This window comes from Cajanus cajan, chromosome 2 (genome assembly GCF_000230855.2).
Source record: "Cajanus cajan strain Asha chromosome 2, NIPB_CcT2T_4, whole genome shotgun sequence".
Taxonomy (NCBI): Eukaryota; Viridiplantae; Streptophyta; class Magnoliopsida; order Fabales; family Fabaceae; genus Cajanus; species Cajanus cajan.
Genome location: NC_138518.1, coordinates 19,870,724 through 19,942,812, shown reverse-complemented (window position 1 = coordinate 19,942,812; position 72,089 = coordinate 19,870,724). Strand labels below are relative to the sequence as shown.

The following is a 72,089-nucleotide window of genomic DNA, read 5'->3' as shown; positions in this document are numbered from 1 at the left end:
TGGGATGACCCATATTTGTGGAAGTTATGTAGTGATAAGGTAATTAGGAGATGCATTTCGGACCATGAGATTGACTCGGTCCTGTAGTTCTATCATTCTTCTACACCTGGTGGTCATCTTGGCATTCAGAGGACAGTTCGTAAGGTGCTTGATTATGTTTTCTACTGGCCCACCATCTTCAAGGATGCGTGGAAGATTTTCAGCACCTGTGAGTAGTGTTAGAGAGTAGGAAGATCCCTTTCTTGGAGACAGCAGATGCCTCAGCATCCCATGTTGTTCTGTGAGGTCTTTGATGTCTGGGGTATAGATTTTGTGGGTCTTTTTCCTATTTCTTTTGGTTTTTTATATATTCTCCTCGTTGTTGATTATATTTCAAAATGGGTGGAAGCCAAAGCCACCAAAACTAATGATGCTCGGGTTGTTGTGGATTTTGTCAAATCTAACATATTTTGTAGGTTTGGAGTACCTAGAGCTATTGTTAGTGATTAAGGCACCCATTTTTGTAACAGATCCATGTAGGCCTTGCTCAGGAAGTACGGGGTTGTTCATAGAATCTCTACACCGTACCACCCCTAAACTAATGGGCAAGCTGAGATTTCAAATAGGGAGATCAAGAGGATCTAGGAGAAGATTGTGCAGCCCAACAGGAAAGATTGGAGTAGCAAGCTGGTGGATGCACTTTGGGCACATAGGACTGCTTACAAAGCACCCATAGGGATGTCTCCTTATCGGGTTGTCTTTGGCAAAGCATGTCATCTTCCTGTGGAGATAGAGCACCGAGCCTACTGGGTTGTGAAGACCTGCAACTTCTCTATTGATCAAGTTGGAGAGGAAAGAAAGTTGCAACTGAGTGAGCTTAATGAGATTCGCTTGGAAGCCTATGAGAACTCTAAGTTCTACAAGGAGAAAACCAAGAAGTTCCATGATAGCTTGATAGCTAGAAAGGACTTCACGGTTGGGCAGAAAGTTTTATTATATAATTCAAGGCTTGGTATCATGGGTGGTAAGTTATGTTCTAAGTGGATTGGACCTTTTGTTGTTACTAATGTTTTTCCTTATGGTATAGTTGAGATCAAAAATAAATCCACAAACAAAAGCTTCAAAGTTAATGGGCACTGTCTGAAGCCTTTCCTCAGCAATCCTTCCCTGTCGAATGCAGTTATAGAGGAGATGTCTCAACTCGACCCCATTTCTCTCCCACCATGACTTAGGGAGTTTTCTATTTCTTTCTCCTTCTTTACTTTTATTGCACATGTCCAATTCTGTTGATTTTTCTGATTGCTCTGATCTTATGTGTGCCACATTAGGACAATGTGTAGTTTAAGTGTGGGGGGAGACTGTTTAAGTTATATGTTTTTAGGGTTTATTTATTATTTTCGGTTTAGGTTTTATGTTTAGATTTTATATATAGTTTTGCATGTTTCTCTTTGATTTCTTGGTTTTGATAGTTTGTAGGCACTTACTTCACTCTTGGATATGAGTTGCTATGGATTGAAATCCCTGTCTTTCTCTGCTTGACAAGTTGATTATGAGGTTTGAGAGGTTGATTTGAATGTGACAGATTTACCTTGTTTGAGGTTTTGAGCCACTCTCTGTTCTTTGTTGTGTGTTTTGCCTATTGATTGCTTGCACAATATCCTTGGCTTAACTCTGTTTGATATTTCTTGGTCCACATGCATGTTTGGAAAGGATTAAGGCATTTTGATTTTGATAAGCCTCTAGCCAAATAATCCTACCTTGAATTAACTCCTCTGATAACCCCTACTGAGCCTGTTTCCCTTTCTTTGTTTGAAGCTCATTACAAGCCTTAAGTGAAAAGTCATTATTACCTTAACCTAAGGGAGTTTTGGAGCTTTGGAATTGTTTTGGAAATAAATTCTTGAATAAGTGTGGGGGTGTGTGTATGTTTCATTGGATGATGTATATTGGCTAGTTACTTCTTTATGTTGTACATTTTACTTCTCTACATCTATTATCTCAGTATCTTATCATATCTTAGTTTTTCATGTTGTATTGTTCTCAGTTTTTTGTGTTGTATTGTTCACACACTTTTCTTCTAAAAAAATAAAAAATAAATAAATAAATAAAATGAAAAATGAAAAAAAAAAAGTTGTTTGAGGCAAGTGAAAAAGGATTAATTGTAGAGGTTATTAGAGGTTTCTATGTTTGCTTCTTATGCTTATTTTTTACTTATTTCCCATTGCTCCTCTGGTTCCTTTGGTTTGTAATTACTGTAACACCCCGATTTTCACAAATTATACGAAGGCTCAAAGCCCAATAAAGGTGATTTAGTAGTTCAGAACGAGTCGTTCCCAAACTGGAACGGGTCGTTCCAAACTACTAAAAAAGCCTATAAATCCTAGTTGGGAACAGGCCGTTCCAAACATGGCTGTTATGAGTTAAAACTCAACTTTAGAATGGGTCATTCTAGTTTAAGAACGGATCATTCTAGATACGAATTTAATACATGACAAATGATTAAGATCTAAAAAAAATGAAATAGATAAATCGCATTATTCTATTTTATTAAATGTTAATAATTAAGTTTGATAATTTTTATCTTTTTCTAAATTTTAGTCATTCTCACCTTTTCTAAATTGTTATTGATTTTAATTTTGGAACTTAATTTAAATTATTACTGACTAATTCAACACGTATAACTCATTTCATTATATAGAATTACATGAAAATTATGAATTCTAATTGATATGTCAATAAAATTACAAATATAATAAAAATTGTATAAATAATAAATTCCGAACAATTAGTAAAAGATGATATTAGATTATTTTTTTATTCGTTTGCCTCATTTTCATGCAATTTTTAGTATTTGTGATTATCTTTATATTCAAATATTAGTTACTTTAATTTCACATAAGTGAATTTACTGAAAAAGGTTTCACAACTTAAATTAGTCAAATAAATAAATAAATTGTATTAAAAGCTAATTTTTATTTTGGAAAAACTAAATGATTCAAATTTAAATGATAAAAGACTAAAATAACTTTTTAAAAAAAAATCTTTAAAAGAAGATAAAAATCAAAAATATAATTTAACATAAAATTTAAATCATTTTATATATAAATGAGATTGTCTATTTTGCATGAAACTGTATTTTTTTTTTATGATTTTTCTCTGAGGGAACTTTTAAGATTTTTTTTATCTCTTTATCCTTTTCAATATATATATTTTGTATATTATTTCTAAATCAAATTCTAATAATTTTAAAATAAATTTGAATAACTATAATAATTTTGCATATCATATAAGTTATTTATTATAAACTTAAAATATAATTTATATGTTTAAAAATATTTATTTATTATAAATATTAAATATAATATAACATATATTTGAATAAAACTTTAAATATGTTATTTTTAACATATATAATTTATTTTGATTTTTAGTTATATAAATAAACATTTAGCATGTTGAATTGGCTAAAATACCAATTAAATAATTAAATGCAGATATATTAAATTTAATTACTTTTTCAAGGGAACTAATTTTAATTACTTGAAAACTAATATAAATGTTTTCTTAAAAATTTAAAGATTCAAAAATATTAAAAATATTATCTTGAAATTATGAGTAGCTGGGATGAAAATAATAAGAAAAAAAATAATTAACCACCTTAAATATTACTCCCTTTTTTTTACAAATAGGCATCATAAAATTTTATTTTATCCTAATCAATCTTTAAACTTCATTTGATTTGTAAATAGACATCATAAACTTTAATTTTGTTTCAGTTAATCCTTAAACTTTATTTCTTTTATAAATAAATATCAACTTTAATTTTATTCTAATTGATTTTAAAATATAATAATTTATTATTTTCACAAAGTTTTTATATTATGAATTTATAGTTAAATTATTTATCTTTTATCAATCATCCACCAATCTTTTTCTTTTTGTGTTACAGTATTTTTTTTCAAAATGTAATAAAAATATCAGTTTAGGAAAAAAAAATGATACAAACAATGAAAAAGAAGTCTTTATTTGATTTTTTACTCTTCTAAATTGTATGGAATTTTAATATATATAAAAATAAAACTAATATAGATGTACCAAAAAATTAATAAATAAGTGTGATTTAAAATAAAATAAATAAATGATTTGATATTGTTTAATAAATAAGTGTGATTTAAAATAAAAAATTAATTAAGATAAAATTCCAATCAAGATAATTTTTTTTTATAAAAATGATACAGTATAAAGATAAATTATAATAAAAATAATTTTTGCATTATCTGTTTGCTAAAGAGATGAAGTTTAAGGGAGGTTGAATACTTTTTTCTAAAATAATAACTTCAAATATATTAATTTAAATTTTTTTAAAGATTTAATCAATATTTTCTTCAAACTAATATTTAAAGTATGTGAAATACATTAACATGTTCATTGTATGTGATATAATTAAAATTTATAACAAATTATATATATAAATAAATACTATGTTTTAATATATATATATATATATATATATATATATATATATATATTATTCAAAATTAGTATACATAAATATTTTTAAACATAAAAATTATATTTTAGAGTTATGATAAATAATTATAGTGTAAAAAAATTATTTTTAGTTATTTATAATTTATTTTAAAATATTAATATTTAATTTATGAATAATTATATAAATAAAAACTAAATTAGATAATAAGTTAAAAAAATCCTACGATTTTAAAGAAAACTTCATAAAAATATTTTCAAGCAAAATAAATGTTTATATTTAATATATAGGGGTTGATTTTAAGCTTTTTAAAAAATGTCATGATGATTTATTGAAATTGAGATTAAATAATTAAATTCAAATTATTCACTTTAAAAATTTAAAACTGTCATAAATTCCTTTTTCACATTTTGAACTTTTAAAATATGTTATTAATGCGTCCTTGAAAACTTTTTCTGGATTTTTAAAAATAATATAAATATTTTCTTGAAAATGAGGATAATTAGGGTTAAAATTTGTTTTTCCAAACTTTAGTTTTAATTATTTAAAATTGTAATAATAGTTTTCTAAAAAAAAAATTAAATAAAGGACAACGTGACAAAAAAAAATGTAAGATTTAGAAAACGTTTAAATAACTTTTCCATCAATGTAAAATGCGGAAGTTTTGCTTTTAGTCCATTTTAATTTTTTTTAATTTTATTTTTGAATTTTTCTTTGTTTTACTTTAATCCATACCCTCGGATAGACTATTAAATCTAATGAAAACAAAAACATAAAATTATAAGCACTAACATAGAAAGGTCAATTGTAATTAGGGATGGCAAAAATATCCTGTAATTAGGGATGGCAAAAATACCCGCATCCACGGGTATCTGCAGGTAAAATTCGTTACGGATAATAAATGGATAGGCTAATTGATACCCGCGAAAAATGTGGACAGATAATTTTTTTACCCGTTTATAAACGGGACAGGGGCAGGTATGATGATATTCATACCCGCGGGTACTCATTTAATAATATTTCTTAAATATCCTAATTATTCTTATACCACATAACACTAAAACTACACTTTCTCATCTTATTTTCTAGCTTTGATTGAACCAATAAGATTTATGTATTTTAAGTTGTTTATTTTCGTTTGGAATTATGAGATTGAATTATTTTAGCCTTGTGACGAGACTTTAACTTACTTGTGAGATTGATGTATTTTAAGTTATTGATTATCTTGCATTTTTATTATTATTTCAACAAAATTAACGTTAAATACAAGTTCAAAATTAACACTAAATTTTTATTTTTAATATTTCAATGATATTAAATATAAATTTAAAATTATTTATAATATAATATTTTTAATTTCTTAAAAATTTTATAAATATCCATGGATATCCGTGAGTATTTAAGAAATTCATGGATACCCGCACAGATATGGGGTGGGTAGGGGGCCAATTTTCATCCAGCGGGGCGGGGGTGGGTTTACTATTACCCGCCCCCATGGGGTCCCATTTCCATCCCTAATTATAACATCCCAATTTTCAAAAATTATATGAAGGCCCAAAGCCCAATAAGGGTGATTTATTAGTGGCCTGGAACGGGTCGTTCCAAGCTATTAAAAAGGGCTATAAACCCTAGTTGGGAACGGGCCGTTCCCAAACTGGAACAGGGCGTTCCAAATCACCAAAATAACCTATAACCCTAGTTAAGAACGAGCCATTCTGGTTTAAAAACGGATCGTTCTAGATGCAAATTTAACACATGATGAAAGGATCCAGAACGGGCTGTTCCGGATCCAAAACGGGCCATTCTGGCCACTTTTGACATCTATAAATAACAGACTCTGGCACTGTTCCTGGACACACTCTTTGAAGACCAAGGGGAACCAAGAGAAGGAGATCAACAAGATTCTGCTCTAGCCTCGTCTTCTACTTATCCAGGTAAAGGGGGACTGAGAAACCTCGCTCGGGGTTGTGAAAATAATTTTTGGGTAGTAGGATTGGTCCCCAATCCCTTGTCTGAGGTATGCCTATAGGAACAGGCACCTTATGAAAGTTTTTTGTTTTGCTTTCTAATTATTCTGTTATGTTCCTTGTTGGATGTGATGTATGAATATGTGATTAATTTTGAAAATAGATAAGTTTTGATATGAATTAAAGTGCTTTGTGGCTTCTTGTGGGAAACCCTATGAAGTAAAATTAGGGATATGATCTTTGGATAAATTTTGAGGCATTATATTTAAAATTGATGATGGATTCATGTTTTGGATAATTTCTGGGTATGTGTTATTTTATATATGACTATGAGAAGCTCCTTGTATGAGACTATGTGAATATGACGAGAAAATGTGAAAAATGAACATATGATCTGTGATATGATAATATGAGATAAAATGACATGAGACATGATGTGAATGACGTGCTATTGTGAGCACTATGACTATGAGAATGTGAAACGTGATGAAATGACATAAGACATGAAATTCCATGACAAGTAAAGTGATGAGTCCATGAGTTTGTGAATGTGTGACATGCATCATATGCATTTATGTGACGGGGTACGATATGGAGTACACCGTTAGGGAAGGCCCTCCGAGTGCGAAACATCTTGGAGGAGTCCTAGGGGATAGTGCAGTTTAGAAGGCCCAGTTCTGCCTGTTTGTGTGCATGGGACATATCTTGCGCGGCTTCACTATCCCGACGAGACCCTAGCAGTACATCCTTCTAGTTGAGAGTGCACGGTTGAGCCGACTTGTACTTCTAGACTACTCTACGTGTATTGCTAGCGGCAATGCACCATGTGATATGTGACTACTGCCACATGCATGCATTTGTGAGTCAAGTCCATGACATCATTGCATAATGAGCAACTATGTATGTGCTACTAATGTATGTATGACTTGAATTGTTTGATTAACGTGTATTTTGTGTTGTGCTTTGTTATGATTTTTGTGTGTGCTGCCTGACCGTTATTTTTACACTCTTGAAATCTATAAATAGTAGACTCTGGCACTAGTTCTAGACACACTCTCTGTAGACCAAGCAGAACCAAGAGAAGGAGATCAAGTAGATTTCGGTCTAGCTTCATCTTCTGCTCATCCAGGTAAGGGGGAGTGAGAAACCTCATCCTAGGTGTGGGAATATATGTTGGGTAGTGGGATTGGCCCCCCAATCCTATGTTTGTTGTATGCTCATTTATGAGGGGTTTTTCCCATTATATATGTTTCTTCTATTTGCTCTTCTTATATGTAAATAACTGTATAATTTGATATCTCTATGGGTTCCTATGGGAAACCCTAAGGGAATGCATTGGTAATTGTAAGAGGAGATTGTTTGAAGAGGTAATTGTTTGAATAAATTGTACTATTTTAAATATTTATTGTATGAATTAGAGTGCATTGTGGGTCCTGTATGAACCATATGAGAAACAGGAAAATTTCTAATATTTTCTGTTTTGCTTTCTGATTATTCTATTGTATTCCTTGTTGAATGAGATGTACGAATACGTGTTTACTTTCACAAATAGATAAGTTTTGATATGAATTAGAGTGCTTTGTGGAGAATATGTGAATATAATGAGATATGATGATGAGATATGATGATGAGATATGATGATGTGATATGATGATGAGATATAATGATGTGATATGATGATGTGATATGATGATGAGACATGATGATGTTATATGATAATGAGACATGACGATGTGATATGACAATGAGACATGATAATGTGATATGAGAATGCATAGAGTCTTGATTGACATGCATCATTTGCATAAATGTTTTTAAGGGTACGATATTGAATACACCGCCAGGGAAGGCCCCCTTGTGTAAAAGCCTGGGGATTAGTCCTTGAGGATAGCTCGGTTTGGAAGTCCTAGTCTCACCCATTGTGTGCATGGGATGTATCTTACGCGGCTTAGCTATCTCGACGAGACCCTGATAGTATGTCCTTCTAGTGAGAGTGCGCAGAGGGTGTGACCCAGCATGTACTCCTAGACTACTCTCGTCTATTGCTAGCAGCAATACACCATGTGATGTGTGTTATTGGCACCACATGCATGATAATATGTAGTCTGTGTCCATTACATGTGCATTTTAATGTTATAAGTTAAAGTGATTTTTATGCCTTTGATGAGTGGAATGCGATATTAATCTATCTGTTATGTACAAATATACATGTTTATTTGTGTTTGGCTATCCGATGTGTATTCCTACATTGTGAGCCAGAGTGAGATGTTTCTCATTCCCTTTTCTTTTGTGTTGTCTTCCTTTGGTTATTATACAGGTGATCATCAGCATGAGGCTGAGGATGTTAGTGACGAAGCTTAGGCTTCAATGTTAGGTTTTGCTCTGATAGGACATGTGACATCGGGGCGTGGATAGGATTAGATTAGGATGTTGTTTCTATTAAATTATTTTGCAAACCTTAGCCTGATTTCTTTTGTAATTTTTGCTAATTATGTTATTTGTTTAAGTCATGGATGTGGTGCTCTCTATCTGAACACGTTTGATATTTTAAATTATGAATGATTATGTTCTTCAAACTTTATTATTTATGTGTTATGGTATGCGAGGTAGAGGGTGTCACATTTAGTGGTATCAGAGCAGGTCGATCCAATCGGCCGTGAGTTGTGAGTTTACTATGCTTGTTTGGTAGATGATTGATGTAATACCCATTTTTTTTATTATTAATTATCAATGGCATTTTCATAAATTTTATAAAGGTATAGGGGTATTCTTGTAATTTTATTACTGATGGCATTTTCGCAATTTTCAAAAAAATTTAAGGGGTGTTTTGGTAACTTGGAACGGGCCGTTCCAAAAGCAAAACGGGCCGTTCCAAGCTTAAAAATTATACTAACAATTTTTAGTGAGAACGGGTCCAGAACGGGCCGTTCCAACTGGGAGAACGGGCCGTTCTGACTTTGGAACGGGCCATTCTGGAGGGAGAACGGGCCGTTCCGGAAGGAGAACGGGCCGTTCTGGATGAGTCTCGGAACGGGCCGTTCTGATTTTGGAACGGGCCGTTCCAGTTTAAAAATTTGCGTACATTTGAAAGATTCGGAACGGGTCGTTCCGAATTCAATACGGGCCGTTCCGGGTGACTCTGGTTGCCTATAAATAGGGGCCAGGGGAGTGAAAAAAAAAATATACTGAGGGAAGTGAAAATCTTAGAGAGAGAGAGAAAGAGAAGAGAGAGAGAGAGAAAGAGAAGGGAGAGAGAGAGAGAAAGAAAAGAAAAGAGGAGAGAGAAAGAGGAATCCAGTAGAGGAGGTTCTGCCAGGGGAGAGAAAAGAGGAGGGAGAAGAGGAGATTCTGCCCGAGTTTCGGTCCTTGCTTAAGGAGAGAGGTGGAGGTTCTGCCCGAGTTTCGGTTCTTGTTTAAGGAGAGAGGAGGAGGTTCTGCCCGAGTTTCAGTTCAGGTTTATACAAGTAAGGGTAGTGCTTATGAAATTAATCTAGTGTGTATGAGCATGATAGGAATAGTATAATTTTAATATGCTATTTTATGTGGAGATTTTCATTTAACATAATATAATTTGGATTAATTGATGGTTGTTTTGGATATTTAATTATTTATATTATTGTTATATTGACAAATTGGCATGGTTATGGTTATGGTTATGTTTAATTATGGAATATATTATGTGTATGTGGTTCGGAAAAGTAAATAGGACTTAAAGGAGTAAGGTTATGGTATGGATTAGATCTCTTGGTGAGATCAGGATATAATCTTTGGAAAAATATGAAATTTGGGAATTCCATGGTGAGGATTCCAATGTGGAACTTTTCCAAAGGTTATATAATAAACCACTTCAGATGTTAGGTGGATTCTGAAGTACTCCTTTAAGTATTCTATTTGCTACCGGTATAGGGGCAAGGCCGAGTCATACCGATGGATGAAGTGGCCATGACCACCAGGATTACGTGACGACGTAATCCAACTGTATATTTTCCATGAGAGGTTAGGCGTGGGACATGGGTTGCTGACATGTTTCACCGTATCAACACTTGGTTTGGATGGTGTTGAGGCCAACATTTGGTTTGGATGTGTTGGTTACATCATGGATTATACAGTGGTGTGACTTTGTTTTGGATATGGAATATGTATACATATGGTATGGATTGTATACATTGGTTATGGATTATTTTATTATCATAAAATATGTATACATTGGCATGGACGTGTATACAATATATTGGTTTAAATTTAGAATGGAAATGACTTGTTGATCTGGATAAATACTGTGGATAAATAATTGTTTAATGATATTTTATTATGATGTACTATGATTGGTTTTATATGTGCTAACCCTTATATTTCCATGATGTGGACTGTGATGATCTCACTATGTGGGGGAGCAGATCAGGTATAAGGCTTTGGGATAACAAGGAGTCTTTTGGATAGCTGCTTTGAGAAGTGGCTAGGTTTAGAGCTTGACCAGCACCTAGGGTGTCTTATTTTGATGTTTTCATGACATTGTAATTATATTATCTTTTTTTGGATTACTGTATAACTTTACTAAGGATGATGACTCTGCTATAGAAGATTACTTTATATATTTCGGAAACAATTTATATGTTATTGTATAATTACACTCTAGCGTAGCTGGCTTTTGCTCTATTTTCTTTATTTTATATTATTTTATTTTGGTTGGTTATTGATGTGACGGCCTAGGGTGGGTCGTTACAATTTTGGTATCAGAGCTGGTTGAGTCTCTTTAGGGTTTGTGGGAAATGGTCTTATTATGTTCCTGTTAAGTGGAAATAGATTTTTTTTTGAAAGGAATTTCTTATGTGTTTTAGTGTAAACTTATGGGTTCCTTGATCTTTTATCTTTATTAGGATGGTTGGTAGGGGAAACCATTCTCATCCTTCTTCAGGTGTAGATGAGCGGCAGATTGCTCAGGCTATGGAACTAATTGCTGCTGCTATTGGACAACAGAATACTTTGTTGGCTCAGATGGAGACCAACCGGGCTGCAGCTGAAGCAGCTAGGACTGAAGTACCTGATGAATATAGGGGCTTGTCAGAGTTCAGAAAAGGGAATCCTCCTCAATATACAGGTGTTGATGGACCTGAAATTGCTGATCAATGGATTGAAGAGATGGAGAAAATTTTCATGGTGATGCAATGCCCCGAGGAGAGGAAGCTAGTTTATGCTGTTTATATGTTGGTGGGTGAGGCTAGTTTCTGGTGGAAAGGTGCTCAAGCTATGATGGAAGCTAGAGGGGAGGTGATAAATTGGGAAAATTTCAAAAAGGTATTCCTAGAGAAATATTTTCCAGATAGCGCCAGATATGCTAAGGAAGCTGAATTTTTGAGATTGCAACAAGGAAATATGTCAGTACAAGAGTATGTGGTCAAGTTTGAACACTTGGCTAGGTATTATTCTCAAGCTATCACTGAAGCCTGGAGATGCAGGAAGTTTAGTGAGGGTCTAAGATTTGAGCTGAAAAAGACTATTGTCCCTATGGAAATTATGGAGTTCCCAGTTCTAGTTGAAAAGGCAAAAACAGTTGAGAGATTTGAAGGAGGAAATAGAGTGGCAAAGGGTCTAGAGGGATCATCTAGATTTGGGAGGGGGAAACATCCTCAAAAGAGACCATCTCAGTTTCAAATTGGAAATGCTAATAAAAAACCGATGGGGACTACTACCACAAGAGATGTTCAGAGTATTAGATGTTATATCTGTGGAGGCCCACATATGATGAAGGACTGTCCTACAAAGAACTATACGTGTTTTAAATGTGGCAAGGTGGGTCACATGGCGAAAGATTGCAATGTCAAAAATATTCCAGCTAGAGAGAACCAGAAAGTGGATCGGCCTACTGCAGCAGGTCGTGTCTTTGCTTTAACAGGTGCTGAAGCTGAAACGACATCTGAGCTGGTAAAAGGAAAAGGCAAAGCTGATGGTAATGATATTTCTATTTTATTTGATTCTGGTGCTTCACATTCTTTTATTTCTTATGAATCCGTGGCAAGGTTAAATTTAGTTGTGAGTTCCTTGTGTGTGGATCTAGTTGTTTCTACCCCAGCTTCAGGGTCTATTTTGACTTCTGAGGTTTGTTTGAAATGTCCAGTGGAGGTGGAAGGGCGTTGTTATAAAGTGAATTTGTTTTGTTTACCTCTATCCGATTTGGATGTGATTTTAGGGATGGATTGGCTTTCTGCCAATAGGATTTTGATAGATTGTTCAGGGAAGAAATTAATCTTTCCTACTGATGAACAGGAGAGATTTATTTCTAATAGACAGGTGGATGGGTTGTTGAAGGATGGAGCTCTTGGGTTTATGATCTTATCTTTTATTAGTGCAGAGAATGAAAAGTTGTTGAATAGTATTGATGTTGTTAGAGAATTTCCAGAGGTTTTTCCGGAAGATGTTCCGGGATTACCACCAAAGCGAGAGTTAGAGTTTAGTATTGATCTTATACCAGGGGCGGGACCAGTGTCCATTTCTCCTTATAGAATGGCACCAGCGGAGTTATCTGAATTGAAGAAGCAGGTTGAAGAACTTTTGGAGAAGCAGATGATCAGACCTAGTGTATCTCCGTGGGGAGCACCAGTGTTATTGGTAAAGAAGAAGGATGGTGGTGTGAGGTTATGTGTGGATTACAGGCAGTTAAATAAATTGACAATCAAGAATAAATATCCATTGTCAAGAATAGATGATTTGATGGATCAGTTAAGGGGAGCTACTATTTTCTCCAAGATTGATTTGAGATCTGGGTATCACCAGATTCGGGTAAAGGAAGAGGACATACCAAAGACTGCTTTCAGGACTCGGTATGGCCATTATGAGTATGTTGTCATGCCTTTTGGAGTGACGAATGCTCCAGCTATTTTCATGGATTATATGAACAGGATTTTCAGACCATTTCTGGATAAGTTTGTGGTGGTGTTCATTGATGATATTCTGGTTTATTCTAAATCTATGGAAGAACATAGAGAACATCTGAGGATAGTTTTGCAGGTATTGAAGGAGAAACAGTTATTTGCAAAGTTGTCAAAATGTGAGTTTTGGTTATCTGAAGTTAAGTTCTTGGGTCATGTGATTTCTGCGCAAGGAATTGCAGTTGATCCTACTAAGGTGGAAGCGATTTTGAGGTGGGAACGTCCAAAATCAGTTACTGAAATTAGAGGTTTTGTGGGATTGGCTGGCTATTATAGAAGATTCATAGAAGGATTTTCTAAAATAGTTATGCCTTTGACACAGCTGACTAGGAAGGATCATCCTTTTATATGGACGGAGGAGTGTGAAAGGATTTTTCAAGAGTTAAAGGAAAAGTTGACTTCGTCTCCAGTGTTGATTCTGCCAGATCCTAATAAATCTTTTGAGGTTTATTGTGATGCATCTCATCAAGGTTTAGGATGTGTTCTTATGCAAGATAGACAGGTTGTGGCTTATGCATCTAGGCAGTTAAAGACTCATGAACGAAATTATCCTACGCATGATCTAGAGTTGGCTGCGGTGGTTTTTGCTTTGAAGATTTGGAGACATTATCTCTATGGAGCAAAGTTTGATGTGTTTAGTGATCATAAGAGTTTGAAATATTTGTTTGATCAGAAAGAGTTAAATATGAGGCAAAGGAGGTGGATTGAGTTTTTGAAAGATTATGACTTTCAGTTAATGTACCATCCAGGTAAAGCAAATGTGGTGGCAGATGCTTTGAGTAGAAAATCTCTTCATATGTCTTACATGATGGTTAAAGAGATGGAGTTAGTAGAGAAATTCAGGGATATGAATCTTAATGTTGTGATTGCCTCAGATTTTATTAGTTGTGGTATGACTACCATTACTAGTGATTTCTTGGAGATGGTGAAACAAAAACAAGTTCAGGATACGAGATTGAATAAGGTTAGAGAGTTGTTGGGTTCTAAGAAAGCTGAAGGATTTGAACAAGATATGGATGGAATCTTGAGGTACAAGGGTAGAATTTGTATTCCACAAGATGAGGAGTTGAAGAAGTTGATACTTGAGGAAGGTCATAAAAGTAAGTTGAGTGTACATCCGGGTATGACAAAAATGTATCAAGATTTGAAGAAAATGTTCTGGTGGAATGGTATGAAGAGGGAGATAGCTGAGTATGTTGCATCTTGCATTGTGTGTCAAAAAGCTAAAGTAGAACATCAAAAACCAGGAGGTTTGTTACAAATGATGGAAGTGCCAGAATGGAAATGGGATAGTATAACCATGGATTTTGTTGTTGGATTACCAAGGTCTGCTAAGAATTGTGATTCTATTTGGGTGATCGTGGATAGATTAACTAAGTGTGCTCATTTCCTTCCAATGAATATAAAGTGGTCCTTGGAAAAGTTAACTCAATTGTATATTAAGGAGATTGTTAGATTACATGGTGTGCCCTCCAGTATCATCTCTGATAGGGATCCTCGTTTTACATCCCGATTTTGGCAAAGTTTGCATCAAGCGTTAGGGACTAAGTTGAGGCTCAGTTCTGCTTATCACCCACAAACTGATGGGCAGTCTGAGAGGACTATCCAATCTTTGGAGGACTTGTTGAGGGCTTGTATTTTGGATCATCTAGGGAATTGGGAAGAGATGTTGCCTTTGGTCGAGTTCACTTATAATAACAGTTTTCATGCAAGTATAGGAATGGCACCATTTGAGGCTCTGTATGGGAGGAAATGTCGAACACCTTTGTGTTGGTTTAAAGAGGGAGAATCAGTGATGGTGGGGCCAGAGATCATCTTACAGACTACTGAAAAGGTGAAACAAATTCAGGAAAGAATGAAAGCTGCTCAGAGTCGGCAAAAGTCTTATGCAGACAAAAGGAGGAAACCTTTGGAGTTTTCAGAAGGAGAACATGTGTTTTTGAAAGTAACTCCTACCACAGGTGTGGGAAGAGCTATCAAAGCTAAGAAGTTGAATCCTAAGTTTATTGGACCGTATCAAATTCTCAAGAGGATTGGACCAGTGGCATATCAGATTGCATTACCTCCATTCCTTTCTAATCTGCATGATGTGTTCCATGTTTCACAACTGAGGAAATATATTCACGATCCAAGTCATGTATTGGAATCAGAGGCAGTACAAGTTAAGGAGAATTTAACTTTTGAGAAACAGCCAGTTTCAGTGGCAGATAAGAAAGTTAAACAGTTGCGAGGTAAATCTATCAATTTGGTGAAAGTTATTTGGGATGAGATTACTAATGAAGCTACTTGGGAGTTGGAGGAAAGGATGAAAGATCAATACCCATATCTCTTTTAGAGTAAGTGAATTTTCGAGGACGAAAATTTTTGTTGTTGGAGAGAATTGTAATACCCATTTTTTTTATTATTAATTATCAATGGCATTTTCATAAATTTTATAAAGGTATAGGGGTATTCTTGTAATTTTATTACTGATGGCATTTTCGCAATTTTCAAAAAAATTTAAGGGGTGTTTTGGTAACTTGGAACGGGCCGTTCCAAAAGCAAAACGGGCCGTTCCAAGCTTAAAAATTATACTAACAATTTTTAGTGAGAACGGGTCCAGAACGGGCCGTTCCAACGGAGAACGGGCCGTTCTGACTTTGGAACGGGCCATTCTGGAGGGAGAACGGGCCGTTCCGGAAGGAGAACGGGCCATTCTGGATGAGTCTCGGAACGGGCCGTTCTGATTTTGGAACGGGCCGTTCCAGTTTAAAAATTTGCGTACATTTGAAAGATTCGGAACGGGCCGTTCCGAATTCAATACGGGCCGTTCCGGGTGACTCTGGTTGCCTATAAATAGGGGCCAGGGGAGTGAAAAAAAAATATACTGAGGGAAGTGAAAATCTTAGAGAGAGAGAGAAAGAGAAGAGAGAGAGAGAGAGAAAGAGAAGGGAGAGAGAGAGAGAAAGAAAAGAAAAGAGGAGAGAGAAAGAGGAATCCAGTAGAGGAGGTTCTGCCAAGGGAGAGAAAAGAGGAGGGAGAAGAGGAGATTCTGCCCGAGTTTCGGTCCTTGCTTAAGGAGAGAGGTGGAGGTTCTGCCCGAGTTTCGGTTCTTGTTTAAAGAGAGAGGAGGAGGTTCTGCCCGAGTTTCAGTTCAGGTTTATACAAGTAAGGGTAGTGCTTATGAAATTAATCTAGTGCGTATGAGCATGATAGGAATAGTATAATTTTAATATGCTATTTTATGTGGAGATTTTCATTTAACATAATATAATTTGGATTAATTGATGGTTGTTTTGGATATTTAATTATTTATATTATTGTTATATTGACAAATTGGCATGGTTATGGTTATGGTTATGTTTAATTATGGAATATATTATGTGTATGTGGTTCGGAAAAGTAAATAGGACTTAAAGGAGTAAGGTTATGGTATGGATTAGATCTCTTGGTGAGATCAGGATATAATCTTTGGAAAAATATGAGATTTGGGAATTCCATGGTGAGGATTCCAATGTGGAACTTTTCCAAAGGTTATATAATAAACCACTTCAGATGTTAGGTGGATTCTGAAGTATTCCTTTAAGTATTCTATTTGCTACCGGTATGGGGGCAAGGCCGAGTCATACCGATGGATGAAGTGGCCATGACCACCAGGATTACGTGACGACGTAATCCAACTGTATATTTTCCATGAGAGGTTAGGCGTGGGAAATGGGTTGCTGACATGTTTCACCGTATCAACACTTGGTTTGGATGGTGTTGAGGCCAACATTTGGTTTGGATGTGTTGGTTACATCATGGATTATACAATGGTGTGACTTTGTTTTGGATATGGAATATGTATACATATGGTATGGATTGTATACATTGGTTATGGATTATTTTATTATCATAAAATATGTATACATTGGCATGGACGTGTATACAATATATTGGTTTAAATTTAGAATGGAAATGACTTGTTGATCTGGATAAATACTGTGGATAAATAATTGTTTAATGATATGTTATTATGATGTACTATGATTGGTTTTATATGTGCTAACCCTTATATTTCCATGATGTGGACTGTGATGATCTCACTATGTGGGGGAGCAGATCAGGTATAAGGCTTTGGGATAACAAGGAGTCTTTTGGATAGCTGCTTTGAGAAGTGGCTAGGTTTAGAGCTTGACCAGCACCTAGGGTGTCTTATTTTGATGTTTTCATGACATTGTAATTATATTATCTTTTTTTGGATTACTGTATAACTTTACTAAGGATGATGACTCTGCTATAGAAGATTACTTTATATATTTCGGAAACAATTTATATGTTATTGTATAATTACACTCTAGTGTAGCTGGCTTTTGCTCTATTTTCTTTATTTTATATTATTTTATTTTGGTTGGTTATTGATGTGACGGCCTAGGGTGGGTCGTTGCAATTGATGGAATGAATGGATTGTGGAACTTATTGCTATGCTAGTGTGAGTTATGGATTTAATTATGTGTATTGTTTTCTTAGAATTTGGCTGATGGACATGATATAGCTTAGATAATGCTATTTATGATTGCTTATTTGTTTTGATACTTCTTGCTTACGTAAGAATTAATGGTTGGGTGGTATGCATATGTGCAAGTAGTAGTGGACGAAGCATCGTGTTAACCAACTAGAAACTATTAGAACCTTGGATTGGGTTGAGACATTAATCTGTTGAAAGCATTAAGAGTCTATGGTTAGTGGAGTTTCTGAAATCTATAGTTGTAGCGATTGAATCCAAAGATGTTGTATGTTGAGGATTGGAGTTTTGGTATTCTTGATGAGAAATTGAAATGTTGGTAATTCCCCTAAGTGTTGGTGCTTGCATGTTAACCTTTTATGGTTTAGGTAGCATGTAAGTTTTATTTCAGTTTCTAAGTCTTTTGTGATGAATATGTGAGTTGTTTTGGTGGGAAGCTTGGATATGAGTTTGAGGTGTTAAGGAGTGAGTTTGGAAGGGTTGAGGTATTTTCGTGGCCTTAGATGTTGATACACTATTGTTGTCTGGTGTAGAGGATGTTTTCGTTGCAGTTTTGTTGTGCCAATATGAGTACTATATTTGATAGAATTAGATTTTTTAGTTTTCAGGAAAGTTTAAGCCTTGGACATTATCTTTCCAATGGAACTAGAATCAGGTAAAATGAAAGTCTAGAACTCTAGTTATAGCTGCTTTGGTGATCAGAGGTCTAGTTGTAAGTGCTGAATATATCTATTGTGATTTTTGCATTTTTAGCTAAGAAGATGACCTTTTTAGAATCTCATGTCTTCATAAGAGTTGTAGCTTATTCTCTTAGCTTTCTTTTGAGATAGGTTTGAGATCATTTGGATGAGTATAAGTCTTTATGTATCATTTTCTTTGATAGTTGTTGAAGGGAGATGTATGTTGTAATAATGTTTTTAGGTTGATTAGGCAATGCAATGATAAAAACTGATTTGGTTATGATGATTTGGAAAGGTTGTTTAAGGTTGTATAAGGCTATGTGGTAAAGTTGGTTCATGTACATGCTATATGGAGTAAATAGTGATTGATACGTACATGCTTAGGGATGGTATATATGAAGGTTTAAAGTAGGTATTCTAATATGATTTGATATGCATGTATGTTGATATGTGGATAGATGACCTTCGGGGATCAATTAGTGAATGTTTGTGTGTTTAGTAAGATTGACCTTAGGATGTGATATCATCATATTGGAGTTGAGGGTGAAAATACATTCAAGACAGCTTTACGCTAAGTTATCTAAGTATGATTTTTGATTGTATGAGGTGCGTTTTCTAGTTCCTGTAATTTCTAGCGGGGGTATAACATAGATCTATCTAAGGTAGAAGTTGTGCTTAAGTGGGAGATACCCAATTCAGTTAGTGAGGTTAGGAGTTTTCTTAGATTAGCTCATTGTTATTGGAAACTTATTGAGTAAATTTCTAAGATAGTGTTACCTTTGACTAGGTCGACTAGGAAGAGTGTTGTCTTTGTGTGGGATAGTAAGTGTGAAAGTAGTTTCCAATTCTTAAGGAAATATCGACTAGTGCACCAGTATTAGCATTGGTCGATCTTATTAAGTCTTTTGTGGTATATGTTGATGCTTCAAAGATGGATTTGGGTGGAGTGTTGATGCAAGAAGGAAAGGTAGTAGCTTATGTTTCTAGGAAATTGAAAATTCAGGAGAGGAATTACCTTACCCATGACTTTAAGTTAGCGGTTGTAATATTTATACTAAGATTTGGAGACATTACCTATATGATTCTAAGCTTGAGGTATTTAGTGATCATAAGAGCCTTAAATATATTTTGACCAAAGGAATTGAATATGAGACAAAGGAGATAGTTGGAATTCCTTAAGGACTAGGATTTTAATTTTAGTTGTTATCTGAGTAAAGCCAATGTGGTGGTAGATGTTTTAAGTAGGAAACCTCTACATTTATCTTCCCTTATGATTAGAGAGATGAATCTTTCGGCTCAAATTAGGGATTTAAGTTTGACATGTGAAATTACTCCTAGTAGTGTGAAACTAGGTATGACTCAAGTAACGAGTGGATTGTTGAAGGAAAATGGAGAAACATAATTAGTTGATTCATTTTGGTGACAAGACATGAGGCTATAGGACAAGGTAATGGATAGAAACTTACCTTGGGTGTAGATGGAGTGGTGAAATTAGAGATCTGGTATGTGTACCTAGTGAGCTTACGCTTAGGTGCTTGATCTTAGGAGAGGGTCATAGAAGTAAAGCTATTATTGTAGCAGATGCCTTGAGTAGGATGATCATTCATTGTTTTTATGATTTAAAGGTTGGATTTGATTGAAAAGTTTAGAGACTTAAGCTTGGTGTGTGAGATTACCCTTAGGAACATTGAATTGATTATGTTGAAAGTGACTAGAGAGTTAATGGATGAGATTAGAGAAGTCCAGGACTTAGATCCTTTCTTAGTGAAGTGAACCAAGTGAAGAAGATTGGTAGGAGTATAGATAACCTTTTCTGAGTAGAAATTGACGTTGTTTTGAGGTGCAAGAACAAAATTTGGGATGCCTAGTAATCTTGAATTAAGAGAATGATCTTAGAGGAAGGACATAAGAGTACTCTTAGTATTCACTCAGAAGCTACTAAGGTGTATCAAGACCTTAGGAAGATGTTTTGGCAGCTTAAGGTGGAGAGAGAAGTAGAGGAATTTGTGTACTCATGTTTAGTATGCCAAAAGTCTAAGTAAAACACTAGAAGTCTTTAGGACTTTTGCAGCCTTTAGACGTCCTAGTTTGGAAGTGAGATGTTGTATCTATAAACTTAGTTGTAGGTTTGTCTAATATGCCTAAGAAATTTGATTTTTTTTGGATTATAGTGGATAGACTCACCAAGTTGATGATATATGTTCCTTAGGGAGATTGATAGAGTTGTACATCAGTGAGGTAGTGAGGTTACATGTGATTTTCTTCTAGTATAGGTTCTACATCAGAGTGGCGCAGCGGAAGCGTGATGAGAAATATTTAGGAAAGTGCTATTTGGCAGTAATGAGCAAGATCCATGAAGTTCATCTGTTCATGTTTTTGGTAAATTTTGGGGATGAAATTTCTAAAAGGGGGGAAGAATTGTAACACCCCAGTTTTCATATTTTTTATGGAAGGTAATTTAGTAATTTTCATAAAATTTATTAAGGGTAATTTAGTAGCCCAGAACGAGTCGTTCCAAACTACTAAAAAGACTTATTTTGGTAGCCTAGAACGGGTCGTTCCAAAATTGGAACGAGCCGTTCCAAACTACTAAAAAGTCCTATAACCCTAGTTGGGAACGAGTCGTTCTGGTTTTAAGAATGGTCCGTTCCAAACATGGCCATTATGTCTTAAAAAGCAACCCTAGAACGGGTTGTTCCAAATTGGGAACGGCCCGTTCTAGGGTTCATTTTAACACACATTGACCATAATTGGAACGGTCCGTTTCCAACTAAAGTTTTTAGGCATTTTTAGAATCTTGTAACGACCCGTTCTGGAATAACCATAATGGGCCTCTTTACTAATTTGGAACGACCCGTTCTTCTACTTCAAAAATAGCTTACTTTCATCGTTTGGAACGGCCCGTTTCACTTTTTGGAACAGCCCGTTCGGGCCTAAAAAAAATTTATATAAAAATTTTCATAAATAATTTAAATTATTACAAACCTTTACAATATTCTATAAAAACCCTTTAATTAACTAAAATAACTATAAGAAAATAATCTTCATAAATATAAAAATAAATAATAATTAATATTGTATTAGTAGAAAATTCGAGATGTTACGGAACACGTTTGATATTTTAAATTATGACAGATTATGTTATTCAAACTTTATGTATTATGGTATGCGGGGTAGAGGGTATCACAATCTTTGTCTTATTTTATGTTTTGTTTTTGTTACTTCCATTTATTATATTTCTTTAATAACTTGAAGGTAATTGTATCATACATAACTTATGAAGTTGTATGTCTAAGATTTAATTTTTTTAAGAAAATAAATGGTGGCTAAAATATATAACTTTTTCTTTGAATTGGTACAAATCAAGATTAATTTGAAATTTATAAACTTAACTTATAAATTTTTAGTTTCTTTTATTCTTCCAAAATTTAGTAGTTTTTGTTTTGCTTCTCCGAAATCTTAGATGTTTTTGTTTTGATCTTCTTAAATTTTGTCTTTATAATTTTTTGTTTCTCTTCATTAGATTTAATTGTTAATTTAACGATAGAGACAAAATTGAAATAAAAAAGTTTATACCAAGAAAATTGAAAAAAAAAAAATAGAAGTGACTAAAACTAAAAACAATTTATTCTATACAAATTGACAGAAATAAAAATGAAATGAAAAGGTTTATAGGAATGAAATTGAAAAATATAATTTAAAAGAGACTAAAAGTAAAAAAATTAAATATTTGACAAAGATTTTTTTTTTTAAACAAAAGACATGACTTTCTTCTTCAGACAAACTCTTGTAAGATAAAGTAATAATTTCGATTGCGACTTTAAAAATCAAACTCTAATCTAAAAAAAAATATTTAAGCCTTAAAAAATGATAGAAGCATAGGAATAGAAATTTTGATAATGTGATCAAAATTTCTTTTTTTTTTTTTTTGGTTCGTTCCTGGAGTATCCACCGCCGATAGCAGTGATTCAACCCCTGACCTTGCTTAAGCGTGGATCAACCCCTACCGCTAAATCACACGCTTGGGGTTGATCAAAATTTCTATTTAAAGCATGAGGTCATATACCTTATTTTAGTTATCATATAAACATGCACTTTAAAAAAATTATAATATAAACACTATAATATATATAATGAATATTTTTTTTTAATTTTGATTTAATGTTAATTAAATTTAGTTTAAATATAATAAATAATAAATTTATAAAATAAATTTTTTATTAATAAAAAATAAATTACAAAATGAGTATGGAACTTAAATTCTCATTCTTCTATATATGGATATTCCTCCACTATGTCAATTGTAGTAATTTTAAAAAGTTAAATTTTTATTAATAAATTATATAACTTATTATTATTATTATTATTATTATTATTAGTATTATTATATATTACAATAAATACAGACATACAATCATTTTTATCTTTTATTTTTTAAAAAAATATTTTTATCTCATATTTGTTACATCATTAATATTATATTCTTTATTTTAATATCATAAAATTTAAATTATTTATAAAATGAAAATGTATTAATAACAAATATAATTATATTGTTTTATATTATATATTTATATTTATCGGAAGAAAATAAAATAAATTTTCTTTTAGAGCTCACAAAGTATCTTTTATTAGCTACTCGAGTTATGTAGAAACACAACGAGTTGAAAATAAATAAAATAAGCAATATAATATTAATAATATGTACTTATTAATATTAATGTTAATAATATGTAGCCACTCTTTTTTCTTCGCTTTCCCTCGTTCATCGTTAAATATGTATGTTGCATGGGCAAAACCAGTGTAGGTATAGATACTCTCAACGTAGATGAGAGTGTGATTAGCATCTAGCAAGATATGAATTCACGTAAAATCAAAGTTAATTAAGCAACTAATATTTTCTTTAAAAACTTTTGGTGCGATTATGAATTGTTCACTTTAATTTTTAACATAAATCTACATTAAAAAAATATAAAATACAAGGGAAACATAATTCAATTCCAAACTCTAATTAATAGAAGAAGAAAAATTTAACTATCTAAGTCACCTTTAGAGAAGGACACTTATTTCCAGGAGTACATACAGCTTTTAAGAAGTTTGATGGATAGTGCTTGGTCTTTTGACAACTTATAAGATACACTTATTTTTTCATAACTAATTTTCATATGGACTAACAATTTTTTATTTTATATTTTGTATCCTTTTATTTATTAGATGAAAATTATAATAAATAATGGTAAATGGATAAAAATATGAAACAAATAGTATAGTATAATATTGGCATGTTTATTATTTCATAATGATTTTCATACAATAATTAATACAAATGAAATAATATCAAAACAAATAAATATAATATTAGTGATCTATTAAAAAAATGAGGAAAAAATATATTTATGAAAAATAAAAAGACAAAAATATTTAATATTTATTGTAAATTATATTATATAATTTATTACCTTTAATCTTATTATATAAATTTATAATATATTTAACATTAAAAAAGAAGGTGTGACACTCTTACTACCCCCAACACATATATTGTAATAATGCAAATAAACTAAAGAAATAAAATTTTCAACATTGGTAAAAGGATCCACATAAAAACCTTCATAAATGTTCTTCAATGTCCAAAATAATTGAAAATAAAACTTGGAAAATAAAATATAAGAGTTTACAAATTGTTTTCAAAAAAATAAGTATAACTCCAAATACATATAAAAGAATCCATGCCTAAAAATCCTCTACATCGATGCCACAATATCATAACACACCCACAATTCAACTATTGACATTCTGGATACTACTCATAACCGGATCTTCCTCACCTAAAATATTCACAAATTGTACGGTGAGAAATGAAAATATCTATATGTAAAGCACAAACAAACACATCACAATGTAATCTTATCATAACTCATTATATAATGAAATATTTACAACCATTTCTACATATCATAATTCTATCAATATGCATCATCTTTACATCACAATTCTCAATCACACCAATCCATCACATCATATAATTTAAACTATGTTAAGCTCATATCACCTTTGTAGCATCTCGTGCCCAAGGTCGTGCCACAATAACATAAGTACTAATTGCCACACACAAATCTTGTAATTAACATTAAGCCATGCTCACCCCTTTAGCATTTCTTACCCAAGGTCGTGCCACGCTGACATACGTGTTAATTGCCTCACGCATCCCACACTATGTCATGCTCATGCTACCCGTGTAGCTTCTCATGCCCAGGGTCGTGCCACGCCACATAAGTGTGAGGATATCCACAATCACATAACATTCAATTCATATCAACATATTAGCATCATAATTAAATCATCATTTAAAACTATAACACCTTAGAACATCAAAATAGCATACATCTCCCTTTGACAATTGTAAAAAAAAAACAACACACATAGAGTTATACTCATCCAATAAAGCTCAAACCTATCTCAAAAGAAACATAAGAGGATAATATACAACTCTTATGTAGACACAAAATTCTATAAAAAAATCATATACTTAGCTAAAAATGTCAAAAATTGCAACAGACATAATCAATGCTGATAACTTGACCCCTATTCACTAAAACAACCATAACTAGAGTTCTAGACATCCTTTTTGAGTGATTCTAAAGTAGTTAGAAATATAACACCCAAAAATACAATTTTTGTGAAGAATACGAAGCCTAAAATTGTCGTTAAGGTCACATCGCATGGTTAACAACACAAAACTTAATCTTTTGCACACTAGAATGGAGATTGAACTTATAGCTCGCATAACTCAATCAAATCTTAACATTTTACACGATTCCATGTCTAAATTATAGCCCCAAGTGTCTACTTTCTAACCTAACAAACGAAAATTGATTTGGTTAATCACACTAAAAGATATTACAAAAATACTAAGGTACATCCACAAGTAAAATCTCCCAATTACTCATCAATTGATATAATTAAGAGTGTTCATCAATATACAAGAACCTTAACTTACAAAGCACATTCCAATAAATCTAATCATCCACTAAATCATCAATTTTACCAAATAATATTACAACCAAATTTATAAATCAATATAAAACTCGATTGAATCATCAATTTCTCAAAACAACCTACCAATTATCAAAATCCGAATCTCTCATGAACCTTAACTCACAAGCACATTTCAAACAACTCAATCTCTCTCTTAGAACATCAATTTTAACAATTCTTCACATATTTAATCATAAACACATACAGAATCATAATACCAACAATTCTCCAAACAGAAACAATTATAAAATTATTAAAAACTCCACAGGAACTCTTCTCCACCCATTCTCCCATGTGACTCTACACATAAATCTCCCATTATCCCTCGTACCTGATGATGTGAATCTGATAGTCTTGGTGAAATCCAAGGCTATTCTTGAGTTTTCCTCCTCAAAGCTTCTATATATCATCTCTTATCCTCTTACTCCTTCATAATATCCAAAAATGAGAATTGATGAGGTTAGTATGCTAACCCTTCCTTTTCATTCTCTCGGGCCAGGTCAATCCAACTCAACTCAATTCCGACCCGTTTTTCCTTCCTTTCCAAAACAATTATTAAATAAATATTAATAATAATATCAAATATATTTCTCTTCAATAAAAATAATAATTATTATATATCTATATCCCAAAAATATAATAAAAATATAACTTTATAAATAATATTATTTTCTAAAAAATAAGGTGTTACATAATGTAAACGATTTAGTAATTTAATTATCCAATTTGATGGTGAACATCATGTTTGATCTAGTTATATTGAAACGCTATTTGTATCATCTTCTAAATCTTTGATATATATTTTTTATTTATTTAAAGTTATCAACTTTTATTATATATTGGGAATAATATTTGTAGTAATACAATGAGGAAAATTACATTCATGAGTATTTATGAGAATAGGCTTTTAAGCAAATTAGAAAGATAAAAATAAAAAATTAATTATCACATAATGGAATCAACTTATTCACATTTTTTTTTTTAAAATACAAGAGTATGAAAGTTTTCTTGAGAAACTTCTATGTCTACGAATAAATTTTTTAATTTTATAACAAATATAGGAAAAAAAATATTTTCTACCTATATATTTTAAAAAATAAGATAAAATAATTTGAGATAAGTCCACTTTTATATTATTTTTTTTCCACATCAGTATCATACGACTAGTTCATATAAATATCACACTAACTTGACAATATTTTATTGGTCACTACATTATAGATAACTAACTTTATATAAATTTAAAATTTGAGAAGTTAAAATATTTCGTCATATATGAATTATAATAACTATCTTATATAATATTGTTTTTAAGTAAGGGTAACGAAATAAACCAATTCATCCTACATAAAAATATAGGTTAGAAATTATAAGATATTACATTTATTAGTGAGTTGGTAGATTGGTCAACTTGTTTAATAATTAAAAATGATTTTTATTTTATTTATATATAATATTTATTAAGAAATAAAATATATTAACTTAATTTTAAAATAAAAATTTATTTAAATACAATAAAATGAATAAATAAAATCATAAAAAAATCAATGTGAGTATTTACATTTAGTTAACATATATATATATATATAGAATTATTGTTAAATTATATTTTGAAGTTCTCTATTTAATTTTAAGATTCAATTTTTTTAGAGGAATTTTAAGATTCAATTTATATTTATATTTTTTTTTATTTTTTTATGAACTTTTGATGTCGACATATATTTATAGTATTAAGATTAGTTGACACAAGTGTTAATAACTTGTGTTCCTTTATCAAGTTGTTCAAGATTTTAATTTTGAGTTAAGATATAAAATAACTATGTTGGAAGGAGAATATCTTATTTTATATACACTCACGATTGTCAATGAAGATTAATCATTGTTTTCAACACTGTATGCTTCATACTAATATAGTTGTTACTACAAAAATATATATCTATGGTTATTAATAAATATATTTTGTATGTGTAAAAAAATATTAAGACAAAGGCTAGAGATCAAGTTATGTCTCTCATGACTAATCACTATAGGTATTAGAACTCTAACAAGATATTTTGTTGGAGCAAAAGCTTTCCTTGTCTTATTTGACCAAAGGTTCAAAGATAATAATTCTCAAGCAATAATAGAGATAATAGAAGTTGACTTGAATCAACCTGTGTCATACATTGTCCCAAACTTTACAATGAATCTTTTTGATTTCATAGAAAACATAAATTTAGAAATACAAACAAGGGGTTTTGGAGAAAACTTCGATGAAAACAACCTCCATTTAGACATAACCTTTATAGGAAGAATAAATGATCAGATATTACCTAGATATATGATCAATACAAATCCTTTCCTTCCACCTCAAATATTTGAGTTTAGAAGAAACCAAGGTACTGAATGGAAAACACATCTCAATTTTGGTTCTTCTAGAACAACCATAACAGCGCCACAAACAACCATAATGACAAATAGGAGAAATAGTCTCTCAATTAGGTTTATTGACTATGAAAATATACAAACTCCTTACCTACAATTTTTAAATTATTTAATTTGATCTTCTAATTTTAAAAAAAATATTCAATGTTATTCTTTTGTTTAAATTGACACCAATAATCTTAATGAAATCAGATAAAAAAATAATATTGAATATCACCTGAAAATTAGATAATCAAATTAAATCATTTAAAAATAATAAGATCATATTGAACATTTCATAAGTAAAAGGATTAAATTGAACAAAAATTTATCTAATATTTATTTTAAATAAATTTAAATTTTCTTTTATCTATTTAATTATTTATTTTATTAGTTAATTCAATCATTTTGTGATCATTTTTTAATTCTACCTATTTAATTTGTTGTCATTGATGATCTTGTTAAGATAAGTAAAAGAAAATTTAAACTTATTTTGAAAAAAAAATATTAAATAAATTATTATTCAATTTGATCTTACTATTTTTAAAATATTAAATTTAAATGTTTTAATTTTTAAAAAGTGTTTAATATCTTTTTTTATATAAATATTATTAATGTAATTAGTGTCAATTTAGATAAAAATGATAATATTAAACATATTTTAAATATTAAAAAATAAATTAAATCTTTTAAAAATAGTGAAATTAAATTAAAATTTTAAAATAAACAAAAAAACTAAAACATAATTTAACCAATAATTATATATACTATAATACCAACATAAATTTAAAATGATGGAAGTTTTATAAGAAAGCGACAGCGGAAGCAAGTAGAGTCGGCGAAACCGAAACGAACCATAGTAAGCTTGAGTTTCGCAGTTCTTTTCGATTTCTTTTCTGATCGGCGCGGCGCGTAGAAGCTCAACACCTTGCAGGTATCTACTCTTGGCATTTTCTTTACTTTCATATCTCGGTGTTTATAAACTCTGAAGATGCATCTCTCTTCTTTTTTATTTGCTGTGTCAAGTTATTGTAGGAGTGCCTATTAATTTTCGTTACTTACGTGAGATTTAGTTGTTTACTTTGATGCAGCTATATTAGGTTTAGCGGCTATGCTTTCGAATCAATTTGTTGTCTAATTTCGTTGCTTATATTCGGTTTTTGTTTTTATTTGAAATGAAATTAGGACCAGAAGTAGTGAAGTACTGTTATTTTGAGGTCGAATTGGCAGCAAAATGGAAGAAAAAGATGATTATGAGGAGTATGTGCCTGTGGCCAAGCGTCGGGCTATGGAAGCTCAGAAGATTCTCCAACGCAAAGGGAAGGCCTCTACTGCTGCTGATGATGATTTGGAGAAACTGGGAGTGGCTGAAACTAAGCCCAGTCTTCTGGTTAAAGCGTCGCAGTTGAAACGGGAACAGCCTGAGATCAGTGTCACGGAGCAGATTGTTCAACAGGAGAAAGAGATGATTGAAAACTTGTCAGATAGAAAAACGCTCATGTCTGTCCGCGAATTGGCCAAGGGGATCACTTATACAGATCCTTTGCTTACAGGGTGGAAGCCGCCTTTGCATGTGAGAAGGATGTCTAAGAAGGAATGTGATTTGATCCGCAAACAGTGGCATATAATAGTTGATGGTGTGGATATCCCGCCCCCGATTAAGAATTTTAAGGATATGAGGTTTCCAGAGCCAGTTTTGAAGAAGTTGAAAGCTAAGGGGATTGTACAACCAACGCCCATTCAGGTGCAGGGCCTTCCTGTTATCTTATCTGGGCGGGATATGATTGGGATTGCTTTCACGGGCTCCGGAAAAACTCTGGTATTTGTGCTTCCTATGATCATGGTGGCAATGCAAGAGGAGATTATGATGCCTATTGTTCCAGGAGAAGGTCCATTTGGTTTGATTATTTGTCCATCAAGGGAACTGGCTAGGCAGACTTATGAAGTGGTTGAACAATTCTTGATACCTTTAAAGGAAGCTGGATATCCTGAGCTCAGGCCTTTGCTTTGCATTGGTGGAGTGGATATGAGATCACAGCTCGAGATTGTGAAGAGGGGTGTTCATATTGTTATTGCCACTCCTGGAAGGTTGAAGGATATGTTGGCCAAGAAGAAAGTGAATCTTGATAATTGCAGGTATTTAACACTTGATGAGGCTGATCGATTGGTAGATTTGGGATTTGAAGATGACATAAGAGAAGTTTTTGATCATTTCAAAGCTCAAAGGCAGACTCTTCTATTTTCTGCCACTATGCCAACCAAAATTCAGAACTTTGCCAGAAGTGCTTTGGTGAAACCTATTATTGTCAATGTAGGACGTGCAGGGGCAGCAAATCTTGATGTAATTCAGGAGGTAGAGTATGTTAAGCAAGAGGCAAAGATAGTTTACCTCCTTGAGTGCCTTCAGAAAACCCCACCCCCTGTTCTGATATTCTGTGAGAACAAGGCTGACGTGGATGATATCCATGAATACCTTCTGTTGAAAGGAGTGGAAGCAGTGGCCATTCATGGAGGCAAGGATCAGGAAGAGAGAGAGTATGCCATTGCAGCCTTTAAGGCTGGAAAGAAAGATGTGTTGGTAGCAACTGATGTTGCATCCAAAGGTTTGGATTTTCCTGATATTCAGCATGTCATTAATTATGACATGCCTGCTGAAATTGAAAATTATGTCCATAGGATTGGACGAACTGGAAGATGTGGCAAGACTGGTATAGCAACAACATTTATAAACAAGAATCAAAGTGAGACAACATTACTTGATTTGAAACATCTCTTGCAAGAAGCAAAACAAAGGATTCCCCCAGTTTTGGCTGAGTTGAATGATCCAATGGAAGATAATGAAGAAATCACGGACATAAGTGGGGTCAAGGGATGTGCATATTGTGGTGGGCTTGGTCATCGAATCCGTGATTGTCCCAAATTAGAACATCAGAAGAGCATGGCAATTGCAAATAATAGAAAAGATTATTTTGGATCTGGAGGTTACAGAGGGGAAATTTAAATGACATCTTTTGTGTACCAAATTTCTTTGAACACTATTAGGTTATGTTTCATATCTGTAACTTTTAAATTTTGTACCATGAATTCTGATGACTTTCATTACTCCTGTGTACCAATTTTCTTTGAACACAACTATTTTAATAATATATGTTCACGTAGCAAGAATTTGATTCACAACTATTTTAATAATATATGTTCACGTAGCAAGAATTTGATTAGCATTTCTTTATTGTTACTTCTGGTAGATTATTAAGGGCTAGTTACTGTAATAACACCGGTTCTGACAAAAGAAGAATGATTCAGAACGTAGCGAATGTTTTCTGGGTATGTACTTTCATATGTATTATTGTATGTCATTTTTTCTGGCATTGTTCAATTGGTTTATTTCCATTTACTATGGCTTCTTATGTGAACTGATCTGTTAAATGTGTTTGTTCATCAATGTTCTCTTACTTTACAGCCTTATAACCTAAATGCAAAATTGTCTAGCTCATTTTTGCCTAGTTTTGTCTTATGTTTGTAGATTTATAAGCTTTGTTTTGTTGTATTAGGTTGATTATAACTTGTATGGCATGGGTCATTTGCACCTATCAAAGATGAAGTTCCGCCACCCTATACCTGACACTTGTGAGAAATTTAATATTGATAGCCAGCAGCAGCATAGAAAGGTGTGTTAATGTTTTTAGCTTTCAAAGTTCCCCTATTTCCCTTGTTTGATTACCAAACTTTTATCTGTTCAGATGATATATGCCTCTTGTTTATATTTGATATCATAATCTTTTGATTAGGCAGATTCAGATGGTCATGCATGTTCGGAGTCAAGATTCTGGATGTCTTTCATGGTCCCATCTGAGTGGATGTGGTCTCTCCCAAACAAATCCAGTGCCTTGTCAAATGACGAGGCTCACTGTCCTAAATGCCAAAGCACCTATGAGCTTGAAGGAGATACTTCTGTAGATGGTTTGTCTGGTTTCATAGCCATACCAATTCAAACACATGTGCATGAACACATATACTAAAATATGTAGTGTTGTCTTCTGCTACAGTTGTTTCCTTATTATGAAAATATTTGTGATTCTTGATCAGCAGTTTAAAATGTATTCATCTCTTTTGTGGAAGAACATATGCATAACGTTTTGATGATGCCAAAGCATTGTAGAAGATAAGAGGTCAAGTTAAAGCAAGTTGATCAAGAAACAAAATCTCAAAGTATTAACTAGATAAATCTTGTCAACCTAACTATATATGTAAAAAGAAATCTTTAGAAATATTGCATAAGATTACTTGGCCATTAAAATAAGGATTTCAAGAAAACCTAAACTTAATCTTTTTTAATATAAGAATAAGTTGTTTGAAAAGAAAGCAAAAGAGTATTCAAAAGATTAAACAAAAATATATTTAACTGGAAAATAGAAGTTTTCTATATCTTAAGTTTTCAAAAAGATAATTTTGGTATTATCAGTCTGGTAATCGATTACCAGGACATGTAATCGATTACCAGAGGATGAAAACTTCTCTGTTCAAAATTGAAATGTTAAACGTGCTCCGGTAATCGATTACCAGTTATTGTAATCGATTACCAGAAGATGAAACTTCAAAGTTTGAATTTAAATTATACAACGTTTCAAGCATTTTGAACTTAAACCATTGTAATCGATTACCAAGTCTTGTAATCGATTACCAGAGCCTATTTTCTGAAAAATTATAGAAAGTTACAACTCTTCATGAAAAGACATAACCTAAAAAACAATTATCTATAAATACCTATAATTTTTCAGAGGAAGGTTACAAGCTCAATTGTGAAAATTCTCTTTAAAAATCAATTGGCCAAAGTCATTTGCAAAATTATCTAAAGAGTTCTACTAGATCAACAAAGTGTAAAATCCACTCTTCAAAAGAGAGTTGCTCTACTTTACTCACTTCATCTATTGATCTGTAAAGGAGAAAGTGTTGTTCTCCTTGTTGGTTTGTGATTCTTAACACAAGGAAAGAGAATTCCAAGGTGTTGGAGAATTTAATTCTTGTAAGAGTTACAAGAATAGTGGAAATCTTAAGTGGGAGACTTGAGGACTGGATGTAGGCAAGGTTGACCGACCAGTATAAAATCAAGTTTGCAATTCTCTTTCCCTATACTTTTAATTGTGATTGTGAAGTTTTTGCATCATTACATACAATTTTTTTATGATATTGAATTAATAAGAAAGAATTTCTAAAAAACTCATAAAGGAAGAAAAATTAGATAACTTAATTCACCCCCCTTAAGTTATACGAGGCTACTTGACTAACATCTTTCACAAACATGCTCAGATGTCAACATGGTGCAGTCACTTGTACCAATATGTGAGGTAGCCTATCATGATTATTCTTTCTATATCTCTATTTTGTCATGTTACATTGTCTGGATTTCTTCTAAATTAATTGCCTTATATTATTTCAGGAACAACAGAAACGGACTGGGATTCAGGAGACTACCATGCGTTCTGATCATTGCAAACCACTTCCAGAAGATGTTACGGAACTTTTCTCTGTTGGTCTTGACTTTGAGAAAAAAATTATTGAATTGTGCAGTGAAGCTGAAGCCTCTTTATTTTGTACTCCTCCTGGGAAGGAATTGAGGTTTGTATGCAGCTATTCTCACACGATGGAAAATTTATTAAATTTTGCACATGTGAAGCATAACAATCCTTGAATTGTTGCAGAGAAATAGACATAATTGGATCAGCATCTCCACCAGCTTCATTATGCAAAAATGCCTTGTGTATAGTTTAGAATATCATAGAATATCTTAACACCTTGAATTGTTGCAGAGAAACAGACATAATTGGCTCATTATCACCACCAGCTTCATTATGCAAAAGTGCCAAATTGCATGAGGAAGGGACTGACACAAGTCTTGAAATGTTGACTATGGATGAAATCCGATCATCTGAAATGATTGGAACGTTGGACATAAAGGCAGTAACTTTTTCCTTATTTTTCTTCTATCTTTAACAATATATTCTCATAGTTATGCTTAACTTTTCTTTTAACAAAATAATCTTCTTCAGTGGTTGGGTATTGTTGAGTAGTGTTTAATTCATAGGGTATGTGTGTGTCTGTTTGTTTTCTCTCTATTATGTATATACATTACCTATAAAATAACTAAAATACTTTTCCTCCCACCTTTTTCTGAAGAAGATATATCTTTCTGCGATCAGTTGCTCCGCATGTAGTCAGGATACCATGAATGATTTAAACAGAAGGATTGTTTTATGTTAAATCTATGTTACCTGCAAAACAACAAAAGTACTTTTCCTCCCACCCCTTTCTCAAAATATATCTTGCTGTGATCAGTTGTTCTGCATCTAGTCAGGATCCCATGAAAGACCTGTTCAGAAGGGTTGTTTTATGTTGAATCCTCTATCTTCCTGTAAATCCTTGCATGGAATCACATACCTTGACTAATATTTTTTATTGTTGATTCTCTAGATCCTAATTACTAAATTGTGTAATTTTTTTTTTTATTATTTTTCTGGTGCGCATTCACGTGCTGCAATATACCTGAACATTAATCCCAATGATTTCATACACTGCTTAATCTCCTTTACAAGAGTTGATAAAAATTATTTAAAATTTTTTATGCAGGAAATATTATCCTTTGGATTTTATTTTTTATTAATGGATTCATTTTTTCCATATAGTTTTTAGTTTTTTAAAACTGTATATGGATATTTTATCATGAATTATTGAAAATTTCAGAAACCTGTTAAAGAAATAAGAAAATAATGTACTCAGGCACTTCTAGATTTGTTTCTTGTTTTTTCTTATTTGTAGGACTAAATGGAGCCATTGGGAGTTAGTTTTTTAATGGCACCATTCAACATTTGGTTTTCTTTTAAACAATTTGGTCCATTCAATTTTTTTGTATTTCTGTATTTCCTGCTTTTTAGGCTGCTGATAAGGAAGCACAAAATCTTCTTAAGTGGCTTGCAACTTCTCAAGCTGCAGAGGATAAAACTCTGATGATGAACTTGTTTATGAAACAATCTTGACTCCCTTGTTACCTGCTGCAACCATTGATAAGGTGCTGGAGGAAGCTAATATGGCTTATGAGAGTGAGTCCCAAAAGGAGTGTCAAGATATTCTAGATTCAATTGATGATATGCATGTGTTGGAGTTACTAGAGAAAAAGCGTTCTCATTCCTTTGATCACAATGGTTCTATTGGAGCTTCATCAAAAAGTATGCTACCCCAAGTTGATGGTTCTAATGATGATGGGCTCTCAAGTCCACATGTTGGTTTCTCTGGAACCTCTTCTCTAGTTGAGATAAATAGTGAATACAAAAGGGCTTCTGAGTACCACGTACTGCACAATACTGGCACAAATACAGTTAGTAAAGATAAAAGGAATAAACAATGGGGATCTTTGCCTTTTTCCATGATTGATAAGGTTAATGATGTTGGAGAGCATGCTACTTTACTTGAGACTCATCCATTTGAAAGTGAGACCGGAGATTCTGCTCACTCAGATTGCTTAAACACTAATGAGGTTAGAAATAGTGCTTGTATTATAAGGAACAACGACAAAGATACTTCAGATTCAAACTGCTCTTTGTGAGAATTGATGAGGCAAAAGCGATCCTATCAAGTTGAACAAGCTGAATTCGAGTCTGGAACTACTAAAAAGCTTCTTTTGGACAAGCATAGGGGACCAAATACATGCCTTTGGCAAAACCAACTGGATTTAAAAACAGTGCAAACTGATGAAGAAGAAAAGGAACACCAGAAGAGTTGTGGCCGCAAAGTTAGCAATCATGCTAATTTAGTGTATGGGAAACTACCTCTTCCAGCTGTCAGTGATGGTTTTTTACAAACTACGATGCCAAAAGGCATATGTTTTAGCCAGCATGAAATGGAAGGTGTAGAAGCAAGTAAAGTGTTGAGGAACAGTACAAACGGAGGGTCTTCTTTAAGGCATGGTGGACCTGAAAATTTTCATTTTATCGATTCCATAGGCCAATCTGTGGCTTGCATGGGTGAAAACCTTATAGTTTGCTCAGCTTTTACAAAACCTATGGCTTCTGATGCCTGTACCAAAAATCATTTGTTAGACACTTGGTTAAGAACAGCTGCTGTTCATACAGTCCGAGCTCCTGAGAGAAGTTTGCAAACCGATTCTTCTGCTACAAGTAGTGTGCAGAGCTCATTAATTGATAAAAATTCTGGCAAATATAATTGCATGGATCAAAGTTCTCATGGAAACATATCTTCTGTGCAACATGATCAGATGATGTTTTATGTGAATTCTTTGGACAGAAGTGCTGCAAATTATATGCAAGTATTGTTAAGTGAAAAAGTGGATAATCAAAAGGTGGGTGAAAATTTGTTGCATGACACTATTGGTTCTGAACCCACCGATCTAAAGGGTTGTCAGATGAAATTAACTAAAAGCAAGAACCCCCTGGTTGATAAGAATCTTGAAAGTACTTTGTCCTTGCCAACCACCTCTAATACCAATTTACATTTGGACGAGAACAGCTGTGATGAAATGCCAGGTTTTAACTTTACCTTTTCAACCCAGTTTCCCTGTTTTTTTTTTTTTTTTCTTCCTTTTTAACATTTGTTTCTCCAAAGGAATTGGTGAATCTGTGATTCAGTCTAATGGCATGCCTTGTTAAACAATAAAGCCTCTCTCATGCTAGGTTATGTATTAATAGCTGTTTAGCCTTTTTTTAATATTTTTTTGACACCTAACTACCATTCTCTGAAATGACCAGTCTACAGATCTTACAAAGGAAACTGTGATGGTGCTTTTATGTTGCTTTATCTATCTGGAGGTCCAACCATTTAATAAAAGTTTTTAACGGATAGCTTTCATATATTGACTTCCCACACTTCATCGTTTTTTTGGATTCAATGCTGATTTATTTGACATTACTACGTTGTCAATAATATGATTTAACTTTTGAAATAAACTTTGATAGAAATTATTTCTTTCCACTGCTGGATGGCTTCTCTTTTTGCAATTGTTTTGGGTGGAAGACACTGGCTGGCATGAGAGAGGTTATGTGCAAATACTATTATGATTCTTAATATCTGATAGAAACTCATGATGAGGCTAGCAAAATTTTACAAATTGATATCATTTTATTCATGGTCTCCCTCCATGTGGTACTGGAAACTTGCATTTTTTTAAATGTTCATCTTAATCATATACACATTTAGAGGCACAGTATAATCCTGATGAATCTTGGTGACTGGATTGATCCAGGAAGTAATACATTTTATGAAATTTTGTCACTCAATGTTAGTATGTTATGTAGCTGATACCCACCTAGTGGGATGAGGCTTGGTGGTGGTTATTGATTTTAGTTTGTTAATTGTTATGCTTCTAAGTTTTCTGGTCTGATCGTACTGCATGTTTAATGAAACTTCACACTATATTGTGTTTATTTCTTGAAGGGAATGCTTTGGATGTCTTTCCTCCCATTTCTGCGAGGGATTCTCTGAAAGAGGTGGAAACTTGCAACAAGTATGGTCCAATTAAAACACTTACATCTAATGGGATGAAGGGTATCATCACTCACTATCAAAATGATGGCTCTCACCTCTACCTATTAACACCTAATATTTTGCCTCCTTCTGCGGTTACTGTGCATAGATGGCTATGTTGTGATGAAAGAGGTATCTACTAAACCGCGATCATTGATTTATTTTTGCCCATATTACTTACTCTAGGAAATTCACTAAAGAAAAACACAGCCATAATTGGTGTACAAGTTACTTGTTAGCAAATCATTTGGCAAAATGTTGGTTTTTCTTCAGCCAGTTGATTATTGTTAGTAAGAACAGATAGACCTAAAGGTGAAGAATGGGGTTCATGTCTTGTTCAGGAAGACACTGCTCTGAATTTTATAGTTAAATAAGTTTGTTTTACAAGCTTTTGCAGCTTTAGAAAATAAAATAATAATGCATAAAGCTAAAGATACGAAACTAAAACATACAAATAAGACTAACAAAAACATCCTTGTACATCTAACAATTGTGACAAGTTAATACCTGGATCTGGTCATACTAATCTTATTTCATCTGGGCATATTCCTGATCATATTCATTAAGAAATAGATGCAGAGGACAAGGGTGTACATAAATGTGCTACTGAGACTGAACCTCTTATGACTAAGCTGTATCAAGATGCTCATACAGAAAAGAAGCCTCCATGCACTGGAAAAGGACAAACAGAAAGAGTGAAAACATGCCTAGATGACTCACAAGATATTTCTCAGATATCAGGTCCTGATGGAAAATCAACTTTTACCCCTCTAAGTCAAATTGGATTTCCAGACCCTGCGAGTGTTGGCTGTGGACAGCAACTTACATTACTTAGTATAGAGGTGTTGAAAATTGTTTTGTCCTTTTCTTTTCCCAGCAAATTTGTGCATGACTTATAAAGTTCTTTGATGCCCCTCAAATTTTCTTGATGGATTCTGATTTGAAGACCTTAATTTAGGTATTTGGTGTTTAAAATAAATTTTTCCTATAATTTTCTAAGAACCAGATCCTCGATATCAGTGACAATCACACTAGTAAGTACCGACACGGCTAGCAATAGAGGTGTCGGGGTATCCAACACTCCTTTGACACCAACACAGCCGACACGTCTTAGACGTGTGTTAGACACATTTTTGCAGTTTTTTTTGTTCTTTTTTGTTTTTTTTGGCTTTGACACCTTTTCTTTTATCAATCTTTTTAATTTAAAAATAGAATTGTATTAAATAAATTTTTTATTTTGCTTTTGTAAATATTGTTTTTTTTTTTTTGCGAGTCTTTTTAAAGATCTTAGCAAGTTGTTTGTTATTTTTATTTATTTTATTTTATTTTATTTATTTTTATGTAAACTGGCAGTCTAGTATATAGTAATTTGTATGTTTTAGACTTTAGCTATGTCAGGGTGTCCGTGCCGGTTTCGTGTCAGTGTGATTCACACATTCACAAGCACACACACAAGCATCAAACCGTCAATCCCCATTATTGGTCATGCTTAAAAGTAACAATGTTAAAACTCAATCAACCTTCATTTTGATTTGTTTTATTTTATTGCCAGTTATTTTTATTGTTAGATGCTTTATGGTGATCATGTTGCTTCTGTTATCAAATCAACTTGCTATAGGTATATTCTCCACTTCCAAAAACTTATTCATTATTTTTTGTTTATATTGAATTAAAAACCCAAGGGAATACTTGTAACTAGGGATCAGTATCTTTTTATAACGGGAACTAGTGAATCTATTGGTCTTTTATTGCTTGATATTAAAAGGTAAAATTCTTTTTTGGTATTTATTATCTTTTAATTATATATACGATGCAAATGCAATGAATATATCTGAAACAAATGCAATGCAGTGGGCGGCAATTATGATTTATGTGATTCAGATTCACAACACACCCAAACCCAATGCAACTGTCACAACTTATAAAATATTTCCATTTATTAATTCCACACTTTTTCTTAAATAATTTTTTTTATCACTCGAATTCACATGACGATTTTAATTTAGAGACCTTTAAGTTCCAAAACAATATATATACACGTAGGAAATCCTTAATTTGGTCTTCATACTAAGACTGAGTTAGGAATGTATTATTCGTTCATTAGATCAAATTAAGTACTAAATTAAGAATGTATAAGAGATTTATTATAGTATATTAGTTTAGGATTTCATAGGATTTTAAAAGATATTTTTTAAAGTAAAAAAGTTCATTAGTATTTAATCATGATCTTATGTCACTTAAAAATAGTCACTTAAAAATAATTAAGTGGTATTCAATCTAGACTTTTAAGATTATTTAAAAAGTCTATTAAAATTCATTAGTATTCATTTGAGACTTTTTACAACTTAAAAGTAATTCATTATTGTTATTCAAAAATATAAGGATTTTAAAGGATGGTTGTATTAAAGGGATTTTGAAAGATTTTTTAGTGTTATAAATACCAAATTCATGATTTTATTTTTGAATAAAATTAAATATTTTAAAAAATTAGAAGATCAAATTAAATAATTTAAAATTTGTGATATTAAATTGAATCTTAAAATTAAATAGAGAACTTAAAAATATAATTTATTAATAATTATATATACATGTTAACTAAATGTAAATATTCACATTGATTTTTTTATGATTTTAGTTATTCATTTTACTGTATTTAAATAAATTATTATTTTAAAATTAATATATTTTATTTCTTAATAAATATTATATATAAATAAATAAAAATTATTTTTAATTGTTAAACAAGCTGAACAATCTACCAATCCATGTGACATGTTATAATTTCTATATTATATTTTTATGTAGGGTGAATTGATTTATTTCGTCACCCCTACTTAAAAATAAATTATATAAGATAGTTATTCTAATTCATATATGACGAAATATTTTAATTTTTCAAATTTTAAATTTATATAAATTTAGTTATTTATAATGTAGTGACCAATAAAATATTATCAAGTTGGTTCATATTGATATGAATTATTCATATGATACTGATGTGAAAAAAAAATCTAAAAATGGACTTATCTCATATTATTTTATCTTATTTTTAAAAATATATTGGTAGAAAATATATTTTTTTCCAATATTTGTTATATGATTAAAAAATTTATTCGTAGACATAGAAGTTTCTTAAGAAAACTTTCATACTCTTATACTTTTAATTTTTTTTAAAAAAAATGTGAATAAGTTGATTCCATTATGTGATAATTAATTTTTTATTTTTATATTAGTTATTGTATGAAAATCATTATTAAATAATAAACATACCAATATTATACAATACTATTTGTTTCATATTTTTATCCATTTACTATTATTTATTATAGTTTTCATCTAATAAATAAAAGGATACAAAATATAAAATAAAAAACTGTCAGTCCATATGAAAATCAGTTATGAAAAAATAAGTGTATCTTATAAGCTGACAATAGACCAAGCACTGTCAATCCAACTTCTTAAAAGCTGTATCTCATTGCTGTACTCCTGGAAATAAGTGTCCTTCTCTAAAGGTTACTTAGATAGTTAAAAAAATTTTGTTTCTATTAATTAGAGTTTGGAATTGAATTATGTTTCCCTTGTATTTTATATTTTTTTTAATGTAGATTTATGTTAAAAAATTAAAGTGAACAATTCATAATCGCACCAAAAGTTTTTAAAGAAAATATTAGTTGCTTAATTAACTTTGATTTTACGTGAATTCATATCTTGCTAGATGCTGAAATAAAAAAGGAAATACAATACTTATTAATATTTGACTCTAAAATATAAATAATTAACTTAATATAAATATATTATATATAAAAATTTTAAAAATAACTTAATATTATAATCATATATTTATTCATTCATTTATTTGATTTAATTCCTTTGTGTTAGCATTATCTCACTTCAAAAATTATATGACTCTATTTAAAGCGTTCCTTCTAGCCAAATGCTTATATTCTCCTTTTTGTTATATATATATATATATATATATATATATATATATATATATATATAATTTTGAAATTGAAAAAATTCAGGATATAACATCCATCTTACCATAAAATTATGAGTGATTTGAAATGGTCAGTTAATAAAAATATCAGCACTCAGAACCATGCTAGCTTTATTACTTGAGTAGACAAAGACCTTTTCGTAGATAACAATTTACCGAATGCAATGTCTTGACTGTGACCAATCGTAATTTATTGACCAACTACTAAATTTCTTCTCTACATTTTGCACATCCTTTTCATCTGATGGAAACTTCGTGAGCTGAGAGTGAAGTTCTAGAGTGACAAAACATAAAGAATAACTACTCACTTTCTCACACGAGGGGGTAAAGTGCAAGTAGTCCTCGATTATTTCTTTTAGAAAGTCATGTTTTCTCTCTGGAAATTATTTTGAATCAATTTATAAAGTTATTACAAAAAGTATATGTAAGAATAATATAACTTTATTGACTTAAGTTAGTTGCCAATTATATATATATATATGAAAAAGTTTCCTTAAATATTGGAATTTTAGAGCAAAATCAATATTGCTCTTTGTCAACAACTTTAACTCTGCCAACTCTTCTATTTCTAGACGTTTTATAACAACTTTAATAATCATAACATTTTTTTTTATATAATTAATGAGTGTTTCTAGTTAAACATGAAAAAAATCTTCCTAAAAAATTTAATAAACACTTAATAAATAAATATCCTCTCTCGTGATATGATCTAAAATTTAATTAAATATGATCATAGCGATTGAAATTTAAAGGTAAACAAATATATCACCATTAAACCATAAAATAATTTGAAATAATTTTGTAACAGAAATATTCTGTTTCAAGGTAAGGTTAGAGTAGAGGATACTTTATGTTGGACAGGATATTGAGAGGATACTAGGATTTAATTCTAGAACATCAAACAAGACTCGGGTACTGTATTTAATTCCGATTGATGTCCTTCAACTTTATCAAATTAGATTTAAATTTCTGTACAACTGCGATCAATAATGAAATAAGTATTATGTAATTAGAAATACTTCATCTACATTGATAAGGCCCATAACCCATTACCAATAATAAAGTAGGCCTCAAATAGAATTTATTATACAAATTTACAAGGATAAATGTACCTTGGCAGAAAAAAGATGCATCTCTCAGACACTAACTGTGTACAATGGTTGTGATTTGTGACTTATCATAAAATTGTTAAAACCTCCACTCGTTATACTGAGTCCTGACTAGTAAAAATGTACAAATTCCTCATAACTACATCCATTTTACACACATCATTTGCTTCAACAATTGTCGTGTTGCCTAAAATTGGTGAAAAATATACGATTGTAAATGCAAAACAATTGAGATCCAATATCATCTTATCTTCCTGACATAAGATTCACAAGATTTTGGTTTTCATAGAAGGAACCAACATCCCAATCATCTGTAGTTGAAGAAAGTGTCATAAGTGCTACCACAATAGATCTCATACTTGGACGGAGTTGGGGATTGTCTTGTGTACATGCTTTACCTAGTTGTGCCATCTGCAAGCCAAAACAGTGACCATGCATAGGTTGACTAAAGTTGAAATCATAAAAACAAATGTTCAAAGGGTTGAGTCTAACAAATGTTCTCACCTTGCGGACTGAATCAATTGGGTAGTTATCCCCAAGCCTTGGATCAACTAGTTTGCAGAGATCTTCCGTAGGATCCGGCTGACTAAGAACTCCATCAAACTGTATTACATAATAAAATTTAAGAAATTTAATATCATAGTTTAGACTGATGAATAAGCATGAAGACGGTTGACTTGAAAATATTAACAATGACTACAACAATGAAAATTATTGAGTAGAGAAATAAAGATTGACCAAAGCTACGAGGCCTTTTGAGTCAGCTTCAGATTCGCTCGTCTTGACAATTGCTTCCTTAGCTGAAATAAGTTCATAAAGAACAACTCCAAAAGCATACACATCTACTTTGGGAGAAACATCTCCGTATTGAGCATACCTTCACAGACAAAGCCATGATAATCATTAAACAAATCTACATGCATAAAGAAGCGACCTTCTGATTTAACTGAATTCCAATGCAAGCAAATCTTAGATATATAACTTATATATAATAGAACATAATCAAATATAACTATGTGCAATTGCTTAAATCTAAAACTCAATGCTTAAAAGAATAAGCCAAGAGACTTGACCAGTAACTATATGATATGCACCAAAAATCAACTTCAAGATTTCAGTTTAATTTCATTTTACTTAAAAAGAGGGTCTTGTCGTCCTTTTAAATGCTTGTCTTTGGTACAAAATGCATTGACCAAATTCCAGACAGAGGAACAGCTAGAAATACATAGACATTAATTCATCTTATTGAAGATTATGTTGAACTGTGTTCTGGTGTATTATCCAGTGGAAGTTTCCAGAACAACTTGTGCATGTTTATGATTTGTGGCAAAATCAGTGACAGGAGATCATGTTTTCAATTTAGGGAATGCCAATAACATAGTCGCCAACTGCAATGGATGCATTAAAAATGACACGCAAACTTGAAAAGTAAACTTTGTTAAATGTTCAATATGAATAGCACCCTCTTATATTTAAAGAACAAGTTATCATACTCTGGTGGCATGTATCCAAATGTTCCAACTAAGCGACCAGTGGGAAGTGATGAGCTTCCAACTTCTGTCAGTTTGGTCAATCCAAAATCAGCAACCTGCGTATATGAGCATTTTATAAGCTCCCATAGTGATTCAAATAATAAAACTAAAGATAAGACCTCAAAACATATTCAACCTTCCCCCGGAAGTTTTTGTCTATTAATATATTTGCTGACTTTATGTCACGATGAATATACACAGGTACTGTATGCTCGTGAATATATTCAAGACCTCTGGCAGAATCCAAAGCAATCTGCACCCGAGTAGCCCATGGCAGAGGTTCTCTACTACCTGGCACCATTATCACTTCACTGTCAACTCAGGACAATTACAACACATCATAGGTAAATAAGAACTAAACTATGGATCAATATAACCTGCACCACGCAGATGTTGACTTAAGTTTCCATTCTCAATGTATTCATAGACAAGGAAAAGAGAACCCTCAATACTGTATCCGATCAATCGCACCTGCATAGTGTAAAGAGTTTAAGCCATTCCCAAAACAAGATGTAAGAATTTATGCATAATGAATCATGAAGTGTCTATGTGTATTACAAACATATAACAGATAAATGGAGTAACCAAGCGTGTAACAGAAGTTCTCCCACTCCCCCAGAAATGTATGTCAAAAGCTGGAAGCTTAAAAACTTTATTGTAAAGATAGAAAACTGTTAAGCATTGTAAGATGGTATTTCGATCTTGTGCATACAAGCTTTAATTGAATTTTTGGATTCCAAAACCAATCCATTGACACCATATAAACAAAATATAGATACACCCTCTGTTTTGTCTGAAATGTTCTTCAAGGAAACAGAAGTCTCTTAACAGCTGGACTAGGGAGAGTGTACTTTTTAGGACTGATGACCGAGTACAAGCAACAATCTACAGGAGGAAAGTGTGTGCTAGTTTATCATAGGAAAAGGAAAGGTTCAAAGTGGTAACAAACTATTAGAAGGATAGGAGAGTTTGTTGGTTGTTATTTGGATAACTGTAACTTAACTCCTGTCCTCGATTAAGTAAAAGAGGTAGACATTGAATATATTGTTTAACGGGCAATTTCCAGAGTAAAAGGAGAAAGATCCTCTGGAGGTATACTCATATATCTGGGTTCTTGGGCTATAATGGGTTCTTGGGCTATAATTTTCTTTCTATCAAAAATAAAGAAGCATTTCCAGAATTCCTTTCCCCTTTTGTGTGGCATTTTACTTGGTAGGTGCGATTTTTTTTACATCAGAAAGAAGATCCTAACACAATTGGTCTCATATGATTTGGATGTGTGTGATTTTTGATGAGTTTGGTATTGTCCCCTGCGAGTTAGACATGCTCCATGTTTTTTATGCAAACTGTACTGCTATAACAACGATTATATTTCTTTGGCACTTTTGTTTGAAAGTAGACTTTGTGATGGTTCTAATGGTTTTGGAAGCACCTATTTTGCATGAGTAGAGACTTACTTATGAACTTATAAAGATGAGTATGAAACTGGACCGATTTTTGAAAACATCCTGTTTTGAGATGAAATGGGAACTAATTTTGACACATCAATGGTGTTTATAAAAATTTGAGAAAAATCACATGATTTCCTTGATGAGATGAGATTGCCCCTGTTTAGTTTTAGCTCAATATGTTGACTTCCTATTTTTAAGATTTCTCTCATTCAATACACTTATTTGAGAAAGTTAAGGCATTATAGGAGTCAATGGTTCTTTTATGGTTTAAGTTAAAAAGTGAACCTAAGAACTATAATTTTATGTATCTATATATTTCTGCATCTAAAGTCCATAGTTTAATGTACATAATATATCAATTTTTCTCACTAAAAGTCTTCAAGTTTCATTATTTAGAGGAATTCTCAATCAAGATTTTGTTGATAAAAGAATATTAAAAATAAGAAAAATTATGATTTCAAGAAAAGGGCTTGAAAAGTTTTATTGTTCCATGGTCCAACTCATGTAATAATGCCAGAGAGAGACAGTTAAAAGGGCATACATCATGACATTGTTTTAAAAGAGATCCCCCTCAGCAGGTGCGGAATAAGGGGGTTAGATTTGAACCTTCAATTTATAAAAACGTCTCGTACTAGGTGTTTTTGATTATTTTGAGGTTTTCCACTGAGGTCGATAACATTGACTGAATGTTGACCCCACTGGGATGAGGAAATGCTTTGTATGAAGTGTAAAAGACCTAGTAATTAGATGTATAGTGCCAAAAATGAGGATAAGAGTACCCCATGCATGCATATGATATAATAAAAAAATTAAACTGATTGGCTGGCACATTCACTCATTGCATTCATATAGGGTACTAACCCATCTCTTTGAATATGATGGTTGCTATTGATTGGTATATTGGGTGTGACTAATGTGCAATGACTGATGTACCTATTGTTTTAATCTCCTGCTTCATGCATTATTATACAATCTCACTCCTCCTTTCTCAGTGTTTGTGATTAATTTCTGTTGGGCAGCATATTAACGAGCAGGATGATGAGATGGCCAGTCAAGCAGGCCACGAAGAAGTCTGGAGCATCACCAAGGAATGCTTATGTCATTTCTTTTACTTGTCAAGTTTATGTTATTTTATATATTTGTTTTCTTTTAATTTTTTGTTGTGGGAAGCCAAACTGTAGGCTATGATTTGTTTCCTTTTGAGATACCCAGTTATACACTTTGTATATGTACCCAGTTATATATACTTTTTATTCTTTATGCTTTGTGTGACTTTATGTTATTTTATTTCTTTGAAAACAAAACCCTTGTTGAACAATGGCACTTGAGGGGATTTCTAACTATTTTCTATATATTTACGCATCAAAGTTTGAATAGATACCCAGTGAAGCTTGTCTCCATTGTGTAGTCAACTAACTGTTAATCGGATACCTGAAGATTCCTATATGTCCAACCCTATGACACTGCCAGTTCTTAATAATATATATTCCTATAACTGTTATCAGGTACCTGAAGATATTAGTTATTCCGCCATTCGTTCCACTGTATGTTTATATAGATATTGAAATAAAACCCATTTTCCTCTCATTGTTGCTCTTCCAACCATATAAGGGAAAGTAAATTTACTCTGATTTTAATCAGTTGCCATTTTGCATAAAATCTTTCTATAAAAGAGCAAAGTATTTCCCCTCAAATTCCCAAACTTGAATTAATCATCCCTACTTGTAGTTTTTGGTTTGGTGACCTGTGACAAATAGGGGATTCATTTCTATTGTAAATTCACAATCACATTGATACTTGTCAGACGGTACTCATCTGAAATAAAGGTTTGCTAATTTCCCTAATTCTGAACCAGTATGAGTATCTATCATAGAGCTTGTTGAATCCTTAATCAATATAGTAGCTTTGCAAGATAAGTATTAACTGATATTCAAGTCTAGTAGTGCCTTTATAAGTATTAACTAATATTCAGCACTCATTATGTGATTCAAGTTTGAGATTCAAACCTACAAAGCAATTTTTTCAGCTAATGGAAGCATGCAAAGAGTATCAAATTAAATTCATAATTAAAATTGAATATTAACATGATAAAGAGATGCTCACAGAAATAGAATACTTGTAATAACAGAGGAAAGCTTTAAAAGAAAGGTAAAGATAAGGGAGAAGGAAAAAGTCAATAAGTAGAGGCATGATAATCTGGATTCCTGAGAGAATTACTGTTAAAAACTTTTATTAAGAACATAAAACCTCCTTAAATTATTATTATGACAGAATATCATAAAAGAAAAATAAAGTTTAAGGCTAAGCCCAAATAATTGAAAATGAAATCAAATTGAACATGCATGGTATCTAAATCAGTTCCCTAGATGAATACAATAACAAATTGAAGCAATATGACTAAATTCAAACAGTAATCGACTATTTCCAAATTTCATAAATTCGTGATGCTACTCTAATCGCTGTATGACTAAATTCAAACCCTAAGTCTATGCCCAAGTTAATGCTAGATCCATCATTGAAATCCCTAAAAATTCTCTTAGAATAACTCTCCACCTGCTGGTATGTAATCCAACAGGAACACAGTAGTAATACTTAAAAATGCTTAAAGTTTTAAATGATTAGTACCAGGTTAAGATGATGAACACGTGTCAAAACTTTCAATTCAGCAAGAAATTCTTTTGATGCTTGCATGTCCATCTTCTTGATTGCAGCTTTCTGCGTGGACAAAAGTTATTGGCTTATATAATGAGCATATAGGTTCTAAAAGGAACAAGATGAATGACTCTTATGAACAAACACTTTGATCTATCATGTAGCATTATAATATACAGCATCATGTAATGAACGAATATAGCTTTTTTCAATGACTGAAATGCATCATGCTGCAATTCAAAATAAAGGAAATACATGTTAAATATCATGCAATAATTTAAACTTCAAAGAAAGAAAGTATATAAAACAGAGAAAATGATAGGATAACTATTCATGAAATTGTGTTTCCTTCACTTCCTCTTATCCAGTTTAGTTGTTCAAGTCTCCTAATAAATCATTGTAAAATCATTTAAAGTATTTGTCAGTCCTTCCTCACAAGAAAGGATATCAACAAGAAAACCATGCATCTCGAACAACCAAGTAATGACATTTAGAAGAATGACATTTAGTGATAGTATCAGAGACAGTATATCGCCATCTTCAGTCCCAATTAGGCAAGAAAATATACTGATCCCATTTTGATCAATCATTAATTATAAAGGTTTTCAACCCGTCCTCTTTTATTTTCATTCAATGTTTCAATTATATTGTATAATAGCTTACCATGTTAGATAGATTGTCACATGGTATCTATAAAGTTATTCTATAATCTTCTATTTCAGTTTTTCTTCATTCAACTGACAAAGTGACAATCAGTAAAAAAAAAAAATATATTGATAAATCAATAATGACAAACTCATTAAAGAAATAACAAAATGAAACTTTTGTTAGAAAAGCTTTCAATAATAGTAAGTTATACATGTGATTACTAACCTCTCCCCTCAGCTCTGCATAATAGACAGACCCAAAACCACCTTGACCAATTTTATTAGCCAAGCTAAAGTTATCTGTGGCAGTTGCCAGCTCCTCATATGTGAACTCCACCGATTTGTCCACTGTTATGCCTGTGATGGCAGCAGGACCACCAGGTCCGGAAGTTTCATTTGCACTACTACGAGAGGTTTCATCTGAAAAATGAAGCACCAAATCATTTACTTTTATATTTTAGAACATGCAAGAGCAAGAGCCACTGAATGTTGGACAGGGTTCCAACAAGAGTAAAAAGGTAGGAATAGCAGAGATAAGTTTGATGCACTGGATGATTGGAGCAAGAAAAGAAGAGATTAGGAACAAATGTACTTGGGAGAAAATCAGAGTAGCACCTATTGAGAAGAATGTTATAGACTCCAAGATGTAATCACCCATGTCAGGGGTAAAACTATAAGAGGATCTAGCCGGAAAAGTCATTCAAAAGGAAGATTGCCCAACTAAAACTGAGAGGAAATCCGAAGAAATTTATAGGAGAATCATTAAACAAGATTTATCTACAAGGATTTTCTTAAAATTGAAATTTGGTAAAGCATGATGTCATCATTTGTTCAATGTAATTGACCCCTTCTAAACAGATTAGGCAAGGTTGTTGTTGATATTGTTGCGCAAGTCAAGAGCAAAGGGATCATGGTATTTGTTTTGATATTTAAAATAAAACATTCAGAACAAGTATAGCAAACAACTCATTTATATGGATGCAAATAAGCTCATTAAATAGAATAAAAAATCCAAGCTTTTTCTTACCCTAACTTTTCTGTATGTTTCACACTATTTTCTATAGTAACAAGATCAACAACATTGATCCAACATATATAAATTAAACCCTGCATGTTCCAAGCGATGTTAGTATGACAACAAACAGTTAACTTTTCTACCTGGATTTTATTGGAACTGAGACATGTAATCTACAGCTAAAGGGAAAATGAGGTTATTTCAATTAGATCTTATATGCCATAGGACAATTGGACAACTGTTAATTCAGGGGTAATTTTCAGCACTGTATTATTCACTCTATCTAAAGGATTAGGTACCAGGTAGAGGAAGGTGTTGGAAGGAATTGAATACTTTTTGAAAATGTATCCAAAAGTATGCAAGGAGTATCAGTGTACAACATCGATACTTTTCATTTTTGGAGTATGCAGGTTCATAGTCATCATCTAAAGGGAGAGAAGGAGGTTATTTCAATTAGATATTATACAATATAGGACTATAGGAGAACTGTTAATTCAGGTGTACTTTTCAGCACATTACTATTCACCCTATATAAAGGATTAGGTACTAGGTAGAGGGAGGCATAGGAAGGAGTATAAGCAGAAATAACTATACCCTTCCCATCTTGAGCAAAGAGTGCACTGGAATCTAGTGGAAGTTCCACCTTCCGTATCTTCTTCTTCCGGAAATATCCCACATAGAGACAAACTCCCAATAACAGAAGACCTGCCACAACTCCAACAGCTATTCCTGCAATAGCCCCACCAGGAAGACCTGCTTAAATAGAAGCAAAAATATGAGATAAAGTAGCATTATCCTTTCTGCTTTTAGTATAGGTTGATCATAAGTTTATATAAATATCAGACAAAAACATCGCATGACCAATTTTCTGAGAAGAAATTCAAACCTCCTGAACTGCAGAAGAAAATGAAAAGAAGTCATTGCTTTAGTCAATTTACTGGAGATTGAAAAGTAATGCAACTACATAAACAGATTGCAAACAAAGTAGCATTACCTGGACGACAAAAACACATAGCTACCATTTTGATCTGGAAAAAAAATAAAATAAAATAAAGTTAGAGGCATATATTAAATATTTTTAGTACATGGGAAAATATTCAAAGATTGAGCTATACATATGATGTTTGTTAATTGTTAGGAATTCATATGCTTGAGTGAATTTTAACTACGTAATCCACTTGTAGGCAACATCCTGCAGAAATATTTACTATTTTAGTAATAGATGCTTCATACAAGTTGTCAGACAAAAACGAAGTTACAAGCCTTAATTAAATAGCAAGTTAGAAGACTTCTAATTTTATTTCAACTTCCAAGGATAAGCAAAAGGAAAGAATATCAACATCACGGCCTGCTCCTAAACCCTAGGTGAATCATTTGTAGGCATCATTTCCTCAAGTGTAAACAAGTAGCACATCATTATCGAATCCTTCAACATCATCCAGCGGCCACACTCCATGGGTAACACATAATCAGTACATGATATAATAAAGCATCCTGACTAGCACACAAACAGCTTCCACATTCAAACACTCAAAGAAACACAAGATTAAAAAAGGACAAATCATACATACAATTCCATAGGTGCATATAAGTTGTACGTATAATTTGGTGTTATTCTCCAATCAAAATTAGAGTTTTCTTTTGGTAATCTATGCTGATATTTAATACAAACATTTATTACATGGATTACCAAGATGTCATTTAAAGCACCTAAGCAACTACATATAAGTTTTATCCTTTAAAAGATGGTCCACGGAATGGGGAAGGCTTTTGAAGTCTCAGCAACTGCTATTGCAGCCACATCAACTGAATTTGTCCGTTAAACTTCAAGTATCAAACAAAACCACAACTATGACCACAATTTTAAACCTTACACCATGGGATTACCTGTTTAGATAAACTTTTCCATAAGCACTTTTCGGAAAAAAAAATGCAAAAAAAATAAATGAAATAAGCTTCTTCATGAGTCAAAACTTAAACATACGTTAAAAATAATTTTTTTGGAGAAGCTATAGGAGAGGACTTCCACAAATTAGCTTAAAACCTGTTTGGGTAAACTTCTCTAGAAGAATAGAAAAGAGAAATGAAATAAGTTTCTACATAAAATTAACACTCTCTCCTGTTACTTCATCAAAATCTTATTTTTAAGATATGTATAAGCTAATTTTAGCTTATAAAAAAGCTTATTTGAATCTTTTAATTATTTTCTTCTCATTTCACTTTTTCTTTTGGAGAAACTTGTCTAAACATACCATTATGCACAAACTATTTTTAGCGACAAGTTTATTTCATTTTAATCTTCCTCATTCATTCTCCTGGAAGTAATTATAGAATTATAGACAAGTTTATACAATCATGCCCACGTCCAGCAAATTCATAAAGAAACACAAAAAAAAAATAATAATAATAATAAATGCCACCTTTTCCAGGAATATAAACGAGTCCAGTCCCTTGGTTGAAATTGACCCCAGGATTGTACCTCTGCAGCAACCCCGAGTCAAGCCCAACAGAAGAAGCCACAGAGCCAAGGGTGTCCCCAGGCCTAAGAGGGTACGTGACGAACAACCCATAACCGCCAACGTCGCTGTTCCCGCACGAGCAATTAACAGTGACATTGAGCGTTCCCGTGTCGGGAATGTTATCAGGCGCGTAACTATTGAACCTCCTCAGCCACGCAACGTCGGTGAGGTTAGCAAAGACGGTCCGCGCAACGTAATCGTAGGTGTCCTGCGACTGAACGTCGTACTGAAAGGTGTGCGCGAGGAACTGCTGGTCGACGCAGTCGCAGGGGAAGGGAACGTTGACCCTTATGAAGGCCTGAACGCTGTCCTTGTTGGGCACTGTGTCCTTGTTGTAGGCCACTATGTCCTCGGGCTTGGTGAGAAGCGCCGAGGGCATGATCTGGGAGATGTAGGTGAGGTTGGAGCCGCTCCACATGTAGTAGGACCCCAGTGCCACTGGACAACCCTGCTTGCACGCGGATTCCACTTCCAAGGGTACGATAACGAGTACGAGGACGAGGAGAACGAGGATGAGGAGAAACCTGAATCTGGGTTCCATTGGAATGTGGGTTTGGAATGCTGTTGATTGATTGAGTTGACCTGGTTTAGAGTAAGAGAAGAAGATGATGATGATTCGGTTCAAGTGTGATGGCTTGCCTTTTACTTTGACTAGTTCTTTGTTTGAATTAGGACTTGCCATTTATTATTATTATTATTGTTCTAATCGATTATAATAGAGAGCCGCCTGTGTGGTTTGTCTTCTTCCTGCGCCTATGTCATTGCTACTAAACGGTTAAGTGGTAAACTCCAACGGGTATTATTAGATTCTTGTCGATATAGCGCGACTAATGAATGCAACATGGAAAGATGAATCTGGAGAGGATTAAAAATCAAATTACATAAATTTAGAGTTAAAAATTTATTTATGATAAAAAAATTTTTTGTTACATATTGATGACAATTAAATATGTTTTTAGTTTATAATAAATTAGTAGGGTTGAAACCTTTCTTGTCTTTATTAAAAATAAAAATTAAATTATAAAAATATATTAATTTAATTGATATTATGATTAATTTATTAATTTGAAGTTTTTAAATTTAATTAAAAATTTTCTAATTTTTTAAAATAAAAGAATATAATAGTAAATAAAAGTGGAGACCAAGATAGTTATTAGAAAGAGTATCTCATTTATATATTAATATAGATTAAATAAATTTTTATTTTAATTTTATAACGGTTTTATTTTTCATCTTTCTAAAATTTAGAACGGTTATTTTTTATTTTTATTATTATTATATGATTATTTTATATTGTTTACTTGTTTATTAAAAATTTAAGTAAGTATAGTAATATTACATTAATTTGTGATACTCATATAATATTTTAAATTTTTTAAATAAATATGTGGAAGAAAATATACACAAAGTTTTGATGATGCCAAAGCATTGAAGAAAATAAAGGTCAAGTTAAAGCAAGCTGATCAAGAAGCAAGATCTCAAGTAATAACTAGATAAGTCTTGACTGCTTAGCTTAGTATGTAAAATGAACTTTTAGAATTTGCAAATTTGACTTGGCCATTAAAATAAGAATTTCAAGAAAACCTAAACTTAATACTTTTGAATATAAGAATAAGTTGTTTGAAAAAAAAGCAAAAAGAGTATTCAAAAGATTAAATAAAAATATTTTTAACTGGAAAATAGAAGCTCTTTATATCTTAGGTTTTCATAAGCCAAAACAAGTGACATGTTTCTCGTAATCGATTACCACTTGCTGTAATCGATTACCAGAGAAAGAAAACCTTTCAAAATGTTAAAATGCTCTCTGGTAATCGATTACCACTGACTGTAATCGATTACCAGAAGAGAAATTTCAAAATTCAAATTTGAACTATACAATGTTTCAAACATTTTGAACTTAAACCGTTGTAATCGATTACCAAGTCTTGTAATCGATTACCAGAGCCTATTTTCTGAAAAATTATAGAGAGTTACAACTCTTCATGAAAAGACATAACTCAAGATACAATTGTCTATAAATACCTATAATTTTTCAGAGAAAGGTGACGAACTCAATTGTGAAAAATTATCTTTACAAATCACTTGGCCAAAATCATTTGCAAAATCTCTAAAGAGTTCATCAAAGATCATGAAAGTGTAATATCCACTCTTCAAGAGAGTTATTCTGTATTACTTAATAGATCATTGGATCTGTAAAGGAGAAAGGGTTTTTCTCCTTGTTGGTGTTTGAATCTCAACACAAGGAAAGGGAGTTTCGAGGTGTTGGAGGATTCATTTTCTTGTAAGGTTTACAAGAGTAGTGGAATTCTCAAGTGGGAGACTTGAGGACTGGATGTAGGCAGGATTGGCCGAACCAGTATAAAATCAAGTTTGCAATTCTTCTTCCCTACACTTTTATTTATTTGTTATTTAATTGTGTTTGAGTTGTTCTTCATCATCATTCTTTACATGCAAATTTGTCTAAGGAAATAAAGTGATAAGAAAGTAATTGAAAAAGTTCTTATAAGAGGAAAATTTAGAAAACTTAATTCACCCCCCCTCTTAAGTTATACGAGGCTAAGGGACTAACAAGTGGTATCAAGAGCAGGTTTCTTGTATAAGGCTTAAAAGCTTCAAGAATAAAAATGGCCTCATCAAATTTTTTATTTCCCGAGGAAAACTCTATTTATAGACCCCCTATATTCAATGGTGAAGGGTATCATTATTGGAAATCTAGGATGCAAATTTTTATAGAAGGCATAGACTTAAACATATGGGATGCTATTGAAAATGGTCCTTTCATTCCCTCTATTGTAGTAGGCAATGAAACTAAAAATTTGCCCAAAGATCAATGGAGTGAAGATGATAGAAGAAAGGTTCAATATAACTTAAAAGCCAAAAATATAATCACTTCTGCTTTAGGAATTGATGAATATTTTAGAATTTCAAATTGTAAAAGTGCTAAAGAAATGTGGGATACACTTGAAGTAACACATGAATGTACTAATGATGTGAAAAGATCTAGGATAAACACTCTCACTCATGAATATGAATTATTTAGAATGAATCAAAATGAAAGCATACAAGACATGCAAAAGAGATTTACACATATAGTTAATCATCTTGCATCTCTAGGAAAAGTGTTTCCTAATGAAGATCTTATTAACAAAGTTTTGAGATGTTTGAGTAGGGAATGGTAACCGAAAGTGACTGCAATTGCTGAATCAAAAGATCTAACAACCATGTCTCTTGCATCTCTATTTGGAAAACTTCAAGAGCATGAAATGGAATTGATGAGACTAAGTCAAAATGAAAATAGTGACAAAAAGAAGAAAAGTATAGCACTTAAAGCATCTTCATCCTCTCATGAAGAAAATGAAAAAGATGACAACATTGAGGAAGATGATGATGATGATGATGAAGATTTCAATCTTTTTGTAAAAAGATTCCACAAATTTCTAAGGAATAGAGGAAATAGAAGAAAATTCAATTTCAACATAAAGAAGAAAGGAGAAGAATCTTCTTCAACTCCAAGATGCTATGAATGCAATCAACTGGGTCACTTAAAATTGGAATTTCCAATATAAGAAAAGAAGATGGAGAAGTCAAACAAAAAAAACTTCAAGGATAAGAAAAGCAAGAAAGTATATATCACTTGGGAAGAAAATGATATGAACTCTACAAGTGATTCAGAAAATGAAGTTATAAATTTGGGACTCATGACCAAAAATTACGAAAGCGAAGAAGAGGTAACATCGTCTAACAATGATATCTCTATTACCTTTGATGAATTGCAAGATGAATTTAATGATTTACACAAGGAATCTTTTAAACTTGCAAAATTAGTATCATCATATAAGAAAACAATTTCTAACTTGGAAAAAGAGATTTCGAAATTAAATAATGAATTAGATGATCTTAAAACTGAAATTAGTATAATAAATTCTAAAGAAGAAAATCAAGAGATTAAAAATAATTTAGAAACAAATAAAATAAATCATCCATGTTCAACATGCAATAGATTTAAAGAAGAAATTAGTAACCTAAGAAACACTCTTGCAAAATTTACTAGTGGAAGAAATAATTTGGATATAATATTAGGAAAACAAAAATGTGTATTTGATAAGGAAGGATTAGGATATAATCCTCAAAAACAACAAAAGAAATACAAAAATTTCTCTGTTCCCACACAAGTTACTAGTTCTCCATTCACAACATGTTTTTATTGTGGAAAGAAAGGTCATAATTCTTCAACTTGCTATATTAGAAAGAATTTTAACAATCTCAAGAATATGGTATGGATTCCTAAAGGTTCTTCTGTTATTACTAACATTAAGGACCCAAAGAAAGCTTGGGTACCAAAATCAATTCATTCTTTTTCTTGAAGGACTCCAAAGACCAAACTTGGTACATTGATAGTAAATGTTCCAAGCACGTGATAGGAGACAACAACAAAGGAAAAATACTTGCCATTGGAAGAATTGGTACAAACTTCTCAACCTCTATAGAAATTGTCTTACTTATGAATGGTCTTAAACATAGTTTATCAAGTGTGAGTCAATCATGTGATAAAGGTTTCTCTATATCTTTTGATTCACAAAAATGTCTTGTTGAACATAAAAATAATGAACATGTTATAATTATAAGAAACAAAGCTAGACTAGTTGCTAAAGGATATAATCAAGAAGAAGACATAGATTATGAAGAAAAATATGCACTTGTAGCAAGACTAGAAACCATTAGAATGTTAATAGCCTATGCATCTATAATGAATTTCAAACTATATCAAATGGGTGTCAAAAGTGCATTTCTGAATGATTTTATTCAAGAAGAAGTATATGTTGAACAACCATCTAGATTTGAAATCTTATAATTTCCAAACCATGTCTTTAAGTTGAAAAAGGTTATATATGGATTAAAACAAGCTCCTAGGGCATGGTATGAAAGACTTAGTAAATTTCTTTTGGAAAAAGAATTTACAAAAGGAAAGGTTGATACAGCATTAATTTATCAAAAGAAAAATGAATGATATTCTTAAAGTGCAAATTTATGTTGATGATTTATTTTTGAAAGTACAAATGATCACTTGTGCAAAGAGTTTTCTAATGATATGCAAGTGACTTTGAAATGTCCATGATGGGCGAGTTAAATTTTTACTTGGACTTCAATTTGGCTTGATCTTTACCTTTGGATTATTTTGTTATTATATTCTTTTTGATGTTGCCAAAGGGGGAGAGTCAGGATAAGGATCACAAAAGGAAAAATACAACACTTATCTTAATCCTCTACTTAACTTTTTGATGTTGCCAAAGGGGGAGAGATAAGACTGCAAAGGAAAAGAAAATGTTTATTTTCTTTCTAACATTACTGTGGGCTAAGTTTGTCTAAAATATTTTGACAAAAATATTCTTGATGCCCAACTTGACACTTATGTTTTAAAAATATAAACATTGATCTCTACAATCTTTTTCAAAACATAAGTACAACTCCTTTTATAAAATAAAAGGAACTTCAATCAATGCTTTACTAAGGGGGAGTTTAAGGGGGAGTGATCGAAATATATTGTTTTATTTTCTTTCCCTTTACAGTGAATTGTCATCATCAAAAAGGGGGAGAATGTGGAAGAAAATATGCACAAAGTTTTGATGATGCCAAAGCATTGAAGAAAATAAAGGTCAAGTTAAAGCAAGCTGATCAAGAAGCAAGATCTCAAGTAATAACTAGATAAGTCTTGACTGCTTAGCTTAGCATGTAAAATGAACTTTTAGAATTTGCAAATTTGACTTGGCCATTAAAATAAGAATTTCAAGAAAACCTAAACTTAATACTTTTGAATATAAGAATAAGTTGTTTGAAAAGAAAGCAAAAAGAGTATTCAAAAGATTAAATAAAAATATTTTTAACTGGAAAATAGAAGCTCTTTATATCTTAGGTTTTCATAAGCCAAAACAAGTGACATGTTTCTCGTAATCGATTACCACTTGCTGTAATCGATTACCAGAGAAAGAAAACCTTTCAAAATGTTAAAATGCTCTCTGGTAATCGATTACCACTGACTGTAATCGATTACCAGAAGAGAAATTTCAAAATTCAAATTTGAACTATACAACGTTTCAAACATTTTGAACTTAAACCGTTGTAATCGATTACCAAGTCTTGTAATCGATTACCAGAGCCTATTTTCTGAAAAATTATAGAGAGTTACAACTCTTCATGAAAAGACATAACTCAAGATACAATTGTCTATAAATACCTATAATTTTTCAGAGAAAGGTGACGAACTCAATTGTGAAAAATTATCTTTACAAATCACTTGGCCAAAATCATTTGCAAAATCTCTAAAGAGTTCATCAAAGATCATGAAAGTGTAATATCCACTCTTCAAGAGAGTTATTCTGTATTACTTAATAGATCATTGGATCTGTAAAGGAGAAAAGGTTTTTCTCCTTGTTGGTGTTTGAATCTCAACACAAGGAAAGGGAGTTCCGAGGTGTTGGAGGATTCATTTTCTTGTAAGGTTTATAAGAGTAGTGAAATTCTCAAGTGGGAGACTTGAGGACTGGATGTAGGCAGGATTGGCCGAACCAGTATAAAATCAAGTTTGCAATTCTTCTTCCCTACACTTTTATTTATTTGTTATTAAATTGTGTTTGAGTTGTTCTTCATCATCATTCTTTACATGCAAATTTGTCTAAGGAAATAAAGTGATAAGAAAGTAATTGGAAAAGTTCTTATAAGAAGAAAATTTAGAAAACTTAATTCAGCCCCCTCTTAAGTTATACGAGGCTAAGGGACTAACAAAATATTATTTAGAAAAAAATTTTAAGGATTAAAATTATTGATTTTATATTTCATAGTGCCAAAATCTTAAAAAATTTACAAATATCAAAATTAAAATCTATCCACTGTTCTTTGGTCAAAACCAAAATTATATTAAAGTATCTAAACACATATTCGGACGTATTTATTCTTTAATCCAGTGATTTAGAATCTCTTGATAAGAGATATTTAGTTTTTACTCTTTACATTCTTTATATTTTTGGAAAATTTAAATAATGTTTAAACTATCCTCACCCCTTTTTCTCATCATACTTTACGTTTGAATAATAATTTAAATAGGGAAAAAGAAATAAAAATAACAGAAATTGAAGTGAAAATTGAGGGAAAAATTATATTGTTTGGATGAGTAGAATTTAGAAAAGTAAAAATTTGAAATAATTTTGTTTCGCTTGTTTAAATACATTGAAAAGCAAAGAAAGAAAATAAGTTTGCTATGAAAGGTACACATTTTCCCTTAATCTCATGAAAAAAAATAGTCTTAAATATCTTTTTAGTTTTTTATATTTAAAATAAATTTATTTTTTGTCTTTTAAATTTAAAATTATTATTTAGTCTTGTAATTTTCAAAATTTTATTTTAATTTCTTAGATCACCAATAATATATCTAAAAGGGGCATATTGAGACAGTTATATAGTATTAATTATATTTAATATGATATTTTTACTAATAAAATTGAGTATAAGGAAGATTTTTTTAAAAATTACAAAAAACTAAAAAAATCAATTTTAAATTTAAAAGATTAAAAAAAATTATCTTAAATTTAATATACTAAAAACATATTTAAGCTAAAAAAAATTATTGCATAAATAAATCAATAATGAAAAATTAATTTTAAGGTGCATAACATAGAAATGGAGAAGTGGTTTGAACTATTGTTAGAAAAGACAAATTCTTGTATTTATATGGCATAAAATGTGAATGCGAAAATCATATTGCAAATAAAAAGAGTAAATTAAGCTAACACTTCATTAAGTTTCATGAAATTACACATTTTTTTTTTTTTACATTTACAATAATCTCCCTTGTAAGAAGTCATAGTGTGATATATAAGTAATGCAATTAAGAGGAGTCGATGTAATGCAATGTAATATTTTTCAAATAATTAAATAGATTAGTGAAGATAGGAAAATTTTCTCACATGAGTTTAATATCAATCGAACAAATTTTAGTTAATTGAGCTTTAACACGATTCCAAAATTTAATTATATAATTAGACAATTTGAATGTTGAGAGGGGAAGTGTAAGTTTTACCTGAGTGTAGGTCCTCAAGTTACTCACAAAGAGCACTTGATTGGTAGGCGAAATAACAAGAGACAACAAAAAGCTTAAAACAGTAAAGGATAATGAATTTTAAAATTGAAAGCTATAAATTCATAGATTGGGAGGAACTAAAATATAAACTGACTAGATAAAGATAATTTGTTTGATTGATTCTATGTCTCTTCCAATTGTGGTACAGCATTTATATTGCAAATCGTCACAACTACCATATTAAATCGTGTCTACATGTTTCTTGGCCACTAGCTGAAGTAATCTTCAACCATTTCAGCTAATGTGGCTTGATTTCGGCTAGTTATCATCCCAACATCCATCTCATGATCCTATTTTTTAGGAATTGCCTCCGAAATTTTAGGGTTTATATTAGTAGCTTCTTTCAACCATTGGGATCATGATTCATGATTTTTTGCTCTCAAAAAATTCATTCAATTTTTGAATTTTGCTTTAGCTTTGGTGAAACTAGTCAAAAGATGGAACTGATTTTTTCTCAATAAGTTCCATTGATGCTCTGATCTTCATCCATGGATGCCAATGTTTCAAAACAAACCAAAAATGGTGGAAAGGGAAGAAGAATGGTGCATCATTTCCTAAGAAGATAAGCAAGAGATGAAAAACTTGTCATAAAGAGGGATTCTTTGATAAAAGTTCATAAAGAAAAAAGTTCTCCAAGGAGATAGTTGTGAAGTGAATTTTAGGCTACAAGAAGGGAGGGTTAAATTATTTTGTTCTTAAAAAATCAATTCTTTATGAAAATCTATTCTTCATAAGTTCCATTGATGCTCTGATCTTCATCCATGGATGCCAATGTTTCAAAACAAACCAAAAATGGTGGAAAGGGAAGAAGAGTGGTGCATCATTTCCTAAGAAGATAAGCAAGAGATGAAAAACTTGTCATAAAGAGGGATTCCTTGATAAAAGTTCATAAAGAAAAAAGTTCTCCAGGGAGATAGTTGTGAAGTGAATTTTAGGCTACAAGAAGGGAGGGTTAAATTATTTTATTCTTAAAAAATTAGTTATTTATGAAAATTTATTCTTCATAAGCTAAATTTCTGAGTATTTAAACTTAGAGAATTTGATGGGCTCCTTCCTTCCATAGTGTGTTCTTTGGCTTCCAAGGAGGAGATCCCTCTTTCTCCACAATCTAGGAAGAAGGATGATGGTTGGTGCTCTTGGCTAGCTCTCTCCACCAAGGGTTGGTGGAGGCCACTCAAGGGAAACTCAAAATCTCTTTAGGGTAGAGAGGAGAGGAAGTTGGGCATAAGGACCCTAGGAGACTAAGGAAGGATTTTGAGGCACAAAGGCTCACTCAAAATGCATATATTCCAAAGTGGGTACAAGGTGGAGGGACTAGAGTACTTATAGAGAGAGAGGAGAGCATCTAGGGTTTCTTGGGAGCATTTGGCCGAAAATTTCAAGGCCAAATGCACCCTAAATGAACCCTAGATGCAGCCCAAATGAAATGGCTCTCATCTCTCCAAAAAGTCTAAAGTACCCCTAGTCCTAGAAAATGAAACAAATGGACTTTTGACCTCACAAGTCAAGGTTAAGTCCCTAAATAAATCCTAAGACTAATTTGCCCCATAATACAAAGGCTAAATAAAAATACAAATTAAAATCCTAATATCTAATGTACCCCAAAATACAAGGGCAAAATAGGAAAAGGAAAGCAACAAGCTAAGGAAAGGGCCCAAAATTCACACACATGATAAGCATGGCTCTTGGTGTGGTGTGTTCTTCATCTTCCTCTACTCTCCTAACCATGAACCTTGTTATAGGCCCTATATGATGCCTCAAGGATGGTCCTCCATCAGTATTGTTTGAAAATAGTTATTGAGCTAACTTGTTTTTACAACAAATTATGCAACAATAGAATAAAAGATGCAGTAAGGTAAAGGAAACAAGTAAAGATGATGGAATCACAATAAGGCCAAGAAGACCAAGAGGTGATATATTGAAGGAGGCAAGAGGAATTTGTAAGTTTTGAAAACCATAAGAGGAGTGGGCCTACTTTTGGGCCTTAGCTCCTACATTTCTTTATTAGTATAGGATTTTTTTCCTATTTTACCCTTGTCTTTAATTTCCTATTTTACCCTTGTATTTTGGGTACCTTAGACATAGGATTTATTTTTCTTCTATTGCCTATTTTACCCTTGTATTTTGGGGTGTCTTAGTTATAGGATTTATTTTTACTTGTATTTCCCATTTTACCCTTGTATTATGGGGTGCCTTAGATTATAGGATTTTATTTTATAGCTAGGGTATTTTATTAGGGTAAGAAAATAAGGCCTATACGTGTTTTTTGATAGCCTTGGATTTATTTTTGGACTTGGCAAGGTTTAGGCCCAAGTGGAGGCACCTAGGTTGCATGTTCTTATCATGCACCTACATGTAGCTTAACCAAACCCAAAGATTCCATCCTTGGCCACCAAGTAGCATCTAGGGTTAATTTAGGTTTCATTTGAAGTGCATTTGGCTTGCATTTTTCAGCCAATCACTCTCAAATGTAACCCTAAATGCATCCTCCCTTCTATAAATACCCTAGGATAGCAACCTTGTAAATACTTTGGAATTTATGATATTAAGAGAGCCTTTGAGCCTTAATATTCTTTCCTTAGTCCCCTTGGTCATTTCGGCCATGTATCCTTCTCATTTTCATCGTGAGTTTTCTCACCTTTAGGAGTGGCCTTCATCCATCAATGAAGTGACCCAAAACCCTAGAGTACCACCTTAGCATTTCATCAAACACCTAGCCTCCATAAACACCATTCGCCCATCTCCATCACCAAGGCTAGAAACCTTGAGTTCCATGATCCAAGGACTTCGGTCATCCCTCTTTGATGCTCCTAACGCAATCCATGCAAGGAGGGTTTCCATCAAAAGAGATAGAGTTAGAGAAATTGCACATGTTAGAAAAGATGGCCTAACCAAAAGGGGGGTGAATTTTTTTTTAAAGTTTCTTGCGTAGCTATCTTGATTTTTAAAACTTGAAAAGTTTTCCAAAGAAGTGTGTTGAGTTATAGCTTTTAGATAAGATACTTAGTTTAGCTTTAATACAAGTATAGATTTATTTAATTCTTAAAACAATGAACATGCCCAATAACACATTAATAAGCATGAAAACTAAAATGTAAGAATATTAATTCAAGTGTAGGGAGAGAGAAGAATGCACACCCAATTTTATACTAGTTCAACCACATCCACTTGTGACCTACATAAAATCTCCAACCAACCCAATTGAGATTTTCCACTAATCTTCAATGTCAGAAGTTTTACAATCAAAATACCACATGCAATACACTTCTACACTATTAAAGAAACCTCTTCTTGAACCCTAAGCATCTACTTATAGCACCCCACTACACGATTCTCTCTTCTTAAGAAACCTACTTAAGATAACTACAAAATCAAAGAATTAATGGAACGAATTCACTTGATTTACATAACAGATTTAAGAAGGTGAATCAACCATGTAGCTTAACCTATCACCCTATGAAGATGATGATCAACTTAATTCTTGAAACTTTCTTGAGGTTACCATAAAGGTCAAAGAACCTCTTTCTTGTAGAGAGAAATGTGTTATAGAGAGTATTTTTCATAAAATTATATCACAAAGATTCAAGTTCTAAGAGTTATCTATCCAAGGTGTGAAAAATGATATATATATATATAAGTTTTCTGAGTGAAATAATCAATTATTTACATGGATAATCAATTATTTTATTCTTAACAATTATGATATATATATATATATATATATATATATATATATATGTTTTCTATGTGAATTTATTTCTTGTTTATATATATTTTGGATTATGCGACTTAGTTGAGTTCGAGGGTGTTTGACCTTCGGCATATTGGTTAGGATGATATTGTAACATAGGTTTATTTCTTTTGTTGATCTGAATTATTGGAATAAATTGTTCGAGGTATATAAATTTATAGTTGATATGTTGTCGGTTTGTTTATGACTTTTCTTGTATTTTATTTTCCTTGGAGTGCTAGTATGATAAAAATGTTTTGTATTGTTTTCTTTCAAATTGGTTAGTGATAATTATGGTATGTAGAATTAAGTATTAAATAACAAAGTTTGAGTTATGGCATAAGGAAACTTTAAGTGGTCATGTGGATAATTACATAGATACACCGGGGTACAGGAAAAATGGTTCTTTTGACCTTGGGAAGTTGGAAAATGGTAAAACTGACCGGCATTTGGTGTACACATTTGACATGTTAGAAATCGTAGGCCTCACGTTCCATTTCTAATGCTGATGCAAGCTGTACTTTTAGCCAAGGGGTCGTATGCCCCGACATTGTATCTGTTTGGAGCGTTGACCAACCGGTAATTATCCACATATGGCATAAGACCATCATGACTTAAAGGTTTTGATGGCAATGTTTGGGCCCAAGTTAACAAATTAATATGTTAATGATTCTTTTAGATACTTGAGTAAATTGTTGAGAAAACCATTGAGAATTGTTGGATGATTATGCATTTGTTTATTTTATGATGTATTATTGTATTTTTTTTATGTTTGTGGAGTTTGAGGAGTGGGGGAAACTCACCCTTATAGCCCATATTTCAGGAAATGAAAACTCCACAAAGAACAGTCTGTCTTACTAAGTATCGGTAACCCATGAGATAGCCATAGAAGCTAGGACACATGTATTTTATAGTTATTATAGATTTTTGGTACATACCTTAAGCGAGCAACCCCAACCACTAATTACAATAGAGGTGAATGTGACTTTTATGATGCCTTTCAACTAGAGGCCAGGCATGCAAATCCATCATGTACGATACTACTACGTTTATTATGGCATAGAGAGACCTGCAAATGCTTTAAGGTTTTATCAACAACTTTTTGATCATGATGCTTTTGGCAGGCCTACCCGTCAGACTTTTCAACAAGACATAGGAGTTCAAGTATATGCTGATGAGGGAGACTTTGATCTTGAAGCCTTGACTACAGAGGAACGGGAATTATGTGATAGTTTGTTTGATGAGGGTTAGTTTATATAGGTTGTTGTTTTTCTCTCTTATTTTGGGTAGATTGCTCTACGTATAGGTTATTTCCTTTTTGGGTTGTATATTTGGGATGAGAAATTTTCTATACTTTCTACGCTAATACTCAGTAATATACTTAGTACCTACACCTCATAATAATTTTTGGAGTTGCATCTTTCATCTCTTTTGAAAAACAATCATGAATGTATATATTGTAGTTGTATGTATGACTTATTGACTGTTTTTGTACATTAAGTTACTTGTCTTTTGAATTATCGTCCTTATTTAATTATGCTTATTTCATCAATATAGGTTCAATTTATTTTTATAAATTTGAAGGCATAATTGAAAATTTTTATTATTTAATTTTATATTTATTTTATTTAACTTAACTTTATGATTTAATTTGGAATGATTCTAATACGAAAATATCTTCTTAAACGTATACATGTCTTTGAAAGAAATAATATTTGTATGATTTGTTTCCTTTAGTCAATGGTTTTAAAATAAAAAGGAAATATATTTTAATAGCATATTTTGGGCATTACACCACACGTAACTAACCCTGAAACCTGACTTTGGTTATAAAGACCAAAATTGACATTTTCAAAAAACCTTTTTTTTTCTTCGATGTTTTGTGTAAAATATCGGTGGTGACTCCTTTGAACCCTTTTCAAAACCATCAAATGGAAGATTAGTCTAGTCTTTGGGCATTTCGATTCTAGTGAGATTTTCAAAACCGGAGGTCTAAACCATCTATTGGCAAGGTCAGAATTTTTCGGGTTTCAATAGGAATAATTTGAGAAATAAAGATGATGAACTCATTTACTTGACAAGGCACATGGAGATATATCACCTAGTGTTATTTTCTACAGCTTGGTGAAGATTTGAGCCCAATATAAAGATAGCATGATAAGTCCAAATGCACAGGATATAGAAGAAGCATTGATAGGCTGCAGTTTAATTAGTTTTGGGGCTAAACAATTTCTTAAGCCCATTTTGTTAATTATTAATATAATTTTTGTATTTTTTTATTCAAATAATTCATATGTATTTTTATATTATTTAGGTCAATTTTTTCAATGCTTTTAGACTTCCTATATCATAATGATAGTTAATGAGATAGTGGATAATCAATTCTAGTAGAAATTAAGTATTAGTGGAAAAGTAGTGGGAATTTAAGTCTTTTTGCCTATCCAAGCTTATAAATAGGAACCTTTTGCAAAGATTGTAGACAGAGAATAAATTATTTAGAATTTGGATATTTTTTCCAAATGAGAGGATTTTCTCTTTCTAGGTTCTTAGGAGCTACTTTTGATTCTTATCCTTGAATTTCCTAATTTAAAGTGGTGAATCTTCCTCAACTTATCAATCTTCAGGGATTTTGGCGTTGTCCTTCCATTTCTTACCTCAATCCATATTTTTCCTTTTTAATTTGTTATTTTTCTTATAAATATTATTCAAAGAATTCATGTTTTGAGATGTGGGAATATTGATCCTACGAGATTCATATCATTTGGTATCCAGAGCCAATTTCAACATCTAATTTATGTCTTAAGGTGGCTGATCTAACTCATAATTGAGTGGAGATCTTCGCTGGCCTAAACCGAAGGTGCATGTTAATTGCAATTTGGTGATGTTGGATCCTAAAGTTGGTGTGTCATTAAGCTAGTTCACATCCTAATTCCCGATAAAAAAACTTAACCTTCACTTGTTGATTCATTACCATATCTTCTTTTTCATTAAGCCATTAAAACTTGTAAGGTTTAGGATGAGGAATGATAGTGAGGGCTAAGTTAGTAACCAACCTTGTACTACAACAATTTGAACTTGAACCAGTATCAACAATGAGAGAAAAAGTTTGTTCTAAAATTTTACATCTTATATGAAAGATGTTCTCTTTGTGAAATATTAATTTCACAGGGTTGACTTCCAAGAAGCCTTCGAATCAAGGTTTGGAGGTGAACTATAGTCACTACCATTTTGAGAAGTGTGTGAAGTGTTCTTTGGCATAATGCAAGTTTTTTAGAAAAATGTTTTTCCTATTCTAAATGAAATACAACCTAATGTGTTGTAAGAAGTCTTTGAAATCTCTTAAACACTGCAAAGCTTGACAAATAAAACAAAGAAAGTGATAAAGAAAATAAAGATGCAACTAGTTGTGTTCCTATTTGAACACATTTGAACAAGTACTAAACAAAAATTACTAAAGAAATTTTACAAACAAATTGGAAATTTTAAGTAGGCACTTAGGACCTCACAAAATCACTTCCTAGCGAAAGGCCTTTTCAAAACCAAAATTAAAAGGTGAAAATTGAAAGCTTAAAACAAAGGTACAAGTCTTCAAATATTCAAAATATTCTCCTACACAATGAACAAAATCATTAGTGTAAGAGAGTTCTAGTGTTTGACACTCCACTCAATGGTGCTTAGCTCACAAGCTCCTCGAAAGGATAACTTTTCCCAAGGAGTCAAGTCTCCTAGGTCTTTATCAACTTTCCAAGATGTTACCTTTGTGGCAAGAATGTTGTTCACCTTCACAAAGAAACTAGAACACCAAAATAACACTAGAAAGAAATTTAGATGACAAGTAATAAAAACACAATTAAAAATAGGCTAAACTCAAATGAAAATAGATGTGACAAAACTACAAAAAAAAAAAATAATAAGCAAAAATTAGACAGGTAAAAATTAAATCACAATTTGGGAACTATGACAACAAAGGAGTAATCTCGAGATAGGTTCTAATTTTGGATCACAAAAAATAATAAACACTCAAATCTACTTCCAAATTAAATAAAAATTCATATATGGTTAAATGTGACAAACATTTAGTATTTATTTTTCACAAAATACTACAAATATATTTTTTTATCACAAATATTTTCTTATTTTTCTCTTGTAATTTCTTTGCATTTTCTTTATTCATTTTTCTTTTTACATTTATATATATTTTTTCTTTTAGAGCTATTTTATAACTATTTTCTTTGTTTTAGTTACTACAATAATGTCACAAAATATTCCAAAGAAAAACACAAAATTGCAAAAAATTTAGAAGTAAAGAAAATTCAAAAGGACTCCAAAAATTGGTGAAAACAATGCTACTACAATTGTTTTTGACTATGTCTTTGATTTTCAAACTTTTTGAACTCTAAAAAGATAATTCAAATATCATACTATTATAGCCTCAAGAGTTTTAAATTTTTCATCAAAGCTCGAAATCAAATTTTATAGAAAATTTCAAGGAAACGAGAAATAGTGGAAACTACTATACACATATAAAAACCTTACTCTAGTAGGAGCATGTGAATGATCTAATAACATGCATGAACTTAAAAATCATAAGCAAAAAAATCCTTTACATTTTGGTCCAACACATGTTATAACATATATTTTCAAGATTCAAAAACAAAAAAATACTACTAGAAGTGATGACATAACAAAAACTAAACATGACAATTAAAACATAGGCTAGGCTTTTGCATAGATTTCAAAAGCAAAAATGACTCAATCACCATACAAATTCCATGCAAATCATTTTCAGATTTTATACACCAGATTAAACATCAAAAATAAAAGGAAAGCTCAAAACAAGAATCCTATGGTAGAATATGCAAAAATTTATATCTAAGCAACAATTACTACACAAGACATATAAGGAAGACTACACAACATGAGCAAGTTTAGAGAAAATTTCCATGGAAGAACATAAGCTTATGATATCAAATATGATAAAACTAGCTTGGAGAAGATTGTTGAATCTCTTCAACTAGCTTTTAGTGCTCTCCATCTTCTTCCATGGATTTTAAAACATTAAAGAAAAACTCAAATGATGGAAGAGGAAGGGTTGAAGTTCACCACTTCAAAGTGAAGTTATGCAAGAGGGAGAATTTGCCACAAGGAGGAATTCCTTGATAAAAGTTAACAAGGATAGAATTTCTCTAAGAGAGAAAACTAAGACCTTAGAAGAGAAAAAATCTAAATTTTATTCTCACAATGATCAAAAGTGTTCGACCAATACAAAGGAATAACTATATATAGGGTTTGGTAGCTTTGTGGGGCAAGGTAGACTAACCTAGGTTAAAAATAACCTAGGTTAGGTTAACTTGAACTCAAGATTACTAACCCTAGTCTATTTAACCAATTTGACCAACCACTCCCAATATGTCACTATCTTAAATCTAGAATGGCCATTGATAGCTTGCCATGTGGCAAAGCAAGAAAAGTTTAACTCATCTCACCAACCTAGATCTAGAAGAGCCAATGGAAGGTTGTCATATGGCATGGTGTGTTAGGTGTGACTAGACAAGGTCATGTGACATGTTAGATCCTTGAATGGCCAAGGAACATCTTATCCCCACCATATTTTGGATGTCCAACCTACTTGCACAAGCAATTAGATGTCCACATGGTCCAAAGAAAGATGTTCTTAGGCCATGCAAGCCCAATAAGACAAATATCCTTTTTTAGTTGCACCTCGTCTAAACTGCTATTTATTCCCCTAAAATAAAAATATAGGACATAAATTGTTATACTACTTGACCCCAAATACAAGGTCAAAAATAAGGAAAAACTTTTGCAAGGAAAATTTATACACAAAGAAAAAAAAGTAAGCTATTAAAAAAGAACCCAAAGGTTAAGAAGATCTTGGGCTTTCTTTCTTCAAATCTAGCCCAATCCTTTTGATTCCATTAAGATTTAGCCCCTAGGCATAATGTCATCAACATACATCAGAATATAATGGAAATTATAAGGAACAAGAATCCGAAGGTCATACAACAAGATTTGGTTCATAGAGTACAAGATCCAAAAATTTTGAACCGAAATTCTCAAGATAAGAATATATCTATCAAGTATAGCTAATATGATCATCATTGCAACAAACTTATCATAAATTCAATTGGTTGTTAGAAAACATCCTCTAACATTCCACTTTTAAAGTGCTACAACTAATACACAAATTTTATATTATGTTTTCCACACCACAACATACGTCAAAATATAATGAAAAACATAAGGAACAAGAATCCTATGATTATACAATAAGATTTGGTTTATAGAGTACAAGATCTTAAAATTTTGAACCAAAATTCTCAAGACAAGTGTAGATCTATCAAGTATAACTCTTATGATCATCATTGCAACAAACTTATAAATTCATTTGGTCATTACAATAACCCCTATAACATTCCACTATTAAATATAACCTTCATTGTTGTATAGTTATTTCATTTATGTACCTTCACTTCTCGATTTACTTATTCATTTTTACTTTCTTGACCAAAATTAGTGTTGAGCTCAATTACTCATTAATTTTTAGCTTTTTGAGCTTCTACTCAATAGCTACCAACACATTTGTGCTCCTCATTAGCTTTATAACTATTACCGTACAAAATATAGTCACCATCTCAGTGCTTCCTATTGTTGGCAATGAAATTTCATCCTTTTACAACCAATAAACTAATTATCTTGGTATTTCTTTTGATTGTTCTAGAAACAACTACACTCACTTTCTTAATGCCAATATAAGGAATATTGCCAAAGTGTCTACCGAAGAGTATAATGTCTTCCTATTGAACTAGTACTATAAGTATTTCATGTGTTCCTCTTCAAAGGTTATGGATTTGAATATGGCTTCCATGTTTCTTTACTTTAGTTTAAGCAACCAATGGCTATTCACGTTCTATTTTTGTCTTCTCTTTATAAATCAATCTTCTTGATTTTGAAGAAACTAAGGATTTGTCAAAAACATTACCAATTCCTCTAGTGCACCCTAGTTCCTTGTATTGTGAATTGTCAAGTATTTTCCCATGTTTGTGGCTAGAGTTTCGAAATCAGCTAGCACTTTGGAGTGCCATAACACATACCCCATCTTGGGTGAATCTCTTTGAATCAAGTTGTTAAGTCAGACGAAGCAATTCCCAGCAAGGTTTTGAATGAGACAAATATAATACATGTTGTTATTTCTAACAAGTGTGTTAGTGTTTCAGAAAAACATAAGTACAAACAAGTTGAAGAATAGAGCATGTGCCATTTCCTACACCAGAACCAAGATAAATACACTACTACAATATGTATTTCTACATCGGTTCTACGAGATAATCTACATCAGTTCGAAAACCGATGTAGAATAGGGCGTGTAGACCCCTAAAATTGTCCGGGTCGGAAATAAAGCTTGAAGACTCTCGAAGACTGAAGGATAATCAGCCAGAAGGACTCCTCGAAGGCCCTAGGAGGGTTCTCTGTAGGTCTAGAGGTCTTAGAATAGTTCAAAATAAGGAAGTGGAGGGAAAAAGCCCAATACGGCCGTACTGAACTTAATACGGCCGTATTGAAGCTTCAATACGGCCGCAGCGAAACTCAATACGGCGTATTGAAGTTTATGAAACTTCAATACGGCCGTACTGAAGTCAATACGACCGTATTGACACTTCAATACGGTCGTACTGAAGTCAATACGACCGTATTGACACTTCAATACAACCGCAGCGAATTCAATACGGGCGTATTGAAATTTCTGAATTTCAATACGACCGTATTGAACTTCAATACGACCGTATTG

The 72,089-nt window shown here is 32.1% G+C and overlaps 3 protein-coding genes across 5 annotated transcripts; 2 read left to right on the top strand and 1 right to left on the bottom strand.

Annotated features, from left to right (window-relative positions):
* The first annotated feature begins 28,742 nt into the window (after window positions 1-28,742).
* On the top strand, window positions 28,743-31,633 carry LOC109803656 (DEAD-box ATP-dependent RNA helicase 35). 3 transcript variants are annotated; one of them, XR_014431367.1, is made up of 4 exons: window positions 28,743-28,899; window positions 29,151-31,007; window positions 31,211-31,289; window positions 31,517-31,633. XR_014431367.1 is itself a non-coding variant. In XM_083068020.1 (3 exons), exon 2 carries the CDS (start codon window positions 29,200-29,202, stop codon window positions 30,964-30,966), a length of 1,767 nt encoding a protein of 588 aa, XP_082924146.1. In that variant the 5' UTR covers window positions 28,743-28,899; window positions 29,151-29,199; the 3' UTR covers window positions 30,967-31,007; window positions 31,517-31,633. The 3 variants fall into 3 exon arrangements, 2 of the variants coding, with proteins under 2 accessions (XP_082924146.1, XP_020220919.1); XM_083068020.1 differs by lacking the exon at window positions 31,211-31,289; XM_020365330.3 differs by lacking the exons at window positions 31,211-31,289; window positions 31,517-31,633 and having other exon boundaries at window positions 29,151-31,130.
* Window positions 31,055-37,840, top strand: LOC109803686 (DNA polymerase zeta catalytic subunit). The gene is given in 10 exon segments (XM_083069494.1): window positions 31,055-31,074; window positions 31,211-31,289; window positions 31,517-31,633; window positions 31,754-31,925; window positions 33,255-33,310; window positions 33,403-33,581; window positions 33,773-34,034; window positions 34,895-34,955; window positions 34,958-36,499; window positions 37,407-37,840. Coding segments are annotated over 10 exon segments (2,721 nt in total). The 3' UTR covers window positions 37,640-37,840.
* A 4,643-nt stretch (window positions 37,841-42,483) lies between these two features.
* On the bottom strand, window positions 42,484-53,118 carry LOC109803334 (lysM domain receptor-like kinase 3). Its single transcript, XM_083068019.1, is given in 13 exon segments — window positions 42,484-43,016; window positions 43,110-43,208; window positions 43,344-43,482; window positions 44,099-44,193; window positions 44,274-44,428; window positions 44,515-44,608; window positions 48,214-48,303; window positions 49,114-49,307; window positions 50,497-50,658; window positions 50,748-50,777; window positions 50,780-50,796; window positions 50,897-50,930; window positions 52,323-53,118. Coding segments are annotated over 13 exon segments (2,055 nt in total). The 5' UTR covers window positions 53,104-53,118; the 3' UTR covers window positions 42,484-42,851.
* Window positions 53,119-72,089: the final 18,971 nt, after the last annotated feature.

What these genes read in the sequence shown, in the direction of transcription:
- LOC109803656 (XM_083068020.1), top strand. Translation starts at nt 29,200, where the DNA reads ATGGAAGAAAAAGATGATTATGAGGAGTATGTGCCTGTGGCCAAGCGT.